The sequence below is a fragment of the Mesoplodon mirus genome (assembly GCF_964341445.2).
Source record: "Mesoplodon mirus genome assembly, chromosome: 17".
Classification (NCBI taxonomy): domain Eukaryota; kingdom Metazoa; phylum Chordata; class Mammalia; order Artiodactyla; family Ziphiidae; genus Mesoplodon; species Mesoplodon mirus.
The window spans coordinates 33,653,387-33,725,475 of record NC_138993.1 but is presented as its reverse complement, the minus strand read 5'-3'; positions in this window follow the sequence as shown (position 1 = coordinate 33,725,475).

The window sequence follows — 72,089 nt, the reverse complement described above, 5'->3', positions numbered from 1 at the left end:
TAATATTCCATGGTGTTTATAAACTACATCTTCATTATTCATTCTTCTATTGATGGACACTTAGGTCCATGGACACTTAGCCATATCTTGGCTATTGTAAATAATGCTGCAATGAGCAAAAAAATGCATATATCTTTTCAAATTAGTATTTTCATTTTCTTTGGATTAATACCCAGGAGTGGAATTGCTGAATGACATGGTAATTTTATTTTTAAATTTTTAAGAAAACTCCATACAATTTTCCACAGTGGCTGCACCAGTTTACATTCCCACTAACAGAGCATAAGGGTTCCCTTTCTTCCACATTATCTCCAACACTTGTTATTTCTTGGCTTTTTGATAATAGTCATTCTGGCAAATGTGAGGTGATATCACATTTTTAAAAAATTCAATATGATCCTTTATTCATAATTCTCATATGTAAATTTGGAATGAATGCCTAAGTTGTTACTGTTAGTTTGTTTTTTCAAAACAAATTGTTTATAATTTTTGAACAAACAATACTAGGTATTTTATTCCTTTTGATGCAATTAAAAATGGAATTGTTTTCTTAATTTATCCTTCTGATAGTTCTTCATCAGTGTGTATGAATGCAACAGCCTTCTGTATATTAATCTTGTATCTGGCAGCTTTATTAAATGTGTTTATTAATCTTAGTAAATTATTTTTGGTGAAGTCTTTGGAATTTTCTATATACAGGCTTACTTCATTTTATTGCACTTCACCTTATTATATTTTGCTGGTATGACATTTTTAACCAGTTGAAAGTTTGTGTAAGCATAACTTTTGTATGCCCAGGGAAAACAAAAAATTTGTGTGACTCACATTATTATGTTAGTTGCTTCACTGCAGTGGTCTGGAACCAAACCTGCAATATCTCCAAGGTATATCTGGAATACTTTTTCTATTCCCTCAATCTCTGTGTGTCTTTAGATGTGAAGTGAGTCTTTTATACGTAGCAATTACATGGGTCTTGTTTTTGTATCCATTTAGTCACCTTATGTCTTTTGATTGGAGTATTTAATCCATTTACATTTAAACTAATTATTGATAGGTCTTTTTTTTTTTTTTTTTTTTTTTTTTTTTTGCTGTACGCGGGCCTCTCACTGTTGTGGCCTCTCCCCTTGCGGAGCACAGGCTCCAGATGCACAGGCTCAGCGGCCATGGCTCACGGGCCCAGCCGCTCCGCGGCATATGGGATCCTCCCAGACCGGGGCACGAACCCGTATCCCCTGCATCGGCAGGCGGACTCTCAACCACTGCGCCACCAGGGAGGCCCAATAGGTCTTTTTTTATTGTCATTTTTAAATTGTTTTCTGGTTGTTTATGTAGCCCCTCTATGTGTTTTTCTTATTCTCATTCTCCTCCCTTGTGATTTGATGACTTTCTGTAATATTATGTTTGTATTCCTTTCTCTTTATTTTTTGTGTATACATTGTAGATTTTTGGTTTATAGTTATCATGAGATTCATATATGTCAAGTGCATATGTAGCAGTCTATGTTAAGCTGATTGGCACTTAAATTGGAACACATTCTAAAATCACTACATTTTTACCTCCATATTTTATGTTTTTGATGTCATATTTACATCCTTTTATTTTGTGTTTCACTTAGCTAATTATTTTAAATATAGACAATTTTATTATTTTTATCTTTAGCTTTCATACTAGCTTTATAAGTGCAACCATTTACCTTTACCATATGTTTGTCTTTACTAGTGAAATTTTTCTTTCATAATTTTTTTGTTTGTTTGTTTCTAGTTATAGCCTTTATTTTTCCATTTAAAGTAGTCCCTTTAACATTTCTTGTTAGACCAGTTTGGTGGTGATGAACTCCTTTAGCTTTTCCTTGTCTGGGAAACTCTTTATCTCTCCTACAATTCTGAATGATCACTACCAGGTAGAGAATTCTTGGTTGGAAGGTTTTTTCTTTTAACATCTTCTTCTGGCCTACAATGTTTCTGCTGGAAATCAACTGATAGCCTTATGGGTGTCCCCTTTATGTGATTGTCTTTATTGTTGTTTTTAAGTTTATCTACCTTTAACTTTTGTCATTTTAATTGTGATATGTTTTAGTGTGGATCTCTCTAGTTTCATCTCGTTTGGTACTCTGTGGTTTTTTTTTGACCTGAGTATCTCTTTTCTTCTCCAGGTTAGGAAACTTCAGCCATTATTTCTTCAAATAAGTTTTCTGCCACTTTCTCTCCTCTTTTTCTAGGACATGTATAATGTGAATGTTAGTACACTTGATGTTGTCTCAGTGGCTCCTTAAACTATCCTCAGTTTTTAAATTCAGTTTTCTTTTTGCTGTTCTGATTGGATGATTTTCACTACCCTGTTTTTTAGACTACTGATCTGTATTTCTCTGTATCCTTTAATCTGATGTTAATTCCCTCTAGTGTATTTTGCATTTCAGTTATAATATTCTTTAGTTCTGATTGGTTCTTTTTATATTTTATATTTTTTTTATTGTTGAAGTTCTCAGAGTTCTTCCATTTTTTCTCCCAAGTTCAGTGAGCATCTTTATGACTATTATTTTGAAATTTTTATCTGGTAACTTGCTTATCTCAGCTTTGCTTATTTCTTTTTCTGAAGTTTTGTCTTGCTCTTTTGTTTGAATGGTATCCCTTTGTCTCCACATTTTGCCTAACTCTCTGTGTTCATTTCTATGTAATACGTATATCAGCTCCATATTCCAGTTGTAAAATAGTAGGTTTATGTAGAAGGTGTCCTTTTGGGCCCAGTGGTGCAATCCCCTCTGTTCAACAGAGCCAGATGTTCCAGTGATATCCCCTGTGTGGGCTGCATATTCCCTCTTGTTGTGGTTGGGCTACAATTGCTGTGGGTGCACTGGTGGGTGTGGTAGGGACCCCAGGACAGCTAGCCCATTTGTGAGTTCTATAAGCAGGCTAGTCAGAGAATTGGTTCCTGACCCGGCTGGCTGAGTGGTCTGGCCAAGACTGCTATGGACACCCTGTTGGGTGGTGTTGGCCCCCAGAGTAGGAGATGCTGTGGAGGTGCACAAGCAATGGTGGGGGCTGCCCACCAGGTGGGGTGGGGTGGAAACTTCTTTGGGGAGCCAGGTGCCACATTCGAGTTGGGCAGGGCAGGTCCTCAAAAGAAACAGGAAGAGCACGTGTTGTTAGCTAGGTTGATGGAGAATGACAAAGAGACAACTGCCAGTGACAGGCCAGCTAGGTGGAAGAAGAGTAAAAAGAAATGGTGCCCACTAGCACTTCTGTCTCTGGAGAAAGTTCCACCAGATACCTGCCCTTTCAGAACCTGCCCTAAAATTAATTAATGACTGTATTTTTCTTATGATCCAGGCACTTTTCAAACTGCTGCCTCTGAGCTTGGACTTGGAGCAAGTGAGTTTGTGTGTGAGACCTTCATGAGCAGAGTCTGTTTCCTACATCCTTCCAACTCTCCTGGACATAAACTCTGTTGATTTTCAAAGCCAGATGATATGGCTCTCATTTTCCTGGTGTAGATCTCCCAAACTAGAGACCCCAACATGGGGCTCAGACCCCTTGCTCCTCAGGGGATACCTCCTCAGTTGTGATATCCCTTCCACTTGTGGTTTGCTACTCTGGGGATGTGAGTTCTTACTAGACTGCTTCTCTGCTCCTCCTACCTATATTGATGTGGCCTTCTCTTTATACCCTTAGTTGCAGAAAATCTGTCTGTTAATCTTCAGGTTGTTCTCAGAGATACTTGTTTTATATGTTTTGTTGTGTCCATGGGAGGAGGTGAGCTTAGAATCTTCCTACTCCACCCTCTTTATGCAGACTCCCATGGTAGTTACTTTGGATGTTATTTCAATTTAATTTTGTATTAAAACTCTAGGTTATGCATTACTACTGACGTTTTGCTGATGATGGCACTGAGGTTCAGAGATGCTAAGTAACTTGTCAAGGTCTTTGTAGAGGAGAAATATCTCATATACATTTTATTTGACTCTATAGTCCATATCTTTTATAACAAAACAATAATCACATTTTTAACTCTTTAAAAATTATTTAAATAGATTAGTCAACTTGAACCCCATTTAATTATAGGAATAACTAAGGTATGTTTATTAACTCTAATGCATGGTATTACATATAAGTGGAATCTTTTCTTAAAAGTTGAACTCGTAAAAACAGAGAATAAAAAACTGGTTGCCAAGGTCTCAAGGAGGGAAAATAGGGAGAGGTTAGTAAAATGATATAGACTTTCATTTATAAGATGAATAAGGTATGAGGATCTAATGTATAACATGGTGAGTATAGATGATAACATTGTATTATATAATTGAAATTACTAAGAAAGTAGAACTTAAGTATTCTCATTATATAAAAAGAGAAAGATGTAAATATATGAGGTGATAGATGTATCAACTCAATGGGAGGAATCATTTCACAATGTATATGTATATCAAATCATCATGTTGCATATTTTACATCTTATGACATTATTTGTCAATTATACCTCAATAAAACTTGAGAAAATTGGAAAATAGGAGTTAGAAATAATTTTTCAAAGTCACTGGCAAAAGTGAAATTAGAATTTATATATTCTAACCTTTGTCCAATATTTCTTCCTTTGAACTTACCTGAAGCTTAAAATAGACTAATAGATTGACATAAATTGGCATTACTGATATATATACTAAAATATTGCTGACAACATATTTTTCACTAAACCTTGAATGTATAATATATTCTATGTGGGTGAATTATATTATTTAGCCTTGATACTAATATATTTGAACCTACATTATTAATGGTTTTCCTTAATGGACATTATATGAATTATATGTGTGTGTGTGTGTGTATATATATATATATAAACATTTACTTTAATTTCAAAGAGGTATAGAAATTTTGGCAAATACTAATTTTTAAATTAAAAGTACTCTTTTAACAAGAGAGCTTTACATTAAAAGGGAAAGATTTACAAATCCGGAGATTAATGGTAAAAAATAAAAAGAATCAAATAAAGTAAATGAAAATTATATATGCCAGAAAAAAGAGTGTAAATTACTCAACTAAATCATTCTCATAGTTCAGATAAAATTCTGAGGTTCAAATAAGTTATGTGCTTCCTTTTTATATAATGAGTTGATGGAGGATTAAGAACTTAGTCTTCTGCATTTTAAGTAAAAGGATCTTTTAACACATATTGGTTTTGCTTTGTTTCCCATTCAGTTTTCCAATACTGAGACTTATATGTCTCTTAAATACTGTAGTATTATAACTAATACAACTAGTTAGTACATTTCCCCCTGGTTAAGTAAGTTGGTTAAAATAATTTTCAGTGGCATGTTACCCACTCACCAGATCAGCCACTTCATTTTCCAAGATGTCCTAGGAACATTGGAAATTCAGGACATGTTAAGCCTTTAAGTAACCCTCATACAAATAATAGAGTCATGGGAAATGCTGAAATGCTGCATATGGAAATGAGAGCAACACATTTTCATTCTTGATAAAGAAAAATATACAAATTATTGGGTGTGAGGTAGGGTTTGCCAACTGAGTCAAATCCAACAGACTTGGATTTGAATCCTGACTCATCTTAATTGTTCTACATCAGGCCATTGCTTGATTTTTATGTTGTTCCCTATATTTATCTGTAAAACTGGGTTATTAATGCCTCCTTGAAAGGTGGCTGTAAAGAGATTAAAGGATATAACATATCCCATTAGTATAGAAATATAGTAGGTGCAGAACAAAGAGTGGCTTGTTTTTGTGAGAGTCTTGGAGCAGTTCAGATATTTCTTTCAACCTGAGATAGCATATCTCATTAGTATAGAAATATAGTAGGTGCAGAACAAGGTAAGAGTGGGTTGTTTTCATGAGAGTCTTGGAGCAGTTCAGATATTTCTTTCAATCTCTCTCACAGTTGAAACATCATCTCTCTCTCTCTCTCTCTCCATTCTCTCTTGGCTCCAATTCCTTGATCAAGCAAAGTTGTGATTACATTGTTTCTTATATTTGAGAAAGTCTCCCTGGCTATGATAGCTATTTAGCCTGTTTCACATGCAGAGCAAAAGAGACCTACCATGGTATTGATTTATATGCTGCCAGGGGAAGAGGAGTTGGGTATAGTTGCTTCTCATAACCTCTGGGTTATTCAAACACATCTGGTCCCTCAATATTCTAATAGTCTTTGATTTGCTAAAATCAGCATATTTCAGTGCAATACTTTCAAATACTCAAAGCTATTTTTCCGTTTTTTTCATGATACATTTTTTTTAAATACCTTTCAAAAGGTGAGGACATATTCAAAGAGCATTCACAGATGACTGTTAGTTACATTTTCAATTTTCTTGTTTCAGTTTACTAATACAAAACAAAAACAAAACAAAACAAAACAAACCTCTGGAATCTACTTTAAAGTTGAGAAATGTATTGTTTGGGAGAGGAGTTTCATGTGCATTTTCTAATTTTTCACTTCATGTGTTTCTGCCATTCAGCATGTCTTGAGATTACATTTATTTTATTTTGATGTTCTTGAAATATGCATTGTAATTTAATAAATATAACAGGTGTCTCTAATTGTAAATCTTTCAGTTACTTTTTTTTAGTTACATTTTAAAAATAATGCTTAGTTTAAAATGTATTTAATTTCACTAATGTCTTTTACTATTTAAGAGATGCATATGTAGGAGGTGACACAAAATATAAGTTATAACTTTGGTGAAAATATATCCTTGTCCTTCAATTATTTTCCACATGATATTATGTTTATAAACTAGGACATTGCTGATCAAGAATTTTAACTAGCAAGGCAATTCTCTATCTGATAATATTATTTTTTCCCCAACCTTTGGTTTGAAAATCACTAGACATTTTTAGTTCTCATTCACCACATCCTGAAACTCCATGATTATTTTGAAGGTGTGGGAGAAGCAATTTTTGAAGCGTTATTCTAACCAAACTTCATCCTCATTTAATTTTGATACATTTGAAGGCCTGCTTCATCTCTACTCATTTAAACCTATTGGATTTGATTTGTATTTTCAAGCACGGCTCTGGAGAGTTTTGTTTTCAAACTCTGAAGAAAAATCGAACCCACCAGGCTTTGAAAATCAACAGTAGACATAATAAAATCCTTCAGTGTCTCTCCACAGTCTTCAAGATAAAATCCCAGCTTCTTAGTATGGCAAGAAAGCTCTCCCTTTATGACTCAGAAACTTTCTCCCACCCCTAAACAAGCCATTGTCTCAGCAACACACAATGACTTATGGTTCCCAAACACACAAATCTGTCTTCGCTCCTATTCACAGTGCATTATTTTTCCAACCAGTTTTATCCTATCAACTCCTCCTCATCAGTGGGGAAATTAATTAAAATTAATAAAGTCCTTTATGCTTGAATGTTGTAGCAAAACGGAATTCAAAGATGGTCACATAAAAATCAAGCTATGGAAACAAAGAGATCCCCTTCTCAATATTAAAATGGAACTTCATTCCAGAAATCTATGGGATTTCTGGGCACTTTCTCATCTAGAGTTCACACTAACCAGAGCTGTTTTTACTTTGAATCTTAAATGGATATCATGTGGCATAGTTGGTACTCAATACGTTTGAGACTGATTACTTCAGAAAGTTCTATATTAAGAGTACTGGTGAAAATGCTCTAAATAAAAAGTTTAAAAAAAAGTCTCAAATGGGAATGTACAAAACTGTGTTAACCAGTTGAGAACTATTATGTTATTTGGATTAACCCACCTGCTCCAATGCAGATATGTAGAGAAAAGATTATTTTGTGAGGTTTTTGTTGTTGTTGTTGTTCTTTTGTTTTGTTTTGTTTAAAGGGTGCATGGAGGAAGAAGAAAAAACAACTAGACTGTAACAGTTAACATTTCCAGCTCAGAGAGGGCAAAATTTAGGAAAGGATGGTAGTATTGAAAATGGACAAAAATTTGACATATTTACAATATAAAATGTGAACTCTTTATTGATGGATTGATTTGAAGGAGATGAAGTAGGTAGAGGAAATAAAGATAACTTCCACATTTCTTGCTTGAGCAATGGGGTGAAGGCAGTGCTATTTTCTGAGATGTAAAAGACTGAGGTGGAAATTAGGATTTGGAGAAGAAAAGAGATTACAAAAATTGGAAGTGAGTTTAACCACTGTGAACAATGAGTATATCAATAAGCATAAGGAAAAAATAGTTCATAAAATGAATCAATTTTCTATAGTGCTTTATGAGAGCAATGCAAATATCAAAAATATTACTATTGTGGAAATGTATCTCAATGGAAATCAAGGATTCATTTTCTTCAAAATAGTTGCAACACCTCACCCCTTATTATGCCAGAAAATCATTTCAATAATTTTGGTAACTGAATTTTAACATAATCCCAGAACTTCCTATATGAATATCCATGTGACGTGGAGAAAAATAGAATCAATTTGGATCTAGTAATTATAAAATATAGCTCCAGAAAATACCTATTAGTAAAACCCATTATGCCCCTAAGGGTTTTGGAAAATTTCTCCCGTAGTGCTTTTAATAATGCTTATATGTCTTTACAAAGCATCATGTTAGATACAGGTTGTAGTCACTAGTAAAAGTCATTGAGAAATTGTCAAAAATACAGAGCAGCTCATAAAAGGGAATCTTCAAATCAAAGTGACATGTGACATTTGGAATTAAAATTAACTGAAGTGGAAATTATGTACAAAGATTTTGCATATGACTTTTTTTTTTTTTTTTTTTTTTTCTTTTTGCGGTATGCGGGCCTCTCACTGTTGTGGCCTCTCCCGTTGCGGAGCACAGGCTCTGGACGCGCAGGCCCAGCGGCCATGGCTCACGGGCCCAGCCGCTCCGCGGCATATGGGATCCTCCCAGACCGGGGCACGAACCCGTATCCCCTGCATCGGCAGGCGGACTCTCAACCACTGCGCCACCAGGGAGGCCCCGCATATGACTTTTATCAACAAAATCTTATTTTAATAATGCAAACAAGGACATTGTAAAGACAGAATAATCGAAACAGCATAATCTTAATGTCTTTAAACAGTAGTCCCCAACATTTTTGGCACCAGAGACGGGTTTCATGGAAGACAATTTTTCAATGGAAGGGGTTGGTGGGGGGATGGCTCAGACGGTAATGAGAGCGATGGAAAGCGATGTGGAGTGGCAGATAAAGCTTCACTTGCTAGCCCACAGCTCACCTCCTTTTGTGTGGCCAGGGTCCTAATAGGCTGTGGACCACTATGGGTCTGTGGCCTGGGGTTGGGGACACTTGCTTTAATTGATAGATGAAACACTGTACTGAACAGAAATGAGCCTATAAAATGGAGAATAGCTATATTCTCTTCTACCTCATAAAGTAAATAAATAACAAATTTTTCATTAATGATAAACTTTGAAAGTCATCTGAATATCCTTGAAGTAATTTCTGATAACCTTCCTAGTGAACCCATTTGTTGTTCCCTGAAGAGACTCATTGCCTTTTCTTCTGCATTGGGTTTTGTAGCACTATAAGCTATATTTCCAAAATACTAAGAAATCTTATATAAATAACATGTCAGTGTTATTGTAAGTATATTTATAAAAATGCAATATGTGATGAGGAATTCTAGTGTTTCTTCTTGTCAAAAAGAATCTCTTCTAATAAAACCACCAATGAAGCACAAGTTGTTTGGGCTTTTTTGTTAGTTTTGTTTTCTTCAGATCAGTCAATCTGACTTAACAGAACCGAATGTGTTAACTTAACATGGACAAGGGAGAAGAACCAAGATGGTGGAATAGAAGAATGTGCTCTCACTCCCTCTTGCAAGAACAACAGAATCACAACTAGCTGCTGGACAATCATCGACAGGAAGACACTGGAACTCACTAAAAAATTACCCCACATCCAGAGACAAAGGAGAATCCATAATGAGACAGTAGGAGGGGCACAATCACAGGAATATCAAATCCCATAACTGCTGGGTGGGTGACTCTCAGACTGGAGAACACTTATACCACAAAAGTCCACCCACTGGAGTGAAGGTTCTGAGCCCCACGTCAGGCTTCCAACCTGGGAGTCTGTTAACGGGAGGAGGAATTCCTAGAGAATCACATTTTGAAGCCTACTGGGAATTGATTGCAAGACTTCAACAGAACTGGGGGAAGCAGAGACTCCACTCTTGGAAGGCACACACAAAGTAGTGTGTGCATCGGGACCCAGGGGAAGGAGCAGTGACCTCATGGGAGATTGAACCAGACCTACCTGCTAGTGTTGGAGGGTCTCCTGCAGAGGTGAGGGTGGCTGTGGCTCACCGTGGGGAAAAGGACACTGGCAGCAGAAGTTCTGTGAAGTACCCCTTGACCTGAGCCCACCCAGAGTCTGTCATTAGACCCAACAAAGAGCCCAGGTGGGCTACAGTGTTGGGTTGCCTCAGGCCAAACAACCAACAGGGAGGGAACCCAGCCCCACCAATCAACAGTCAAGTGGATTAAAGTTTTACTGAGCTCTGCCCACCAGAGCAACAGTCAGCTCTACCCACTACCAGTCACTCCCATCAAGCCTCTTATATAGCCGCATCCACCAGAGGGCAGAGAGTAGAAGAAAGAAGAACTACCATCCTGCAGCCTGTGGAACAAAAACCACATTCAAAGAAAGATAGACAAGATGAAAAGGCAGAGGGCTCTGTAATAGCTGAATGAACAAGATAAACACCCAGAAAAACAAATAAATGAAGTGGAGATAGGCAACCTTCCAGAAAAAGAATTCAGAATAATGATAGTGAAGATGATGCACGACCTCAGAAAAACAATGGAGACAAAGATCGAGAAGATGCAAGACATGTTAAACAAAGACCTAGAAGAATTAAAGAACAAACAAACAGAGATGAACAATACAATAAATGAAATGAAAATTACACTAGAAGGAATCAATAGCAGAATAACTGAGGCAGAAGAACGGATAAGTGATATGGGAGACAGAATGGTGGAATTCACTACTGCAGAACAGAATAAACAAAAAAGAATGAAAAGAAATGAAAATAGCCTAAGAGACCTCTGGGACAACATTAAACACAACAATATTCGCATTATAGAGGTCCCAGAAGGAGAAGAGAGAGAGAAAGGATCAGAGAAAATATTTGAAGAGATTATAGTCGAAAACTTCCCTAACATTGGAAAGGAAATAGGCACCCAAGTCCAGGAAGCGCAGGAAGTTGGATACAAGATAAACCCAAGGAGAAACAGGCCGAGACACATAGTAATCAAATTGGAAAAAACTAAAGACAAAGAAAAATTATTGAAAGCAGCAAGGGAACAATGACAAATAACATACAAGGGAACTCCCATAAGGTTAACAGCTGATCTCTCAGCAGAACCTCTACCAGCCAGAAGAGAGTGGCATGATATACTTAAAGTGATGAAAGGGAAGAACCTACAACCAAGATTACTTTACGTGGCAAAGATCTCATTCAGATTCGATGGAGAAATCAAAAGCTTTATAGACAAACAAAAGCTAAGAGAATTCAGCACCACCAAACCATCTCTACAACATAATGTTAAAGGAACTTCTCTAAGTGGTAAACAAAAGAGGAGAAAAGGATCTACAAAAACAAACCCCAAACAATTAAGAAAACAGTCATAGGAACATACATATCAATAAATACATTAAACGTGAATGGATTAAATGCTCCAACCAAAAGACACAGGCTAGCTGAATGGATACAAAAACAATACCCATATATATGCTGTCAACAAGAGACCCACTTCAGACCTAGGGACACATACAGACTGAAAGAGAGGGGATGGAAAAAGATATTCCATGAAAATGGAAATCAAAAGAAAGCTGGAGTAGCTATACTCATATCAGATAAAATAGACTTTAAAATAAAGAATGTTACAGGAGACAAGGAAGGACACTACATAATAATCAAGGGATCAATCTAAGAAGAAGATATATCAATTATAAATATATATGCATCCAATATAGGAGCACCTCAATACATAAGGCAACTGCTAACAGCTTAAAAGAGGAAATCGACAGTAACACAATAATAGTGGGGTACTTAACACCTCACTTACACCAATGGACAGATCATCCAAAATGAAAATAAATACGGAAACAGAAGCTTTAAATGACACAATAGACCAGATGGATTTAATTGATATTTATAGGACATTCCATCCAAAAAGAGCAGATTACACTTTCTTCCCAAGTGCACATGGAACATTCTTCAGGATAAATCATATCTTGGGTCACAAATCAAGACTCAGTAAATTTAAGAAAATTGAAATCATATAAAGCATCTTTTCTGACCAAAGTGCTATGTGATTAGAAATGAATTACTGGGAAAAAATATGTAAAAACCCAAAACACATGGAGGCTAATCAATACATCACTAAATAACTAAGAGATCACTGAAGAAATCAAAGAGGAAATCAAAAAATACCTAGAGAGAAATGACAATGAAAACACGATGATCCAAAACCTATGTGTTGCAGCAAAAGCAGTTCTAAGAGGAAGTTTATAGCTATACAAGCCTACTTAAAAAAACAAGAAAAATCTCAAGTAAACAATTTAAACTTGCACTTAAAGGAACTAGAGAAAGAAGAACAAACAAAACCCAAAGTTAACAGATGAAAGAAATCATAAAGATCATAGCAGAAATAAATGAAATAGGAACAAAGAAAATACAGCAAAGATCAATAAAACTAAAGTCTGGTTCTTTGAGAAGACAAACAAAATTTATAAACCATTAGCCAGACCCATCAAGAAAAAGAGGGAGTGGACTCAATGCAATAAAATTAGAAATGAAAAAGGAGAAGTTACAACAGACACCGCAGTACTACAAAGCATCCTAGGAAACTACTACAGGCAACTCTATGCCAATACAATGGACAATCTGGAAGAAATGGAAAAATTCTTAGAAAGGTATAACCTTCTAAGACTGACCCAGGAAACAACAGAAAATATGAACAGGCAAATCACAAGGAATGAAATTGAAACTGTGATTTAAAATCTTCCAACAAAGAAAATTCCAGGACCAGATGGCTTCACAGGTGAATCCTATCAAATATTTAGAGAAGAGCTAACACCCATCCTTCTCAAACTGTTCCAAAAAATTACAGAGGAAGGAACACTCCCATACTCATTCTATGAGGCCACCATCACCCTGATACCAAAACCAGATAAAGATATTACAAAAAAAAGAAAATTACAGGCCAATATCACTGATAAATATAGATGCAAAAATCCTCAACAAAATATTAGCAAACAGAATCCAACAACACATTAAAAGGATCATACACCATGATCAAGTGGCATTTATCCAAAGGATGCAAGGAGTTTTCAATATATGCAAATTAATCAATGTGATACACCATGTTAACAAATTGAAGAATAAAAACCATATGATCATCTCAATAGATGCAGAAAAAGCTTTTGACAGAATTCAGCACTCATTTATGGTAAAAATTCTCCAGAAAGTGGGCATAGAGGGAACCTACCTCAACATAATATAGGACATATATGACAAACCCAAAGCAAACATCACTGTCAATGGTGAAAAACTGAAAGCATTTCCTGTAAGATCAGGAATGAGACAAGGATGTCCACTCTCACCACTATTATTCAACACAGTTTTGGAAGTCCTAGTCATGGCAATCAGAGAAGAAAAAGAAATAAAAGGAATACAAATTGGAAAAGAAGTAAAACTATCACTGTTTGCAGATGACATGATACTATACATAGAGTATCCTAAAAATGCCACCAGAAAACTACTAGAGCTACTCAATGAACTGGGTAGATTTGCAGGATACAAAATTAATGCACAGAAATCTATTTCATTCCTATATACTAGTGATGAAAATTCTAAAAGAGAAATTAAGGAAACACTCCCATTTACCACTGCAACAAAAAGAATAAAATACCTTGGAATAAACCTACCTAGGGAGAAAAAAGACCTTTATGCAGAAAAAGATAAGACACTGATGAAAGAAATAAACAATGATACAAACAGATGGAGAGATATACAATGTTCTTGGATTGGAAGAATCAATATTGTGAAAATGACTATACTGCCCAAAGTAATCTACAAATTCAATGCAATCCCTATCAAGTAACCAGTGGCATTTTTTATGGAACTAGAACAAATCATTTTAAAATTTGTATGGAGACACAAAGGAACCCGAATAGCCAAAGCAGTCTTGAAGGAAAAAAACGGAGATGGAGGAATCAGAATCCCTGACTTCAGACTATACTACAAAGCTACAGTAATCAAGACAATATGGTACTGGCACAAAAATATAAATATAGATCAATGGAACAAGATAGAAAGCCCAGAGATGAACCTCCACACCTATGGTCAACTAATCTATGAAAAGGAGGCAAAATTATACAATGCAGAAAAGATGGTCTCTTCAATAAATGGTGCTGGGAAAACTGGACAGCTACATGTAACAGAAGGAATTTAGAACACTCCGTAACACCATACACAAAAGTAAACTCAAAATGGATTTGAGACCTAAATGTAAGACCAGACACTATAAAACTCTTAGAGGAAAACATAGGAAGAACACTCTTTGATATAAATCACAGCAAGTTTTTTTTGTTTGTTTGTTGGTTTGTTTTTTGTGGTATGTGGGCCTTGCGCTGTTGTGGCCTCTCCCATTGCGGAGCACAGGCTCCGGACATGCAGGCTCAATGGCCATGGCTCATGGGCCCTGCCGCTCCACGGCATGTGGGATCCTCCCGGACCGGGGCACGAACCCGTGTCCCCTGCATTGGCAGGCAGGCTCTCAACCACTGTGCCACCAGGGAAGCCCAGCAAGATATTTTTTGATCCACCTCCTAGAGCAATGGAAATAAAAACAAACATAACAAATGGGACTTAATGAAACTTAAAAGCTTTTGCACTACAAAGGAAACCATAAACAAGATGAAAAGGCAACCCTCAGAATGGGAGAAAATATTTGCAAACAAATCAACAGACAAAGGATTAATCTCCAAAATATATAAACATCTCATGCAGCTCAGTATTAAAGAAACAACCCAATCCAAAAATAGGCAGAAGATGTAAATAGACATTTCTCCAAAGAAGACATACAGATGGCCAAGCAGCACATGAAAATCTGCTCAACATCACTAATTATTTGAGAAATGCAAATCAAAACTACAATGAGGTATCACTTCATACCAGTTAGAATGGGCATCAACAGAAAATCTACAAACAACAAATGCTGGAGAGGGTGTGAAGAAAAGGGAACCCTCTTGCACTGTTGGTGGGAATGTAAATTGATACAGCCACTATGGAGAACAGTATGGAGGTTCCTGAAAAAACTAAAGATAGAATTACCATATGACCCAGCAATCCCATTCCTTGGCATATACCCAGAGAAAACCATAATTCAAAAAGACACATGCACCCCCAATGTTCATTACAGCACTGTTTACAATAGCCAGTTCATGGAAGCAACCTAAGTGCCCATCGACAGACGAATGGATAAAGAAGATATGGTACATATATACAATGGAATATTACTCAGCCATAAAAAGGAATGACATTGAGTCATTTGTTGAGACATGGATGGATCTGGAGACTGTCATACAGAGTGATGTAAGTCAGAAAGAGAAAAACAAATATCATATATTAACGCATGTATGTGGAACCTAGAAAAATGGTACTGATGAACTGGTTTGCAGGGCAGAATTTGAGATACAGATGCAGAGAACAAACCTATTGACACCACGAGGGAAAACCGCAGTGGGGTGGGGATGGTGGTGTACTGAATTGGGCGATTGGGATTGACATGTATATACTGATGTGTATAAAATTGATGACTAATAAGAACCTGCAGTATAAACAAACAAACAAACAAACAAAAGAAAACAACTAATACTAAACTTTATTTTGGTTATTTTTATGGAAATACGTTAATATAAATAATTCAGACATTACATGAAATTTCTATAAATCTTATATGTTCTGGTATAATGTTATAAGTCATAATTCTAGTTATTATTTTAAAATTTCTATCTCAGAACTAACTAAATTTCCTTGTCAATTGCATTATTATGAACTTTCATCAAATCTTTAACCATGGTCATTTTTAAGTCTTTTGTCATTTACAGAAAGTTCTGGGTGTACTCTGATGCTGTTGCAAAAATGTTCCTTTAAAAGGCCTTCATCTTTAAGGAATTCATTGAAAAGACTCTGACAAGTACAGGTTTCTGGTAACTGACTATACTGCTGAACTGAATGAATAAGCACTTTCAGAACTCTACTGGAAAACTGATGAATTCATAAAAGTGCTAACAAAAGACCAGGATGAAAAAAATTAATTACATAGGACTGAGTGAACTGATTATGATGATTATAATGTTTGTGACTTTCTGTTTGAATAATAAAAAAATAATCCCTCAAAGACTGAGAGGAAAAAATATACAAATAAATTTTCACTTCAAAGCAAAGGAGCTCTTACAGTGGAGGACTACTGGACTGAATGTCAATATTATGACATAGTATGAGTGTTTTCGTGTTTGGTAATTGCAATCATTGTTGCAGTCATCCATTTACAATGCTTGGTGTCAGTTTATTTATCTCTTTTAAAAATAAAATAGAGAGTGTGTTTGTGAGTTGTGGGGAAAAAAAAGGAAACTTAAATTCCTGAAAAAAAATAATAAAGTTAATTCGTAAGTAAAAAAAGAAAAGAAGAGAAAAGGACAGGGAATTATCCATTTATTAGAAAGAAAGACATCTTTTCTGGGGCTCAGTTCACTCATAGAATTCAAATTATTTTTGTAAAGCTATAAAAAATTCCTCTTTTTTCTTGATCGAACCATTGTAGATATCGAATATATTTTTGCTGTATGAATAAGCAAGTACAAAAATGGATGGAAGGCAGGCCTTCCTGTTTCTGCTCCTCCCCCAACTACATCTATGTCCAACAGATCAACTGCTATCCTGTTAACATTAGTCATGTTATGTCACGCATCTTGCTCATACCCCCCAATGTAGCCTCCAATCTTACCCTGAGCAAATTCCAGTCATTATGTTTATCTACAAGGTTTAATAAGATTGAATCTTCATTTCTCCTTCAATTTCACCTCCTTCTATATTATCTTTGCTCACTTTGCTCTACCCCTCCATCCTTCTTACTCATATCCAGCCTACCATACATATCCCAGATGAGAGCCTTTGCACTCTCATTGATGCACTCTTTACCCAAATGTCACTTAGTTGCCAACTGCAAGGTATTTACTTAAATGTAAACTTCTCAATGAAACATCCCCTGACCACTTTATTAAAACAGCATATCCTCCGTCAATCTCTGTCTCCATTCTCTGCTTGATTTTTCTCCATAGTACTTAACCCTATCTAGTACTTCACAAATTTACTTATTTCTTTTCACTGATTTTCTGTATTTACAGATTACACTGTACACATACTCCCAGAGGGTAGGTGTTTTTGGTCTTCTATAGCCCTCAGAATAGGAACACATAATAGGTATGTAATAAATATTTTTATATGAGTGAATGAATCAAGCCAACTGTCCTGATAGTTTAGAATGCTCATGCAATTATTTTTTGTAAATGAACACAGGATATATACAGTTACTTTAATTAAAGCAATGAGTATTTTACAAAAATGTCATTACCCAGAGAGATTCTTTCAGGGCACACCTCATTTTCAGCCAAATAAATAAGCAAAGTGAATCATGACTAGAAGTCAGTGGTCAAATATATCTCACATCTGCTAATGAAGTTTGTTAAAGTTTTGTGCATAAACTCTAAAATTATTGAGTCTTTGTTTAAGCAAAACTTTCATTATCTTCAAACTAGTAAATATCCATCATAAAGCTGTCCACAACTTCTGCACTTGGCTTTTCCCTGTATAATAAACTCTGTCTCATTTCTAGTCTCATCACAGTATTTATCTACATTCCATTCCTTTGAAATGATAAAAAGGGAAATACACATGAAACTGAGGGTGTTGTTTACTTCAATTGCTATTGATTAAAATCAATGCTTTGATTGCCATTGACTTCTACATGGAATGGCAAAATGTTGGTACTGAAGGACACATAGTAATCTGTCAGCAAGGCATGACTAAGAAGAGATAAATAAGAATATCTTGAAATGAGAGGCTCTTCTCTATGTTTGAATATCGCATTTGTGGTGAGCCATCTTTACAATTAGTGCTAAATATGACCCACAGGTGACCCGATGATGAAATGTCACTACATTCTTTTCAAAGTCTATCAGTGGAATGGATTAACAAAATGATGAGTGACACACAAATTAGTTTGGTTAACTTCCAAGCATACCAAATTAAATAAGCTTTTGCTTAGCTTAATTTATAGAGAATTTCTTGGTCTTCAATAATAAACAAAAGGAGAATCTTTTACTGCAAAATATATTTTACAAACTTTCTATAGAAAATGAGGTTTCTCTTATTTCCCAAGCCTTCTAGTTTTCTTGAAATTGTTAGCTAATCCAACCTTAAATGCTCATTATATGTCTATTGGACTCAGATTCAGCAAAAATCAATCAATGTGCCAAAGGGATTTGGGGCTTCAGTTGAGAGAAAATTAGTGGGTCTTTAATTCTTTGCCATTATCCTATCCTAATAAAAAGTGTTGCTTATTTAATAGCTTGATTGATTTAAAGAATAATTATTAAGTACCATTAGCTAGATATTGTTCCATGTTTCCTGCCATTCAGGAGCTTGTTCTCTGGATGCCAAAACGGCCAAAACAATACAGACAATTGAAAAGTCCATATGGCATTAAACGATTGCAGTGAAAGCTCAGAAGATGCTGTGATTCTCATGGGCCAGGAAGAGCTTTTCTGAGAAGATGATTGTGACAATCAGTTCTGCTAAGGAATAACCAGTCTGACTCAAACTCATGAAGAAAAAACAGTCCTGATAGCCACCTCACCCCTAAAAGCAGAATATATATATATATATATATATATATATATATATATATATATATATCCATTTGAATGATATGGAATGGAAAATAAAACAATATTTCAAGAACATCCAGGGTAAGGAGATACCAGGGAAAAAAACAAACAGCAATGTGGGAGGACATAAGTAGTTATATATGTGTGTGTGTGTGTGAATCTGCGAGCTGTTTTTGTGTCAGTATGTCCCTGTATGTGAATGTACAGGTGCAAGGGACCACTGGACTGTGAGAGGGTGACTATTCCACTACTGATAGCATACTCTGGTGGTCATAGTCAGGTCTTAGAGGCATGGTGCCCACTTGGTCTTGTAGACAACCAAGAATGCATGTCTACAGATTGGTCATTGCTGTAGAGTTATAATGTGACAGAGTATCATACTAATATTAATTGGATATTAATATCCAATATCCATGTTTTAGAAAATCCATTTTCAGTAAACTAAGGCTGCACGTTTAGGAAGTCTCTACTAAATATTTAAACTGCACCATGAGTAGATTTTAAATAGGAGCTTAGTGCATGTCCTCTGGCATTTGGCTTAAGGTTAGTTATGTAAACTCTATGATACTGCAAGATTTGGGAAAATTAAATTCTAATAAATAAATCCAAGTTTTTCTCAAGTGTTTTGGTGGAAAAATTATGTATGATGTAATAGTCACATGATATTTCTGATTTCTGGACAATAACAAAAGTATTAGTTCAGAAAGAGTGCAAAGTTAAGGACACTCTTGTAGCAGCAGGAGAAAAAGAAATAAAACCTTTGGACACAATGACTAGCCACGATGATTGAAAAAGTTATCTCCAAGGTCATCAAGAATGTATGTACCTTTAAATTAAATATCATTAAAAGCACAAAGAAATGTTTTCATTTTTACCAGCTTGTAGGCATACTAATGATGCTCAGATATAAAAATTCATAATCAACTACACAATTATTAATAATACTTTTGAACAAATTAGCTACATTTAGAAAATTATTAGAGTTAAATTTTTACTATTTAACGTCTTTTCTAAAGCGATTTGAAGTATATGTAATTCCATGTTTTCAGTTAAACAAATTAATATAATATTGAATTTTAACTGTTATTGATTTACATTTAGAGATGTGCAACATCAGTAGTTTTAAAGAGATATTCAGTTATCAATATACAGTCTGCCATTCAACCAACATTTCCTGAGGGTCTTTTTATGCCAGCAACTGCTCCTTTGCAGGAGTGCACACAGAGACCTGGTTCCTCAGTCATGGATCTTGTGTTCTAGGGGAGGGAGAAAGCAAATAAACAAATTAACAAACAATGAGTAATAAAACATGAGGCAGTGATAGCAATAAAGATGGAAAAATAGAAAGGACCTGAGTGTTAATTAGACCATGAGGTTGGGGAGGGCTCCCACAAGAAGTGATTCTAAACCAAGCCATGAATGACAAAAATTTGTTTGAGATTCCAGGGAAAAGAAATAACTACTATGCTTTGTAAAATCAAGCACTTCTTAGGTGTATGGTGGAGTGTTAAGACTCAGTGTTGGAGTTCAAAGCATAATGTTTCTCCTTAGAATAATGGAAGAGAGAAAAGTAAAACTGAACCAGAATAGGCCACAGGATCTTCTTATTCGTGTGTCAGCAACTGGCATTATTTTTGCATATATCCTAGAAAAATGATACTTTCATGATCTTCTTGCTGATTCTTCAGGAAGAAATGAATCCTGTGATTTACAAATAAAAAGTTCAGAGTTCCCAACCAAATACAGGAAGCACTTTAGAAAAGTTCCAGTTTCTGTGGAAGGAAAATCAAAATTTCAAAGTGCAAAAACCAGTAATCAAATACCCAATAAAAGTTCATAAGGGCTCTAAGATCAAAGAGAATGATGTGGTTGAAACCAAAGAAATAATTGTAACATTTGTAGGTCCTGGAATCATGGAGAGAGGGGTAAAAGAGAGTTCCAAATCCAGGGGGTTGTAATTGTCCTGTAATTTTGAAGAACATACCCATTTCACATATGCTGTCCTATTTTCTCCAGAGACAAACTGGTGTCTCTCAAAACATTTGTCATCAGTTTGAGCTGGTAAAACTTTTTCTATATAAAAAGAGTCTAATATTCATGAGTGGGAACTCACTTTAAATGTGGAGGAGGGAAGTTATAATCAGCTCCTTCTCCTGAAGACCACATGACTCTCTAAATATGCCCAATCTTTCTATACTGATTTGGGAATATGAGCCACAAAGTGAAGTGCCAGGGAAAGTTGAGGCTGGAAATTAGATAGAAATAAAAGTCAGGAATCAAGTAAGGAAAATGAATTTCTGTTGACATCTTCAAAGGCAAGTAAAGCATCTCTGAATTAAAACCTCTTCTCTCTGCTCTATTATAATTCATTTGCAGTATATACCACTCACCTCCTCCAAACCTCATTCCTAGACACTTATAACCTCTGGTAATTTCTTTATGAAATTAACTATAGACATTAACTTTTTACAGTGGTCAATCATTAAATTTGAATATTTAAAAATCATTGATATGATCAGATTATTTTCCAAGGTTCTTATCTAAATGAATAACTTTCCATTTGAATTCTTGAGAATTTCTCTGCACTCTAAAGGACCTGAATAAGTAAGATTAAAAGAAAAATTAGGAAGATAAGAAAACACACTTTGGGTTTTAAAATAAAGCTTCAAAAGTAGAATGAACAGAAAAGTATGGATCTCGGAGGAGTCAAGATGGCAGAATATGAGGATGTGGAATTCATCTCTCTTTACAAGTATATCAAGAATACATCAACAAATGGAACAATTCTGACAGAGCCCATGCTGAACATTAGCAAAAGACTTTGGACACCTAAAAGGACAAGAAAATCCTCTTGCAACAGGGTAGGATGAAAGAAAAAAAGAAAAGAGGAATCAAAAAAGGGACCAGGAACACTAGTGGGAAGCTGAAGGGGAGGGGAGGTCCCCACACTCAGAAAAACTCCCTAACATGGGGAAATCAGCTGGGACAGAAAGGGACCTTCAGGGGATCAAAGGAGAATACAACAGATGGTCTGTGGAAGGCAGGACAAAGTAAGAACTCCACGCACATTCTGTGCTGCTGCTCTGTGCACCCTGGGCTGAGTCATGAGTCTCCTGTTGAAGAGGGTGCTGGGTTCTGGCAAGTGGAGTTTGGAGTGTGGACCCAGGGAGGGAACAGCTACTGGCTGTGTAAAAACAGCCTGAAGGGACAGGAGTAAGGAGCTCCACAACCAGGAAAAAGAAGTGAGGCATCATTGTTGAGTGGCTTGCAAGGGGCAGGACTGCCATTGCAACCCCTTTCCCCACCCACCAGCTTCTTCAGCCTCTACGAGCACTGGGTGGGGCACCCATCTTAGCAGTCTCACATGCCCTTCAAACCAAGGCCTCCTCTGCCCACATAGGCTCCAGTGTGGGATGCCGCCCATCCCAAAGCCTCCTCGGGAATCAGCCCTGGATGCCCCTGCCTGAGATGGAATCTGCCAGTGCTGGTGGGTGCTGAGTGCTAAAACGTGTGGTTAAGAGGACAGGTTCAGGTAAAGGACCTCTGCTGGCTGCACGGATGTAGCAGAGGGGATGGGAGTGAGGGGATGTGAGACCAGGAATGTCCGTAGAGGAAGTGTGTTCTGCCTAGAAAATGAGGCACTTTGGTGAGTGGTGCACAAGGGTCTGGGCCACTGTCACCCCCACATACCAGGCCCTGCCTCCACAGGCACTGGGAGGGACTCCCACCAGAGTGAACAAGCCCCAGTCTGTTGTAACTGCCTGCCAGTCCCCGCTACCACAGGCAATTCAAGCACACTCCAATTGTGGCCAAATTACCACTCCCCAGCCTGAGGAATTAAGTGTGCCCCAATCAGCCACTGTTTTCAATCCCCGTCACCTGGGTGGGGAACAGACTCCTAAGGGAAAAGGAACGGAAATGTCTCCATACAGCTGCACAAACCACAAATTAAATCCTCTCAATAGGCTTGGTAAATCCTGCATCTGTGGAATATCGGAATAAACAACAAGTGTTCCCACAATAAGACTGGTGTAGCTGTAGCAGCAGTAGACATTTGTGGTAAGTACACGTGGGAGTTACAGCTCAGAGACAGAGCTGGCCTCAGAGTGCCCACAACTGGTCCAGAGACCTACATAGAGGTATCCAGCTTGACACCAAGACCCATCTCCACCCAGCTGTCTGCAGGCTCCGGTGCTGGACACTTCACACCAAGCAAGCAGCAAGATAGAAACACAGCCCCACCCACCAGCAGACAGGCTGCCTAAACTCCTACTAAGCTCACAGAGACCCCAAAACTCTCTACATGATGCAGCACTGCCCATCAGAGGGAAAAGACTCAGCTCCACCCATCAAAGCACAGACACCAATCCCTCCCACCAGGAATCTTACACAAGCCCTTGGACCATCCTCACCCACTAGGGGGCAAACAATAGAAGCAAGAGGAGCTACGACCCTGCAGCCTGTGGAAAACAGGCCATAAACATGGTAAATCAGACAAAATGAGATGACAGGGAAATATGTTGCAGAGGAAGGAGCAAGGTAAAAACCTAAAAGACCAAATAAATAAAGAGGAAATAGGCAATCTATCTGAAAAAAAATTCAGAGTAATCATAGTAAAGATGATCCAAGATCTCAGAAATGGAATGCAGACATGTATCAAAAAGGTACAAGAAATGTTTAACAAGGACCTAGAAGAGCTAAAGAATAAACAATCAGTGATGAACAACACAATAACTGAAATTAAAAGTACAGCAGAACGAATCAATAGAAGAATAACTGAGACAGAGAAATTGATAAGTGAGGTGGAATATAGAACAGTGGAAATAACTGCCATGAAGCACAATAAGGAAAAAAGAATGAAAAGAAATGAGGACAGTCTCAGAGACATCTGTGACAACATTAAATGCACCAATATTCAAATTATAGGGGTCCCAGAAGAACAGGAGAAAAAGAAATGGTCTGAGAAAAATGTTCCAAAAGATTATAGTTGAAAACTTCCCTAACATGGGAAAGAAAATAGTCACCCAAGACCAGGAAGCACAGCAGGTCCCAGACAGGATACACTGAAGGCTAAACATGTCAAGACAATAATTAATCAAATAAAATAAATTAAATACAAAGAAAAAGTAGTAAAAGAAGCAAGGGAAAAACAACAAATAATATACAAGGGAATCTCCATAAGGTTATCAGCTGATCTTTCAGCAGAAATTCTGCAGGCCAAAGGGAGTGGCAGGATATATTTAAAGTAATGAAAGGGAAATACCTATGACCAAGATTACTCTACCCAGCAAGGATATCATTCAGATTAGAAGGAGAAGTCCAAAGCTTTACAGACAAGCAAAAGCTAAGAAAATTCAGCACCACCAAAACAGATTTACAACAAATGCTAAAGGCCTTCTCTAGGCAGAAAACAGAAAAGAAGAAAAACAGCTACAAAAGCAAATCCAAGACAATTAAGAAAATGGAAATAGGAACATACCCGTTGATAATCACATTAAATGTAAATGGATTAAATGCTCCAACCAAAAGATGCTGAGTGGATACAAAAATAAGTCATGTATATATGCTGTCTACAAGAGACCCACTTCAGACCTAGGGACACATACAGACTGAAAGTGAGGGGATGGAAATAGATATTCCATGCAAATGGAAATCAGAAGAAAGCTGGAGTAGCAATACTCATATTAGACAAAATACACTTTAAAATAAAGACTATTACAAGAGACATGGAGGGACACTACATATTGATCAAGGGATCAATCCAAGAAGAAGATATAACAATTGTAAATATTTATTAACCCAACAGAGGAGCACCTCAATACATAAGGCAAATGTTAACAGCCATAAAAGGGGAAATTAACAGTAACACATAATAGTGGGGAATTTTAACACTCCACTTACACCAAAGGATAGAACATCCAGACAGAAAAAGCAGTAAGGAAACACAAGTCTTAAATGACACACGAGACCAGAGGGAATTAATTGTTATTTGTAGGACATTCCATCCAAAAGAACAGAATACACTTTCTTCTCAAGGGCACATGAACCATAATGCAGGATAGATTACATCTTGGGTCAGAAATAAAGCCTCAGTAAATTTAAGAAAATTGAAGTCATATCAATCATCTTTTCTGACAGCAACATTATGAGATTAGGAATCAGTTATAGGAAAAAAAACTGTAAAAACACAAACACATGGAGATGAAACAATACACTACTAAATAACCAAGAAATCACTGAAGAAATCAAACAGGAAATTAAAGAATACATAGAAACAAATGAAAATGAAAACACGACAACCCAAAACCTATGGGATGCAAAAAAAAGCATTTCTAAGATGGAAGTTTATAGCAGTATGATCCTACCTCAAGAAAAAAGAAAAATTTCAAATAAACAACCTAACCTTACACCTGAAGCAACTAGAGAAAGAACAACAAACAAACCCAAAGTTAGTAGAAGGAGAGAAATCATAAAGATCAGAGAAGAAATGAGTGAAATAGAAATGAACAATAGCAAAGATCAAGGAAACTCAAACCTGGTTCTTTGAGAAGATAAATAAAATTGACAAACCTTTAGCCAGATTCAACAAAAGAAAAAGGGAGAAGACTCAAATCAATAAAATTAGAAATGAAAAAGGAGAAGTTTCAACTGACACTGCAGATATACAAAGGATCATAAGAGACTACTACAAGCAACAAAGTCCAGGACCAGCTGGCTTCACAGGTGAATTCTATCAAACGCTTAGAGAAGTGCTAACACCCATCCTTTTCAAACTCTTCCAAAAAATTGCAGAGGGAAAACCACTCCTGACCCCATTGTACAAGGCCACCATCACACCAAAACCAAAGATATCACATACAGAAAAATTATAGGCCAATATCACTGATGAACATAGATACAAAAATACTCAACAAAATACTAACAAACTGAATACAACAACACACCAAAAGGATCATACATGCTTAAGTGGGATTTATCCCAGGGATACAAGGATTCTTCAATATATGCAAATCAATCAATGTGATACACCATATTAACAAATGAAGGAGAAAAACCATATGATCATCTCAATAGATGCAGAAAAAGCTTTTGACAAAATTCAACACCCATTTATCATAAAAACTCTTCAGAAAGTGGGCACAGAGGGAACCTACATCAAAATAATAAAGGCTAATATGAAAAATCCACAGCAAACATCATTCTCAATGGTGAAGAACTGAAAGCATTTCCTCTAAGATCAGGAACAAGACAAGGATGTCCCCTCTCATCACTATTATTCAACATAGTATTGGAAGTCCTAACCATGGCAGTCAGAGAAGAAAAAGAAATAAAAGGAATACAAATTGGAAAAGAAGAAGTAAAACAGTCACTGTTTGCAGCTGACATGATACTGTACCTAGAAAATATTAAAGGTGCCACCAGAAAACTAATAGAGCTAATCAATGGATTTAATAAAGTTGCAGGATATAAAATTAATTCACAGAAATATCTTGTATTCCTCTACACTCACAAGAAAATATCAGAAAGATAATTTAAGGAAACAATTCCATTCACCATTGCAACAAAAAGAGTAAAATACCTAGGAATAAACCTACCTAGGGAGGCAAAAGACCTGTATGCAGAAAACTATAAGATACTGATGAAAGAAATCAAAGATGACACAAAGAGATGGAGAAACATACCATGTTCTTGGATTGGAAGAATCAATATTGTCAAAATGACTCTACTACCCAAGGCAGTCTAAAGATTCTCTATCAAATCTGCAATCTCTATCAAATTACATTTTTGTAATGTAAATGTAATTTGGCAAATGACATTTTTCATAGAATTAGAACAAAAAAGTTCCAGTTAGTATGGAGACACAGAAGACCCTGAATAGCCAAAACAATCTTGAGAAAGAAAAATGGAGCTGGAGGGAACAGGCTCCCTGACCTCAGACTATCCTACAAAGCTACAGTAATTAAGACAGTGTGGTACTGACACAAAAACAGAAATATAGATCATTGGAACAGTATAGAAAGCCCAGAGATAAACCCTAACCCCTATGGTCACCTAATCTATGACAAAGGATGCAAGAATATACAATGGAGAAAAGACAGCCTCTCCAATAACTGGTGCTGGGAAAACTAGACAGCTACAGGTAAAAGAATAAAATTAGAACACTTCTAAACACCATACACAAAAATAAGATCAAAATGGATTAAAGAACTAAAAGTAAGGTCAGACACTACAAAACGTAAAGGAAAACATAGGCAGAACACTCTTTGACATAAATCACAGCATGATATCTTTTGTCCTACCTCCTATAGTAATGAAAATAAAAACAAAAATAAAAAAAAATGGGACCTAATGAAACTTAAGAGCTTTTGCACAGCAAAGAAAACTATAAACAAGATGAAAAGACAACCTTCAGAATGGGAGAAAATATTTGCAAATGAAGCAGCTGACAAAGGATTAATCTCCAAACTATACAAACAGCTTATCCAGCTAAATATCAAAAAAACAAACAATCCAATCAAAAACATGGATGGAAGACCTAAATACACATTTCTCTGAAGAAGATATACAGATGGCCAAGAGACACATGAAAAGATGCTCAACATCACTAATTATTACAGAAATGCAAATTAAAAGTACAATGAGGTATCACTTCACACCAGTGAGAATGGCCATCATCAAAACATCTACAAACAATAAATGTTGGAGAGGGTGTAGAGAAAAGGGAACCCTCTTGAACTGTTGATGGGAATGTAAATTGAAAGGGCCACTATGGAGAACAGCATGGAAGTTCCTTAAAAACCTAAAAATAGAGCCATCATATGACCCAGCAACCCCACTACTGGGCATATACCCAGAGAAATCATAATTTGAAAAGACACATGCATCCCAATGTTCAATGTAACACTATTTACAATAGCCAGGACATGGAATCATCCTAAATCTCCATCAACAGGGGAATGGATAGAGAAGATGTGGTACATATATACAATGGACTATTACTCAGCCATTAAAAGAAATGAAATTGGATCATTTGCAGCAATGTTGATGGACCTAGAGGCTGTCATACAGAGTGAAGTAAGTCAGAAAACAATTATTGTATATTAACACATATATGTGGAATCTAGAAAAATGGTATAGATGATCTCATTTGCAAAGCAGAAATAGAGACACAGACGTAGAGAAAAAGCATATGGGTACCAAGGGGGGAAAAGGGTGGGATTGACATATATATATACATTTGATACTATGTATAAAATAGATAACTAATGATAACCTACTGTATAGTACAGGGAACTCTACTCAGTGCTCTGTGGTTACCTAAATGGGAAGAAAATCCAAAAAAGAGGGGATATATGTATACATTTAGCTGATTCACTTTGCTGTATAGCAGAAACTAACACAACATTGTAAAGCAACTATACTCCAATAAAAATTAAGTAAATAAATAAATAAAGAGTTGACTGAACAAAATGATGGCATTTATTTTCCCCAGGTACGTTACCAAATTATTTTTAAATTCCTGTGGATGCCTGTGAGTAATAGAAATTACTCTTTAAAGTTATTTATTCAGAAGTTCTTTCTACCTGTTTTCAATGATAGAGCCATGTGCTTAATTCATTTGTTTAAAAGTGAACAAGACTAGGTCATAGGGCTTTGCAATTATTTTTATAAGTATGTGTATTTTAAAATGGTGATTCTGACCTCTATGATGATATATGAATAACTTCCACTTGGTTGATTGGCTAACCAATGTTGGAAGCTCATTTAAAAATAGGAAATAGTAATTTATTATGTGGGTAAATTGTTAACTGACATAGTGATTCTTAAAATGGAACATTTTTTCTTCTCACTATTGAGATGCGAATCCTAGCATCACTAAATATTTGCAGTCAAAGGCCAAACTTGTATTTTGAAAAAAGTTAGTGTTAAACATTGACATTTTTAAGTATAAAATGACATGGTAATTTGTTTTGTTACCAGGGATTTGATTAATTGCATTTTAACAAGGAATAATTCTTATAAGCATATATAAGTGAGGTGTGGACAAAAATATTGTTTAGGGAATTTTGTATTTGTGTATATTAATTGCCTGGGTTTTCAAGGATGACTGATGCATTTTAATTCAAACCTCAAATGAACAACCTGTACCTGAATTTAAATCCTTACAAAGAAATAGCATTAGAAGCTCTACTTTCATTTTGAAGGTAACTAAGAATATAAAACTGTCTCTTTTTTATTCTCATTTTTTTCAGATTAACCTTAGCCTAGTGACTATCAAATTTTTAAATACATCAAGAACATTTTTTGTCTGAAAAACATAGCTTGTGTTAACAGGCAAAATTTTAGGGTTAAGGAAGAAAACATAAGTAAAAAGTGCTATCCCAAAGCTTCAAAAATTCACTTCCTCAAAATCAAGCATTGGTAATAAAATAAATGAAATAAATTTCCCCTGGTCTCCTCTTTGCACCAATACACTTAATTTAGGATACGTGACAAGATTTTTTTCAGGGAGTCAGCCCAATCTTAGTTATTTAAATGAAGCTGAATAATCAATCCAAATAACCCACCTAAGTTTTATCTTAAAACAATCATTTTCCCAAGTTTTTCCTATTATTTCCTGGCTAACTGAATCAGAAATATTGGTTCTTAAAATATTTTTGATAGTTTTTCTTTACCTGTTTTTGTAACTTCATTTCCAATTCTGACAAAATCGGGGAGTGCTAAAAATAACAAACGTTACTAATTCTCAGTTACCTGCAATAAAGAGAAGCAAAAGGGGAGCTGGCATGATGGAATAAATTACATCCACTGCTAGTTTAAAAATCCAATTTTAATCATTACTTTCAACCTACTTCTTATTAACAAATAAAATTGGACTTCTCTAGGTTCCATTACCTCTTCCTTTATCTGAAAAATCCCCTGATGGAGTTGCTGGCATAAAGATAAATATTCCAACGACAGGAAAGAGGGGATAGAAATGGAGCAAGAAATATGGATCCTTTGTATATTTGATGTTCCACTCCAAATCTATAAATAAAAAATAAATAAATAAATAAATAGTCAAATGAACAAAATGATGACATTTAGTTCCCCCAAGTACATTACCAAATTATTTTAAAATTCCTGTGGATGTCTGTGAGTAATAGAAATTACTCTTTAAAGTTAATCTAACAAAAAATATCAGATGTAAGCAAAAAATCTTAGAATAAAATGTAATTTTTATGAGGTGACAATCTTGCCTAAGATCTGTGTTATTCACCAACATACATATATATATTCCTTTGTCCTTTAAATTTAGGTGGTGTTGGGATAGAAAGAAGGATAGGTGTATAGATTTATGTGATAAAACAAATATAGCAAAATTAAATTAAAATAAATCTAGGTGGAGTGTATAATTTTTTCAAATTTTCTGCTTGAAATTTTTCATAATAAAATTTGGGAAATAAAAATCAGAATTCTAAAAGAAATCCCCTCCAAATAAATTTAATATAACATTATAAGATAATTAAATATTGCATGAGTTGGTTTTCTCTGACCATATCAAGTGCTTTCAGATATATGGAACTACCAGAACCTTTATACTTTGCTGGAGGGAATGTAAAATGATACAACCACTTTAGGAAACAATTTGGCACTTTCTTAAAAATTTAAACATATACCATGTAAACCAATCATTCCTCTTCTAGGTATTTACTCAAGAAAATTAAAAAAAATAAAAAGAGCTTTGCACATAAGAGCCAAACACCAGAAATAACTCAAAATTCTACCAACATGTGAAAAACAGTTTATCCAAAGGAATAGTTATCAGCAATAAAATGGAATGGGATGTTGATACATGCAGCAATATGAATGAACTTCAAAATCATTAGGCTGAGTGAAAAAGGCTAAGAAAACGTACATAATCTGTGCTTGCAGATAATTCAAACTACTCTATCTATAGGCTGAGTGAAAAAAGGCTAGACAAATATACATAATCTATCCTTACAGATAATTCAAACTACTCTATGGTGACAAAAAGTCCATCAGTGATTCCCAGGGTACAGGGTGGACAGAAGGAATGATGAATTACAAAAGGGCACAAAGAAACTTTTGAGGATGATAGAAATATTTATTGTGGCCATGTTTTTTGGGTAGATGCATATGTTGAAAATGGCCAAGTTTTACACTTTAAATATGTGCAATTTAGTTTACTTCAACTACGCCTCAGTAAAATTATCAAAATAAAAACATGGCATGAATTGGGCTTTTCAAGCGTACTTCAACACACAAACAGAAATATTTCAGAAGCACTATAAAGTAATATGAAGAATATTATAATTTTTTAAATGATATATATATAGGGATTTCCTTGTGCAAAATGGCTTTTAATGGGTATCATTTCCAACCATGGGCATGCATTATGTTAGATACACCAGCTTTGTGGACATGCTTTGTAATCGTGCAACCTGTACAGTCACAGAGGATTCTTAGCTTGGTTTAATGCTCTGCTGTTGCCATCTTAAAATTCTTAATAATTTTTTTCACAAATGGGTCTTTTTAATATATGAATTTATTTATTTTTGGCTGTGTTGGGTCTTCATTGCTGCGTGTGAGCTTTCTCTAATTGCAGCAAATGAGGGTTACTCTTCGTTGCAGTGCATGGACTTCTCATTGTGGTGGCTTCTCTTGTTGCAGAGCATAGACTCTAGGCTCGTGGGCTTCAGTAGTTGTGGCACGCAGACCCAGTAGTTGTGGCTTGCGGGCTCTAGAGCACAGGCTGAGTAGTTGTTGCACATGAGCTTCGTTGCTCTGTGGCATGTGGTATCTTCCTGGACCAGGACTCAAACTGGTTTCCCCTGAATTGGCAGGCGGATTCTTAACCACTGTGCTACCAGGGAAGTCCCATAAAATTCTTAATAATTTGTGAACAAGGGGCCTCTCATTGTCATTTGCTACTGAATCTGAGAACTTATGTAACTAGTCCTGTGCCAGAGGCAATTTAATAGAACTAAGCCTCTTGGTAATAAAGAGTAGATCTGCACTCAAAACACGTCTATTCATGGTTTGGAAATTCTACAAGGGAAAAGGTATGGAAAATTAGATTGCACAGAGTGGATTTTTGGTATTATTAGCAGGATAGAATGTTTATCGACTCAAAGCACATGCTAAATGAACACTTTCCTGACCCAACCAGGCAATAACAACATTTGGAGCTCTAGATAGTTAATGAGTAACTCTCAGCAGGTCAAATTACCTTAATTTTTTTTTCTTTCTATGTCAAGGTATAAATTATACATCATTCCCCAGATGTGTTATGGTAGTTGGAGGCCACCTCTAACAGTTATTAGAGAGCTGATGATATACATGTTGTTTGCTCTTGGGTTTTGCAGAGACAAACACGTTAAACCATCCTCCACAGATGTTTCTTCTACCACAATTACTGAAACAGCCATGTACTGTAGTAAAACTTCCAAGCATGAAACAGAAACAAAATGATTATGAGTGCTGAAGTTATTCAACCTCCCCCCGTTTTTGTTTTGTTTTGTTTTGTTTTGGGGTTTTGGGCCAATAGACATGATGAATATCAACAAACTGATCCTGTACTATCAACAAGAGAAGCTGATTAATAATGTATCATCAGGAAACTTGCTGGTATTTCTTTGTGAAACAAAATTTTACCTTCTCTGTTTCCTCTCCCACTTTAAAAGCTTTAGGTTTTTGTATATCCAGAGTAGAGGCCAAGAAAGAGCACTTGCCTAGGCTATACAGAAACTGACCACAACAATAAGTCCTGGGTCACTTGCTTGATGTCTTGCTTGTAGCTAGATAGAGCTGCCTTTTAGAGACTGGTTATAAAAACTTTCTAAGGGTTTGCTGAGCTGTGAAACTTGTTCCTCACTACAAGAAAATACAGACAATAAAAATCCAGGAGCTGAAACAGAAAGAAAAATGTAAGCTGTTCACCTTAATAATCAGGAATTGGGCTGGCAATAAGGGTCAATTTATTATCATAATGGGTATTATACTTCACACTTCATCATATAGGCATATTGTTCATATTGTTGAGGAAACTAATGTAAACACATTATTACAGATTAGAGTCAGAACACAGAGAACATTGTGTGTACAAGCACAGTAGATTATTATCTAAGAGCAATATCACATGATCTAGAGTATTTCACAAAAATGGATTTTATGTATTAAATATTGACAACTTCTTCTACCCAGTGTACAGGACTGACCTTGAGCTGATTATTGGTTGGTTGACTGGTTGAGGAAGAGGCTTAATATTTGCACCTGCAAACACTTCAAGAAGTTTGACTGTCCAAGGTCACACTATAAGGGAAACCAAAGCATTTTTTAAAAATATTTATTTATTTATTTGGTTGCACCAGGTCTTAGTTGCAGCTCGTGGACAACTTAGCTGTGGCAGCCGGGGTCCTTAGTTGTGGCAGGCGGGCTCCTTACTTGCAGCATGCATGTGGGATCTAGTTCAATGACCAGGAATCGAACCTAGGCCCCCTGAATTGGGAGTGTGGAGCCTTAGCCACTGCACCACCAGGGAAGTCTCCCAAAACATTATTAAACTAATTTAGTGTCCTCAGGCTCCAGACAGGCTTCCTCAACCAAACTGTGTCATGACCTCCAGGGTCACATGATTGCCAAATTTCTGTCATAAGTAATTTCAATTGCCCTAATCATTTTTTAATCTAATTTAATTGATGAATCTATAAATTCAAAATAATATATCAGAAAGAATAACTGAAATCCGTAACTCAATTGAACTTGGCCACATTGCTAAAGTGAATATTATTCTTGATTTCTACCTTTGTAATTTTGGTTTGGTTGCCACTTTCTCTTTAAATTTCACTTCTGGTATGTCAACTTTTATCCTGCAATCCTGGAGTAGATACACCCATTTAACAACAACAAAAATAAATCAATAAAAAGTAAAGCAGAGAAGAAAAATTGTTGTAGAAGTTAATTTAAATTTGCCTTCCCCATTAAAGAAGATGCGGTACAGGCCTTCCCTGGTGGCGCAGTGGTTGAGAGTCCGCCTGCTGATGCAGGGGATGCGGGTTCATGCCCCAGTACGGGAGGATCCCACATGCCACGGAGCGGCTGGGCCCGTGGGCCATGGCCACTGAGCCTGCACTTCCGGAGCCTGTGCTCTGCAACGGGAGAGGCCACAACACTGAGAGGCCCGCATACTGAAAAAAAAAAAAAGAAGATATGGTACACATATACAATGGAATAACAGTCAGCCATTAAAAAGAATGAAATAATGCCATTTGCAGAAATATGGATGGAGCTAGAGATTATCATACTAAGTGAAGTAAGTCAGACAGAGAAAGGCAAATATCATATGATGTAGCTTATATGTGGAATCTAAAACAAATGGTACAAATGACCTTATTTACAAAACAGCAACAGACTCACAGACTTAGAGAATGAATTTATGGTTACCAGAGGGGAAGCATCGGAGGAGGGATAGATTGGGAGTTTTGGATTGACATGTACACACTGCTCTATTTAAAATAGATAACCAACAAGGACCTACTGTATAGCACAGGGAACTCTGCTCAGTACTCTATAGTAAACTAAAAGAATTTGTAAAAGAATAGATACACATATATGTATAACTGAATCACTCTGCTGCACACCTGAAACTAACACAACATTGTTAATCAACCATACTCCAGTATAAAATAAAAATTAAGCAAAAAATAAAAAACATATACTTACAGTTACCATGCAATTCTCAGTTTGTAAGTTTGCAAAGTATTTTTCTTATTAATACAGGGTCAGGATATATTCCCAGTATATTACTAAAGGTAAGATAATTATTAGGTTCATTCAAAATATAATAAATACAGTAAATAAACAAATAAAATTTCCTTTCCGAGAAGGCAGAAACTGTTAATCCTTCTTAGGTGTGAAGCTATATAAGGAGTCTGTACAGCAGTCTCTCTGGTAAGATCATAGAGAAAGGGAATAATTCATGTTTCCAGAATAAGAAAGTCCTTGAAAGAAGGATACTCCAGGTCCTGCTTCTACTCTAAAAGCAAAAATTTTCATTTCTATTACAATACTATTGTATGAAATAGGAGAATAAGTAAAAAATAAATAAATAAATACTTAAAAAAGTAGGTACATAATAAAAATTATTTTACATTTATCTGGAGGAGGGAAGAGTCCTAATGAAATCCCTTTCTGGTGTATCATACTGACCCCAGCTTGATTTTGTCTATACCAACTTTCTCAACCTTGTCACTATCAATACGTTGGGCCAGATAATTATGTCTTGTGTAGTCAAGACTTTTTACCAGCATCCCTGGTCTCTACCCCTATATGCCAATAGCAGTGCCCTCCAACAAGTCATGACAATGTAGCAGAGCAGAATCTGCTCTCTCAAAATATTTCTTTGGCATGAAGATTATTTTAGACTGATTTTTTTATTTAATTATAGTTGATGTACAATATTTCAAGTGTACATCAAAGTGATTCAGTTATACATATATATTATTTTTCAGATTCTTTTCCATTATAAGTTATTATAAGATATTGAATATAGTTCCCTATGTTATACAGTAGATCCTTACTGTTTATCTGTTTTATATATACTAGTGTGTACCTGTTAATCCCCATTTCCTAATTTATCCCTCTCTCCTTTCCCCTTTGGTAATCATAAGTTTGTTTTCTATCTCTGTGGGTCTATTTCTGTTTTGTTAATAAGTTCACTGGTATCATTGTTTTACATTCTACATATAACTGATATCACATATTTATCTTTCTCTGTCTGACTTCACTTAGTATGATAATGCCTGGGTCCATCCATGTTGCTGCAAGTAGTATTTCATTCTTTTTATGTCTGGGTTATATATATATATATATATATATATATATATATATATATATATATATATATATATATATATATATATATATATATATATATATACATATATGCCACACTTTCTTTATCCATTCATCTGCTGATGGACATTTAGGTTGCTTACATGTCTATTTACATGGCTATTTAAAATAGTGCTGCTATGAATATTAGGGTGCATGTATCTTTTTAAATTAGAAGTTTTGTCTTTTCTTGATATATGCCCAGGAGTGGGATTGCTGGATCATATGGTAGTTCTATTTTTAGTTTTTTAAGGAACCTCCATACTGTTCTCCATAGTGGTTGCACCAATTTACATTCCTACGAACAATATAGGGAGGTTCTCTTTTCTCCATACCCTCTCCAGCATTTATTATTTGTAGACATTTTGATTATGGCAGTTCTGACTGGTGTGAGGTGATACCTCATTGTAGTTTTGATTTTCATTTCTCTAATAACAACGGATTGTTAATTGTTAATTTGCATTTCTCTAATTAACAATCTTGAGCATCTTTTCATGTGCCTGTTGAACATCTCTATGTCTTCTTTGAAGAATTGTTTATTTATATCTTCTGTCCATTTTTTATTGGGTTGTTTGTTTTATTGATATTGAGCTGAATAAGCTGCCTATATATTTTGGAAATTAATCCCTTGTCAGTTGCATCATTTGCAAATATTTTCTCTTATTCCATAGGTTGTCTGTTTTTTGGTTTTTATGTTTTTTTTTTTACTATGCAAAAGCTTTTAAGTTTAATTAGGTCCCATATGTTTATTTTTGCTTTTGTTTCCATTACTCTAGGAGAGGAATCCAAAACAATATTGCTGCAATCTATGTCAAAGAGTGTCCTGCCTATGTTTTTCTTTAGTTTTATAGTATCTGGTCTTACATTTAGGTCTTTAATCTATTTTGAGTTTATTTTTGTACATGGTGTTATAGAATGTTCAAATTTCATTATTTTACATGTAGCTGTCCAGTTTTCCCAGCACCACTTATTGAAAAGGCTGTCTTTTCTACATTGTATACTCTTGCCTCCTTTGTCATAGCTTAGTTGGCCATAATTGTGTGGGTTTATTTCTGGATTTTCTATCCTGTTCCATTGATTTATGTGTCTGTTTTTGTACTGGTACCATACTGTTCTGATTAGCATAGCTTTGTCATATAATCTGAAGTCAGGGCAACTGATTTCTCCAGCTCCAGTCTTCTTTCTCAAGATCACTTTGGGTATTCAGGGTCTTTTGTGTTTCCAGTGAAATTTAAATTTTTTTTGTACCAGGTCTGTGAAAAAAGTCTTTGGTAATTTGATAGGGGTTGCATTGAATCTGTAGAGGCTGATTATTTTTAAGAAAGTACAAACACTGGAGAACCTCTAAAAACCAGATAGAAAATACTATTTTGTAAGAGACATTTACATGTACAGATGGTCCCCAACTTATGATGATTCAACTTACATTTTTTTTTAACTTTATGATGGTGTGAAAGTGATTAATAGGCATTCAGTAGAAACTGCACTTTGAACTTAAAATTTTGATATTGTCCTGAGCCACAGCTCCCAGTCAGCCACAAGATCACAATGTAAACAACTGATAAATTTACAACAATTCTGTGTCTATACAACCATTCTGTTTTTTATTATCAGTACAGTGTTCAATAAATTACATGAGATATTCAATAATTTGTTATAAAAATAAGTTTTATGTTGGATGATTTTGCCCAACTGCAGGCTAATGGAAGTATTCTGAACATGCTTTAGGTAGGCTAGGCTAAGATATGATGTTTAGGAAGTTAGGTATAAAATGCATTTTTGACATGATATTTTAAATTTATGATGGGTTTATCAGGATGTAATGCCTGATATTCGTACATAAATGAATATATGTATAAGGCAAATCTCCATTTGTGAGGGTGTCTCCCACCCTGTATCAGGAAGAGGGGGATAACCTTATCACTGAAAACTCTTATTAATGAAGCAGGCAAAAACTTAACTCCATATAATAACCTTACTCTTGTTTATTGTGCTTTTTCTGGTAATCTCCCAGGTTAACTGACTCCCTACATCCAACATCTTCTTTTGTCTTTAGTTAGTTGAAGGTGGTATCTAAGGTGAGGGTTTCTGCTATTTCAGGAAGTTACTCAGTTTTTCTGGGTATCTCCCATGTATACAGGAGGTATACATGTTATTAAACTTGTATTTGTTTTTCTCCTGTTAATCTGTTTTACACCAATTTAATTAGTAAACCAGCCAAAGAATCTAGGAAGGAAATTTTTTCTGCTCTTACAACAATAAAAATATCCTCAGACATTGCCAAGTGGCCCCTTGAGGAGCAAAATCACCCCCAGCTGAGAACCACCACCCTACACAGTACTGCCTAGAATAGCACATGGCACATTTCCCTTACATAGCATTTGCATATACTGTCCCCTCTTCCTGGCTTGGTCTTCTTCAGATACACAGATGTATGCACACACACACACACACCACACACATAGGTGTTTCTTTCAGATTTTAAGAACAATTTTTTAAATGGGAAATGTTAAAACTTGAAGGTTATATTTTCTTATTTTAATACAAAAAACATTTACTAAGTACTTATTACATGCAGAGCAATGTGTAATACATTAAATAAGTTTTAAAGATAAAAAAGGAACACCATACCAAAAAAAGTTTGTAATCTATAAAGAGAGATCCAAATTAGTAGAACACATTGCAGAGTAAATTAACACCAATAGAGAGGACAAGTGGTGAGGAAATTAAAAGAAGATATGACACCTAGGCATATTGGTCAAATAACTTTCTTAAGGCTCTTTGCAAGAAACAACCTTGCCCTCTTTCTTGAAGACATGTTTAAAAGTCCCTGAATTTTAATTTGTCCCCTAAAACCTCCTTCTCCTTTCTAGGAATGTTAGGAGACTTTAGTTAGAAGAACCATGAATTTCTCTCAAGCAAAGTTAAATTTCAAGGCAATTAATCAGAGGTGTCTGTTTATTCATCACTATTCAGTGCTAATACTCACCTACATTACATCCTGTGAAAATGACACTTTTTTGGTCTTCATAGAACTCTGGTAATTAACTGAGAGAATTACTAGCTTCATTTTGTAGGGAGGAATTAAAGGCCCAGAAAATCTCACTGAGTTTTCAAAACTACTGTGAGAAATAACTTTATATCCTTATTTTAAAATGTGCTATTGTTAGCTTTAATGTGGTTTAAAAGTTATATCCTACCGAGCTTGAATTACAGCTGACAGTAGCTTGAAGCAGAATCTGGTTTGTCTATGAGCTAAAAAGCCATGTAACGTTATTATTAAGATAACTGGGACAGAAAAGTTTCATGCATAAACCTTGTCTATAAATATCTTCAGTAACCGAAGCTTTAATTTCAAAAGCAAAGCTCTGTATCAGAAAATTGACAATTAGAAAAAGAGCTTAATTATTTCTTCCATTTTTTCTAATAGGAAGAGCAAAGAAGTTAGGTAGAACATATAAGAAACCTGCTAGCTGATCTTTGAAACTAGGAATGTCAATGAAGTAAACCACATCATTTCTTTAGCTAATAGACTAAGCAAGAAGAACAGAAAAGCAAACAACTTGTCATATTTTGCAAGTATGCCACAAAAAACTTCTGAAACAGGATAAAGATCCACAATTGGTTTATATACTGTACCTCACAGTTGCTGACATGGTAAATTCTAGACTGGTAATATTCGTTATAGCCACTTAAGCCTAGATATAGACAATGGTAAGACTAATCAAATGTGAATAATAAAGAATGGTTAATGTTTAAATAAACCTCTTAATCTGGTAGTCTGTTTAAACTAATGATGGCATTAATGTTTATTATTAGAGGTTTTAATTAAAAATTATTATTTTTTTACTAATGTTTTTTTTTTACTAATGTAAAGCCCCACCTGTTGGTTCAGATCACAAGGCAGTAATCATCTTGTCACTGTACACGTTAATTTAAAGGTGGGGTAAATATGCAGGAGAAATGAAATAGTTCCCAACATGTTGACATTATACCAGGTCATAAAGTGTCAGTAAGTAAAGAATTCTAATAGAAAAATCGTCAAAAAGACAAGGCTCACATCTACATAATTACCATGGAAAATGAGATCTGGGGCAGTGGATAACCCTAGGTTGTTTTAGTACCATGATAGCAACAATGAAGGTATTTTAAAAATTTATTTTTTAATTTTTGAAATAATTTTAGACTTACAGAAAGTTGTAAAAACACTACAGAGAATTCTCACTTCACCCAGTATGCCCTAATGTTAACATTTCTTATAATTATGAATAATTTTATAAATAATTAATATTGATATAATACTATTAAGCTGCAGACATTGTAGCTCGTTAACTTTCTCTCTATTGTTCTTTTTCTGGATCAGGATCCTACATTGCATTTGGCTGTTATGTCTTCTCAATATCCTCCAACCTGTGACAGTCCCTTCGTCTTTCTTTGTCTTTCATGACCTTCACACATTTGAGGAGCATTTGTTAGCTATTTTGTCCCTTAAAAATCCTTTAATTTTGAGTTGTCTCATGTCTGCTTATGATTATATTGAGGTCGCTTTTTTGGCAAGAATACTATAAAAGTGATGTTATCTTTCTCTGAGCATTGTATTAGGAAATAAATGAATAAGTGATAATGTATCTCATTACTAGTGATGTTAAATTTGGTCACTTGGTCAGCATTATGTTTGCCAGATTTGTCCACTATGAAGGTACAAGAACCTTCAGAAGGAACACTGCTCTACTGACATGTTAGTTTTAGTCCAGTGAATGCCTTTTGAACTTCTGACATCCATAACCAGAAGGAAATAAACTTGGTGTTTTTAAGCCACTGAGTTTATGGTAACTTGCTACAGTAGCAATAGGAAACTAACATAGCACCCATTTTATTATTTAAAATAAAAACATTCAATTTATCAGATATCTCTGAAAGAAAAGTGTTTGCATTAATCAGGATTTATATCTCGCCAAAAATAATTTGACTTGGGAGGAATCCTTAATTTCATAGACCACAATTGGTTGGAAACAGGAGATTTTAATTCAAAAATACCAGCTTTATATTTGCTTTCAATTCCAGGTCTAGTGTCTAGGTTACTATAGGATCAGCAGAGCCATTGTACTTCTTCAAAGAGATAAAACTCAGGAAAATTCTTTCAGCTAAGTTGGGTATATGAGTGAAATGGAGAGTACATCAAGTAACACCCAGAGTTCAAAGCAACTATTTAATTTTAGTTAGATAAAAGATTACCTAACTAAATACTTTGACTTGGTATTTTACTAATTATAATCTTCTGTGTACGTTTGGTTTTTCTGTAATCAAATATGTGTGGTTGCATGCGTGTATGTGCCTATGTATGCATATATCCCTCTTCATAGTGGATTAAACATAGAATTAATCATTTTATTTCATTGAAATTACAGGTATTCCACAAGTATTTTCTATCACTCATGGGGAACACGATGTTGATAATGATGAGAAAAATATTTACATAATTTTTTTCTTAGACCACTGCAAGCAATTTTTAAAGTCAGTTTGATTTTCCCTGGGGTAATTCTTCAGAAAGATTGGCTTATTTTCCCCAGCTTTACTGATGTATAATAGACTTGTAACATTGTATATGTTTAAGTTATACAAAGTGATAATTTAATATAAATATATAAAGCAAATGATTATCACAAGGGTAGTTAACATATGTACACCTCACATAGTTATTATTTTAATTTGTGGTGAGAACATTTAAGATTTATTTTCTTAGAAATTTTCAAGTATACAACATAGTATTATTAACTATAATCACCATTCAGTATATAACACCCCCACAACTTATTCAATTTATAACTCAAAATTTGTACACTTTGATCAACATCTTCCTATTTCCTCCACGCCCCAGCCCCTAGCAACCAAAAATCTACTTCCTGTTTGGCTTTTTTAGATTCCACGTACAGGTGAGATAATACAGAATTTGTCTTTATCTGACACTTCACTTAGCATAATATTTTCATTGTTCATCCATGCTGTTGCAAATGGCAGGAGTTCTTTATGTTTTTTAAATTTTATTGGAGTATAGTTGATTTACAACATTGTGATAGTTTCAGGTGTGCAACAAAATGATTCAGTTATACATATATATATTTATTCTTTTTTAATTTTTTTTTAATTTTATATTGGAGTATAGTTGATTAACAGTGTTGTGCTAGTTTCAGGTGTACAGCAAAGTGATTCAGTTATACATATACATGTATCTATTCTTTTTCAAATTATTTTCCCACTTAAATCTTCCTTTTCCTGTATGAATAATGTTCCATTATACATATGTATTGCACATTTTTTTATCCATTAATTCATTGATAGACACTTAGGTTGTTTCTATGCCTTGGCTATTATGAGTAATGCTGCAATAAGCATAGAGGTGCAGATATCTCTTCAAGATGGTGATTTCATTTCTTCTGGATATACACCTAGAAGTGGATTTGCTGGATGATGTGATAATTCTATTTTTAATTTCTTGGGAAACTTCCATACTGATTTCTATAGTGGTTGAACCAATTTAAATTCCCACCAACAGTTCATAAGTGTTCCCTTTTCTCCATCCCATTATTCTTAAACATGCATACACTTTTGTACCTTTTCTTGTACATTACCTGAAAAAACCACATACTGCTCTTGTGATCACAGGAGCAGTATTTTCACCTTGACTAGACACATTTCTTCTTATTTCAATTTTGCTCTCCTACTTGATTGGGGATTGAAATCAAAGTTTGATTTTTTTTTATTGACCACTTCTGATAAAGAACCATTACTCTTCCAAGTTTTTTTTTTAATTGTTGTTATTGTCTAAGTTGTCTAAATTCTGAAAGTACTCCCAAGTAGTTAACTCATTTAGGTAAAATTAATTTGATTTCTATAATACTGTTTAAATTTAGAAAATTCTGGATGGTGTCTATGGCCTTTGAACTACATATAGTTTCTTCATATGACTTGATTTGTTTCAATTTATTTCTTTAAAAAAATCTACAGTGCAAAACAGAAGTTAAAATGAGATCAGATGACAAAATTGATGATTCAGGTAAATCTTATAAGTCCTACTTCATATGGGAATATTATCAAATCAAGAAACACTCTTATTTTTCATCAGTTCTTAAGACTCAATTGAAAAACAGGAATTTTTAAAATAATTTTCTGGAATTTAAACAAATCTTCTTTATTTGAAAAACTTACTTTGTTTCTTGGAACACAAAGCAAGAAAGATTTGTTTTTAAGGTATGTATTATTTTATACAAAAAAGACCATGATAAATCTATACTAATTTTTCTATACTAATAATTCACTGAAAAGGACATTTCTGAGGACCTACTGTCTGCATGACATTGTGCTGTAGTGATAAACATAACTAATATTTTAAAATAAACAATAGAATACTGAGAAGCTAACTGGAAGTATTATTAAGCTTTGGCTAGATTTTGCTTGGGGTAACTCGGGCCAAGAACGGGAATAATAAACTGTATTGAGGCAGCCCAGGATGTCAGGCTGAAGCCTGATGAATGAGATGGAAACATGTGGCATTAATGATTGGGTTTTTCTTTCACTGATTTCAGTGTAAGAGATGAAACTTGGAAAAGTAAAAGTTTTCCTTAGGCAGGGAAAGACATGCATGAGTGCTTCTCCAGGGGATGGGCAGCTGCCAGTCTAGAGAACAAGTTAACCAGTGTACAAGTCACAGCCAAGAGAGCCAGGAAGATCTGCCAGGCAGGCGAGAATGATTAATATTCAACCGTTTATCCACCCCCCGGGACACGTTCACACTTCAGACAGCAAAGGTCGAACACAAAAAGCAATTTCTCCCCTTGCAGGATTTTGTGATGGCTTGATTGCTAACTGCTGGCTTAGTGGTCACTGTGATTAAATTACCCATATGGTCGACATTTTCTTTATCCTAACATTCTGGAAATATGCAGTTATTGCTGGTGATTTGTCTCCTGCTAAATATTCTGTATTGCATACTGAAGATTTTAGAACCCTGTAGTGCCTTCACATGCTTCTTGTTATAAATTAACTTAGAAAACTATGGGAAGCACAGCTCTCCTAGAAGCTCAGAGACAACACCTTTGTTTTTCCCAACACTAATGATAAAACTGGGATCCAAAATGACAGCAACACATTCAGAGCTCAATCACAGGTGATTGGGGACCTTCACCTATTTATTATGCTACCTTTCCTGTGTCCTATTTGTTTAATATTGCTCTATTTTTACTAGGGCCCCTGCAGTTGGGTATAAAGAAATCATAACTAGTATTAATTAGTTCCCTTTTGGGTAAGAGTACTCCTAGGTGAGTCTCTCACAGATTAAGCCTTCCAAGAGAGTCTAATTTGAGTGTTATTTATTCTGTCACTACTACTTATCAATTATTTAATGTAATCTTTGATCACTAGCTTAGTTCAACATCTAAAAATATTAAGGTACAGTTGGGAGAGGTCTTTTTGAAATTAGCTCCTATACTTTCTGGAAACAAGTATGCTTCTAAGGAACTAAAGGAAGAAAAAGCCAAGGTTCTCTTGCTCATATAATTTGGAACTTAAAATGCCTATCTCTATTCCTGTAGCATAATTCATTCACTGAATTTCATGACATAATAAGGTTCACAAGACTACAGCAGAGACAAGAGGTGTAACCAGGGCTTTCTACTCTCCAGACACCATGTTACCAGGGAAGAAGATGTTGGAGATTACAAAGGGGCCAGTGAATAACACCCTTCTTTTCCTTAATCAGTCTCTGATTCTGTCAAAAAATAAGACAGAAGAATCAGCACATGGAAGCAAAAAATTGTCCTTACAACTGGTAAACTGCATAGGAGGATGTAACAAGATAGTGGGTTTACTAATACTACATCATAGAATTAGACCAACTTGCCCATGCATTAACAACCAGGGCTGGAAATTTGCAGACCTCCCCATGGAGAGGCACACCTTGTAAAAGTTAATAAAATTCAAGAGCAGACCAGAGCCCATGCTTCTTACAGGTACCTTGGTTCCCAAGAGGAAAGAGTGGCTTAGCCATGCATGCCTTCTTCATGCAAACATCAAGCAAAACTCGTCCCAGCTATCCTCATTTCCAAAGGTGGTGGGAAAAAAGTGGTAGTCAGGTCTACTTAGGGAAAATGTCTTATGGGTAAAAGTTAAAGAATTGAAGACAAAGCACCCTTTTCAAGTGACTTTCTACTCCTGTCTGAATGGAGTGGGCTCTGCCAATAGAAAAGTAATCAGGTCTTAGAAGAAAGACCATAGTCCTCAGATGAACTTAGCTTCTTACCAGCTCTCCCTCTATACCTTAGAAACTCCTGCCCTCAGGAAAATGAATAGAAGGTGGTGGTGATTTGGAAAGGGAAAGGCAAATTAGTCCCAGATAAGATGGGTATCAATAGGACATTGCTCACATTTCATCAGAGCGAATACAAAGTTTGGACAAAGATGCCTGTATCTGAGAGATAAATGAACAGTAATGCCATGGCAATTTTGCAAACATATGATAAACACATTTGAAAGAATGAACAAAGGAACAAAAACAACAAATGAGATGTACAGAAGGGAGACAAAGAACTCAGTATGGGAGAAAATATCACCTAAGAAATAAAAGCAACACTATACAAGTGCTACAGAAGAATGTAAAAAAATTGACACAACATAAAAAGAGCTCAAAATTACATAATTTAAAAATTAGAATGAGATGAAAACATACTGTAACATTAAGAGAACAGATGTAGGAATAAATAACTCCAATACAGACATATTGCTTAAGTGAAAAAATAGTGAGGGACAGAATAGAGATGGATTAATAAGAAAAAATTTGACACATTCATAATGAGTAAAAAAAAAGGCAAGAATAGGAATAACTAGTGAGGAGATGAAATTATATAGAACAGGAAAAAGTGATCCAAAATAAAGATAGTATCTTTGACATAATGAATATAAGATACAAAGTATAAAACTATTCAGAATATAGGAAAATGGGTTTGAAATGTAGAAAGACATGACTAGTCAAATTAAGTATGTATAATATCTCATGGAAAAGTGATCAAAACAAGTATATCAAGATAAATATTGACCTATTGAACTATAAAGAAAAAGGAAGGCTTTTGACATCCAGTTACAAAAAGTAAATCACTTACAATATGAAAGATTAAATCTAGACTGATCTCATACTGCACAGCAATAATCAATGCCAGAAGATATGGAATACTTTCTAAAAAAAATTCTAGGAAAGATATTTTCACTCAGCAACATACCTACACAAATTCTCCTTCAAGTTAGATGAAACTAGGAAAAAAACACTGAAAACCTGAACTAATTCAGGTAATAAAGTAAATATTACAACAATTCTAAATGATAGAAATCTATCTAGATTTATCAAGAAATAAATCATAATTGAATGATAACATGGAAAAAATGGGTGTATGGTTTGGAATGATATGTTGAAATATTATTTTCTTCTGTTTTTTATGGTTTCAGTTTAATCAAACATAGATCATTTTAATAAAAATCATTGTACTTTTCAAGAACGAATAGTATAATTCCATTAAGGTAAAATTTTTTAAACAGTCAAAATTAATTTATAGTACAGAAATAAATCAACATTTGACTGGATCCAAGAGTACGAGATTTACCTACGAAGGCACATGGGGGAATATTTCTGTAATGTAAATGTCTACATCTTGACTGTGGTGCCTAATTTATCAAAATTCATATAGCGTTTTACTGAAAATAGGAATGTCTTATCATATTTAAATTATACTTCAATAAACTTGATTTAAATGCAATATGAGTAACTGATGACAAATAATCTGGGGGCATGATGATTATTAGTCACATACAAAATACACACACACACACACACACACACACACAGATACCTTATACTGAGTGGCTATGATTACTTTCCTATTAAATGTGATCAAACAATCGAATTTTTATCCTAGAATTTAGGTAAAGAGGTTAAACAAAGCTCCAAGACTCTTAAATGAGTCTTTGTGAGGTCCACAAAGATCCCCATAAGAGGCTGCTCTCTCTAATGTTGTTTCCCCTGTCCAGTCATCTGATGCATGTCCTCATCCATCCGCAGTGATTTTATACTTTTCAGAAAAAATATCCAAAATTATTTACCAATTTTCCCATTAGACTCTGGATTCAATATATTGTGATACAGAACACACTATCTCCAATTCAATCTACAATCCAATTTGATTTCTTTCATTCTGAAGTACAATTTCAGTGAAATATAAATTGGTCATTATTTTTAACAGTTAATTAGATATTTAACACCTATTCAGAACATTTTAATCTTAAATGCAAACTATTTTAATGCTCCATGAATTATGATACATATGACTTTTACATTAATAAATATTTATGTTTTACTCCATACATCTATGTATATAAGTACTGTTTAGATAGATGAGATGTTAGAAATAGAAAATGGATTGATGGATGATAGATGGGTAGATAGATATATAGATAGATAGGGAACTAAGTAGATAGATATTAGATTGACGTTTTTTTTTTTTTCTATACATCTCCCAAATCCACATACCCTTTCCAATTTGGGGAAACCATTCTCAGAGTAAGATTGAGTGTAAAACCAGTGAAGTTCCAGCTCTGTGCACCATGACTCACAGGAACCTCTATGAATGCTAGAAGTTGTCACGGGGTTACCTTAGTTTACTGCTTTGAGATTTTTCAGGTAGCAGCACAGAGATGTGGAGCCCTGGTGGAGCTCAGTGTACTTCCTGAGTTGAGGAGACAGAGCTGAGAGTGTGAGGACACCAAGGCAGAAGAGATCACAGGGCAGAGTACCAAAGAAGGAAAAGCTACACAGAGAGAAAACTCAGGAGATCTGTACTGGATCCACCTCAAATATTCAGCAGAGTACGGATCAACATATGTCTGTGAAGAAACTACACAAAGCTGGGGAAAGGGCCATCCTAAATGAATAGAGGGGCAGTCACCAATGCTCAAGGAAGGCCAGGAATAATTCCTCTTCTCAACAGCCAGATCTGAAAACCTTATGATCATAGGACACTATGAATGGAGTACTCAGAAGTGTCCTGCACTATTAGTGGGGAATAATTAACCCTAGTCTAAATATTGCCCTTATCCGGTGCAACAAATCATAAAAGGATCAAACTGTTTCTAAGAAACTTGACTGTATCCTAGAACAAAGCTCAAAAATTTTCATAGAAATAAAATACAACTAGAACTCAACAAGTAAAAATTAATAATGCTTGGCATCCAATCAAATGTTATGAGGTATGCAAAGAAGCAGGAAAACATGATTCTACTGAGGGAAAAAGAAATCTAGCACTATGTTAAACATATACTGAAGGCTCAATAAATGTTTGCTGAATGAGAGACTGACGGACTGAATCGTAGAAAACAAATTTGTCCCAATGTTCTTGCCCAGTAAGAATATTTCTTTTCCCCAGTATTATCGTCAGCTAAAATTGTTGTCATATTATTTCTTATGTATCTTTCAAAAGGTAAAACTCCCCACGAGATGCTGGACAAATGTTTCAGCATTGATCACACATCTGGACCAAATTGAATAGAAAATATTTATTAAATGAGCAAATGAAGGAAGGAGAAAAATAAGGAACAAAAGATGATAAAATATTTTAAATGCTGGGGTTGAAAACAAATAATCTATTCACCATTACTACATACAAACATTTTCATCACTTCAACAGCATTTTCTTCTCTAACTGAAGATGAGATTTGGGATTTAAATGATACCTGAGTTTGTGCATTTTGGACCAAAAATAATAGAGCTTTAGACTAATGATCTTCACAATCTAGAAAAGAATATAATTTTCTTTCTCACTGTTTCCAAACTTTTACTGCATATCATTTATTTTAACTAAATGTCAAATTATAACTCCATCTTACAAGTAACTTTTTAGTTAATTGCTAATAAAAAACAACAGATTTTCTGGAGTCATTAGGATTTAAATAATTTACCAACATATTAATTTAAGTTTGCTTTTTAAAAAAAAGTTTAGCTGTTGTTACTTTAGTTCCAGGATTAAAACACAGTTCTTTTTTTTAAGTTATTTTCTTAATTTTATTTTATTGATTTTTTTACACAGCAGGTTCTTATTAGTCATCAATTTTATACACATCAGTGTATACATGTCAATCACAATCCCCCAATTCATCGCACTCCCCCCCACCCCACCCCATGGTTTTCCCCCTTTGTGTCCGTACGTTTGTTTTCTACATCTGTGTCTAAATTTCTGCCCTGCAAACCGGTTCATCTGTACCATTATTATAGGTTCCACATACATGTGTTAATATATATTTGTTTTTCTTTTCCTGATTTACTTCACTCTGTATGACAGTCTCTAGATCAAGCCACGTCTCTACAAATGACCCAATTTTGTTCCTTTTTATGGCTAATATTCCATTGTATATATGTACCACAACATCTTTATCCATTCGTCTGATGATGGGCATTTAGGTTGCTTCCATGGTCTGGCTATTGTAAATAGTGCTGCAATGAACATTGGGGTGCATATGTCTTTCTGAATTATGGTTTTCTCTGGGTATATGCCCTGTAGTGGGATTGCTGGATCATATGGTAATTTTATTTTTAGTTTTTTAAGGAACCTCCATACTGTTCTCCATAGTGGCTGTATCAATTTACATTCTCACAAACAATGCAAAAGGGTTACATTTTCTCCACACCCTCTCCGGCATTTGTTGTTGGTAGATTTTCTGTTGATGCCCATTCTAACTGGTGTGAGGTGAGGTGGTACCTCATTGTAGTTTTGATTTGCATTTCTCTAATAATTAGTGATGTTGAGCAGCTTTTCATGTGCTTCTTGGCCATCTGTATGTCTTCTTGGGAGAAATGTCTATTTAGGTCTTCTGCCCAATTTTGGATTGGGTTGTTTGTTTTTTTTATTATTGAGCTGTGTGAGCTGTTTATATATTTTGGATATTAATCCTTTCTCCATCAATTCACTTGAAAATATTTTCTCCCATTCTGAGAGTTGTATTTTTGTCTTGTTTATGGTTTCCTTTGCTGTACAAAAGCTTTGAAGTTTCATTAGGTCCCATTTGTTTATTTTTGTTTTTATTTCCATTACTCTAGGAGGTGGATCAAAAAAGATTTTGCTGCGATTTATATCAAAGAGTGTTCTTCCTATATTTTCCTCTAAGAGTTTTATAGTGTCCAGTATTACATTTAGGTCTGTAATCCATTTTGAGTTTATTTTTGTGTATGGTGTTAGGGAGTGTTCTAATTTCATTCTTTTACATGTAGCTGTCCAATTTTCCCAGCACCACTTATTGAAGAAACTGTCTTTTCTCCATTGTGTATCCTTGCCTCCTTTGTCATAGATTAGTTGACCATAGGTGCGTGGGTTTACCTCTGGGCTTTCTATCTTGTTGCATTGATCTATGTTTCTGGTTTTGTGCCAGTACCATATGGTCTTGATTACTGCAGCTTTGTAGTATAGTCTGAAGTCAGGGAGCCTGATTCCTCCAGCTCCATTTTTTTCCCTCAAGACTGCTTTGGCTATTCAGCGACTTTTGTGTCTCCATATAAATTTTAAGATATTTTTTTCTAGTTCCATAGAAAATGCCATTGGTAATTTTTTTTTTATTATTGTTTTTTTTTTGCAGTACGTGGGCCTCTCACTGTTGTGGCCTCTCCCATTGTGGAGCACAGGCTCTGGACGTGCAGGCTCAGCCACCATGTCTCACGGGCCCAGCCGCTCTGTGGCATGTGGGATCTTCCTGGACCGGAGCACGAACCTGTGTCCCCTGCATCAGCAGGCGACTCTCAACCACTGTGCCACCAGGGAAGCCCTACCATTAGTAATTTGATAGGGATTGCATTGAATCTATAGATTGCTTTGGGTAGTATAGTCATTTTCACAATATTTATTCTTCCAATCCAAGAACAGGGTATATCTCTCCATCTGTTGGTATCATCTTTAATTACTTTCATCAGTGTCTTATAGTTTTCTGTGTACAGATCTTTTGTCTCCCTAGGTAGATTTATTCCTAGGTATTTTTGTTGCAATGGTAAATGGGAGTGTTTCTTTCATTTCTCTTTCAGATTTTTCATCATTAGTGTATAGGAATGCAAGAGATTTCTGTGCATTAATTTTGTATCCTTCAACTTTACCAAATTCATTGATTAGCTCTATAGCTTTCTGGTGGCATATCTATGATTCTCTATGTATAATATCATGTCATCTGCAATCAGTGATAGTTTTACTTCTTCTTTTCCAATTTTTCTTGTTTTATTTCTTTTTCTTTTCTAATTGCCATGTCTAGGACTTCCAAAACTATGTTGAATAATAGTGGTGAGTGTGGAGGAAATGCTTTCAGTTTTTCACCATTGAGATTGATGTTTGCTGTTGGTTTGCCATATATTGCCTTTATTATGTTGAGGTAGCTTCCCTCTATGCCCACCTTCTGGAGAGTTTTTGTCATAAATGGGTGCTGAATTTTGTCAAAAGCTTTCTCTCCATCTATTGAGATGATCATATGGTTTTTATTCTTCAATTTGTTAATATGGTGTATTGTGTTGATTGATTTGTCTATACTGAAGAATCCTTCCATCCCTGGGATAAATCCCACTTGATCATAGTGTATGATCCTTCTAATGTGTTGTTTGATTCTGTTTGCTAGTATTTCATTGTGGATTTTTGCATCTATATTCATCAGATATATGGCCTGTAATTTTCTATTTTTGTAGTAGCTTTGTCTGTTTTTGGTATCAGGGAGATGGTGGCCTCCTAGAATGAGTTTTGGAGCATTCCTTCCTCTGCAATTTTTTGGAAGAGTTTGAGAAGAATGGGTGTTAGCTCTTCTCTAAATGTTTGATAGAATTCACCTGTGAAGCCATCTGGTCTTGGACTTTTGTTTGTTGGAATATTTTTAATCACAGTGTCAATTTCATTACTTGTGATTGGTCTGTTCATATTTTCTATTTCTTCCTGCTTCAGTCTTTGAAAGTTATACCTTTCTAAGAATTTTGTCCAATTCTTCCAGGTTGTCCATTTTATTGGCATAGAGTTACTTGTAATAGTCTCTTAGGATGCTTTTGTATTTCTGTAGTGTCTGTTGTAACCTCTCCTTTTTCATTTCTAATTTTATTGATTTGAGTCCTCTCCCTCTTTTTCTTGATGAATCTGGCTAATGGTTTATCAATTTTGTTTATCTTCTGAAAGTACCAGCTTTTAATTTTAATGATCTTTGCTATTGTTTTCTTTGTTTCTATTTCATTTATTTCTGCTCTGATCCTTATGATTTCTTTCCTTCTACTAACTTTAGGTTTTGTTTGTTCTTCTTTATCTGCTTCCTTCAGGTTAAAGGTTAGATTGTTTATTTGATATTTTTCTTGTTTCTTGAGGTAGGTTTGTATAGCTATATACTTCCCTCTTACAACTGCTTTTGCTGCATCCCATAGGTTTTTGGATCATTGTGTTTTCATTGTCATTTGTCTCCAGGTATTTTTGAATTCCTCTTTGATTTCTTCAGTGATCTCTTGGTTATTTAGTAAAGTATTGTTTAGCCTCCATGTGTTTCTGTTTTTTATGTGTTTTCCCCTGTCATTTATAGCTAATCTCATAGCCTTGTGGTCAGAAAAGATGCTTGATATGATTTCAATTTTCTTAAATTTACTGAGGCTTGATTTGTGACCCAAGATGTGATCTATCCTGGAGAATGTTCCATGTGCATTTTAGAAGAAAGTGCAATCTACTGTTTTTGGATAGCATGTCTTATAAATATCAATTAAATCTATCTGGTGTATTGTATCATTTAAAGCTTCTGTTTCCTTATTACATTTAGGTCTGGATGATCTGTCCATTGGTGCAAGTGAGGCGTTAAAGTCCCTCACTATTATTGTGTTACTGTCAATTTCCTCTTTTATAGCTGTTACCAGTTGCCTTATGTATTGAGGTGCTTCCATATTGGGTGCATATATAATTATAATTGTTATATCTTCTTCTTGGATTGATCCCTTGATCATTATGTAGTGTCCTTCCTTGTCTCTTATAACAATCTTTATTTTAAAGTCTATTTTAGGGCCTCCCTGGTGGCGCAGTGGTTGAGAGTCCGCCTGCCGATGCAGGGGATACGGGTTCGTGCCCCGGTCTGGGAGGATCCCATATGCCGCGGAGCGGCTGGGCCCGTGAGCCATGGCCACTGAGCCTGCACGTCCGGAGCCTGTGCTCCGCAACGGGAGAGGCCACAACAGTGAGAGGCCCGCATACCGCAAAAAGAAAAAAAAAATAAAGTCTATTTTATCTGGTATGAATATTGTTACTCCAGCTTTCTTTTAATTTCCATTTGAATGTGATATCTCTTTCCATCCCCTCACTTTCAGTCTCTATGTGTCCCTAGATCTGAAGTGAGTCTCTTGTAGACAACATACATATGGGCTTGGTTTTGTATCCATTCAGCAAGCCTGTGGCTTTTCATTGGAGCTTTTAATCCATTCACGTTTAAGGTAATTATCGATATGTATGTTCCTATTTCCATGTTCTTAATTGTTTTGGGTTTGTTTTTGTAGGTCATTTTCTTCTCTTGTGTTTCCCACTTAGAGAAGTTCCTTTAGCATTTGTTGTAGAGCTAGTTTGGTGGTGCTGACTTCTCTTAGCTTTTGCTTGTCTGTAAAGCTTTTGATTTCTCTGTCAGATCTGAATGAGATTCTTGCTGGGTAGAGTAATCTTGGTTGTAGGTGTTTCCCTTTCTTCACTTTAAGTATATAGTGCCACTCCCTTCTGGCTTGTAGAGTGTCTCCTGAGAAATCAGCTGTTCACCTTATGGGAGTTCCCATTTATGTTATTTGTCATTTATCCCTTGCTGCTTTCAAAAATTTTTCTTTGTCTTTAATTTTTACCAGTTTGATTCTTATGTGTCTCGGCATGTTTCTCCTTGTATTTATCCTGTATGGGACTCTCTGTGCTTCCTGGCCTTGGGTGGTTACTTCCTTTCCCATGTCAGGGAAGTTTTTAACTATAATCTCTTCAAATATTTTCTCAGGTCCTTTCTCTCTCTCTTCTCCTTCTAGGACCCCTATAATGTGAATGTTGCTGCTTTTAATGTTGGCCCAGTGGTCTCTTAGGCTGTCTTCATTTCTTTTCATTCTTTTTTCTTTATTCTCTTCTGCAGCATTTAATTCCACCATTCTGTCTTCCAGGTCACTTATCTGTTTTTCTGCCTTATGTATTCTGCTATTGATTCCTTCTAGTGTAGTTTTCATTTCAGTTATTGTGTTGTTCATCTTTGTTTGTTTGTACTTTCATTCTTCTAGGTCTTTGTTAAACACTTCTTGCATCTTCTTGATCTTTGCCTCCATTCTGTTTCCGAGGTCCTGGATCATCTTCACTATCATTATTCTGAATTCATTTTCTGGAAGGTGGCCTATCTCCACTTCATTTATTTGTTTTTCTGGGGTTTTATGTTGTTCCTTCATCTGGTACATAGCCCTCTGCTTTTTCATATCGTCTATCTTTCTGTGAATGTGGTTTTTATTCCACAGGCTGCAGGATAGTAGTTCTTCTTGCTTCTGCTCTCTGCCTTCTGGTCTAAAATACAGTTCTTATTCCAAAAGTCTTGTTCTTTCCTGCCACAATCTTACAGGGTCTTCCATCACTGAGAGCCACTAAGCATCTGAAACAGCAATAAAATACCTGTCTCAAGAAGTTTTAAAATTCATACAATTTTAAATTGAACTTTACAATAAAAAAGTTATTCAAAAATAGTTTTATATGTTCCCATTTGACATGCCTTACAAGTCTTACTTAGGGTTCTGCTGAGTCCTGGTGACAGTATATAGTGATAGAAGAAAGAAACAATGGAGATAAACACAAAGGATATTTTTAAAATAATATACTTACTTGTATATTAGAATTAAATATATCTCTATCTTAAATTGGACTGTTTATTGTCTTTTAAAATCAAATTTTATTTTCTTAAATCTCAATATGATGTTCACTTGGTTTCTGATTTTTTTCTTTAAACTATGGAACATTCTTTGATGTAAAATATATGATTTAAATATTTTGATTTGTACTTTCTCCAAACAGCATTTACTCCATACTTAGAGAGATTTTTTTTTAAGTAGTCCAGTTCTTTTTATGTTTAATAACACTTAAGTGGCCACAGAATTTTATCAAAACCATAGTTTTGATAAACACAATTTCACTTTATTGGCTTTAAAAACAACCAGAAATACATACTGGTGCCATGAGAGGGAACAATGAACAATACTATTTTATTTTAATTATAACTACTGTTTTTAAGGAAAATAATGAATTTTAATATTTTACATAAATTTTCACTGATATTATTTTTCTGTTTCTTTACTCACTGAAATCTGTTTCAAATTATTAATATATTGTGTCATTTAAAAGATTCAGCAAGATTCTTAATTATCATTTAATTTTATTTGTCAATTACTGAATGCATTGTTCTTCTTAAAGAGTAATTCAACATATGATTTTCTTTCCAATTCAAAAAGCACAGAAATTTCTGAAGTTTTATGGGTAGTAGACCTTTCAAACAGTGTGAAAGAATATATCTTGCTCCTCAATCTTGATGACATTTTATACTTTTATGTGTCTTTTAGAGTGAAGGCATAACAGAGGAACACAGGAACTATCTGTCAAAATGAACGACAAATTGCTAAAAGTTATTTTGTTAAAGGTCAATATAAATTCCTAGGACTTGGTCAATAAAATAGGTAGGGCTGTTGTATGAAATCACATATTGCTTTAAGCATTACAAGAAAGATAAATCAATATTATCAGAAATTCTTTAGTTACATTACTAACATTTCAAATGAATACTTATTTAGAAGATATATATATATATAAAGCTTTATTTTTTCTGTACATTAAATATGGTCTTGTATCCAATCTTGGGGTATATTTATGTTGAAAATTTGAATATCCAGAGGCAGATGGTGGGGGTTGGGAAAAACAGGTGAAGGGGGTTAAAAGGTAAAAAGAAATACTGCAGTTGATGTAAAAAAAGACATGTAAAAAAAAGCACAAGACTGTGCTTGGGTTTGCTTGGGCTCCACCACATGCTAAATGTGGGACCTAGAGCAGCTTGTTGTAATTCCTCTGTGCCTCCATAGCTTCATTTGTAAACTGTGACTAATAACAGTACTTAAAATATGGGTTGTTGTGAGGTTAAATGAGATAATACCATGTTTTGCAATAGTAAATATTCATATATCATTGTTATTGATACTATTACAAATAGTTTCATTAGTCTTTGCTTCTTCTCTTGCCCACCTCCAATCTACGCATCCCACAGCAGCAGGAGGAATCCATTTAAAACTTAAAGCAAACAATGCCACCACTGTGCTTGACCTTTCCACGAGCTTCCTGTACATTTAGAAAAAAGTTCCATACCCCTTACCAAGGCCTAAAAGGTCATGGTGATCTGTCCCCAGACTGTTTCTGTTCCCACCTCCTAATGCTTAGTTCTCTAGCCTCAATGGCCTTCAACTTGCCCTTTTAACACACCAAGGCTTTCTTATGACAGCATTTTGCACTAGGTCTTCTCTTAGAGTACAAGATCCATGAGTGACTCACCCTTTATTTTTCCTTCGGCCTCAGCTCTGGTTTTAGAGAAATATTCCTTAATTATTATATTGCTCTGGGTTCTTTTCTTCATAGAATTTGACACTAGCTAAAATTACCTTATTTATCTATTTATTATTTGTTTTCTTTCTCTCTCAGTAGACTGAAAGGTCCACAGGTATAAGGACATTTTCTATCTTATTTTCTATCTCCAATGCCACAACTGCACTTGATAAATATTTGCTTAATGACTGAATATATAATTATAGCTCAATTCAAAGATGATGCCATTCATGATAATTTTGTCAAAACTCACACCAGAGTAAAAATCTCTGTGGGAGAAGGAGATGGTTTCCAGGCTAGAATAGGAATGATTTATTTCATTTAAATTTTATCATTCCTTTCTATCAGGGCTGTACAAACCAGGTTTGTTATTGTTTTTTTTAACCACATGTGATTACATAAAACTCAAAACCAAGTTTCAAGTCAAGAAGAATGTGAATATATGTAAACGCTATAAGATGGCAGAACTTTTGTGAAGAAAAACCTAGATACAGCTAAAAAGAAGTTTCTCTAAAAAAAACTTCCCACTCTTTCATAATTACTCTTTCCATCCAGAATCCATACTCTGTCTCACTCTACTCAATAGCTTTGAAGCTTTGTTGTTTCTTCCTTTAATTTCTTCTAGATTTGAACTTTTATTTGTCAATTATGATATTGATATTGGCATGAAACATGACACATTCAAAATTGGAAAATTGAGGAAAGGTTAATAGGGGAACTATTTTCTAAATAGCAGGAGGGCTGGTGCATATGTGGTAGCTTTTAACTGTGCTGACACTTCACACTTCCTATATTTTAGAGTATAAGGGGAGGAAGCAGTTACCAGAACCCAGAGAGTTAAATGCCTGGGAAGGACAGTCAGACCACAGCTAGTCTTAGAGGCATTCAGCCAACTGGCCGCACCCCAATAAGCAGGGAACCAGGGAGAATATCGCTTCTCACTTATGCAACCTCTCGATATCTTCTGCTGGTGTGTCCCATTGGTCTACAGAAGCAACCCATAAAAGTAATCCCTCCCCCCCTCCCCTCCTCCAACAGGAAAGATGTAAATGAGAGAATACAGTAGAGTTGAAGATACCAAAAGAGAAGACATACATCTCCTCTTCTCATTCTGTCTCTTCTATAGTTTGGACCAAATTCTGACCAATTAGAAATGATACATAATCTTGCACAGGATTTGCTGTTCTTCAGTAGTCTTTTTAAGGCTCCTTTGTGTTCTGACTACTACACATTCTCTGCATTTCCCACTCTCCACTCTGCAGATCCTCAGTGCTTCTTCCTCATAGGTGGTGTCCTTTCTACAGGAACATATGCTAAACTCAACCCAGAGAGAATGAAGAAGCAAAAAGTGCAGTACATCTTAAAGTGCTTCTACTTTTTCTCTTTTTATCCATACTCTTCAGGGAAGTAATCTAGTACTTTTACTCCTATCTTCTTATCATATCCTCTCTTCTTCACTCTGCCAATCTAACATTTTTCCACTAAATTTTCTCTCACTAAAATTGCTTTAAGTTCAACCTACCTCTAAATAAATCACATGATCTATTCTCAATTTCCCATCCTTCTTTCTCTGTCTCCAAAAGCATTTTAATCTTCAAGATTCCTCCCTCTCCAATATTTCTATGTACCATGTTTTACTTTTTCTTTTTTTTAACCTCTGGATAGTTTCAGGTCTTATTTTTTCTCTTTATTCAATTCTTAATTTATTTATTATCATGACTTCAAATATTTTTACTTATTATCTTGCCTTTTTTACCCAACTAAATAATTATTTCCCTCCATTTACTCTGTTCTCAAACCCATTTACTTATCTTAGTTTATACTTTGGCTATCCTTCTAGTGTCATGGGAGAAAAAAAATTACCTCACTATTTATTTGGCCAACCAATTGGTAACCAAGTCCTATTACATTTTCTTTTGCACTTTCTCTACTATTGATTTTTATTATCACCAACCTACTAGATGTAAGATTTAATATTTCTTGCTTAGACTTTTGAGGCCACCCAATATGTTTCCTTACATTCAAATTCTTGAATTTGAATTTGACTTCTTGAATGCAATTTTTTGAACCACTGTTCAGAAACCGTCTTATAGAATCACAGAAACTCGAAAGTAATTCCTTTGAAGACAAATTTTCAATGGAGCTTCCATGGCATTCTGAATAACTTCAGTACTAATACATATAAATAATTTCCTAGAAAACCTGTAACCATCTAGTTGATATGTAATGCTTATTTGACATAAAAATTCTGAAGAATAAAACTTAACATCATATCAGTTAAAATGCAGCTATTATTAATTTTACGAAGTCACTGAGAAGAAAATAATTTTCTGTAATGTTTTAGCCTGATACTTTAGTTCTCCTCATGACACACATTTTATTTATTTATTTGTTTGTTTGTTTGTTTGTTTTTTGCAGTACATGGTCCTCTCACTGTTGTGGCCTCTCCCTTTGTGGAGCACAGGCTCTGGACACGCATGCTCAGCAGCCATGGCTTACAGGCCCAGCCACTCCATGACATGTGGGATCATCCTGGACTGGGGCATGAACCCGTGTCCCCTGCATCGGCAGGCAGACTCTCAACCACTGCACCACCAGGGAAGCCCCATGACACACTTTTTAAATTTTGCTGTATGTGGGGGAGAGAGGGAAGTACTGAAATTCCCAAGGACTTATGAAAATTTCATATTAAAATATTTTCCCTCTTGTCAGTAATTAATTTTATGTTAACTGTTTAATTCCACATTTTTTTAAGTTTATGGAAAGATGTAGCTTTCCAACTAAGTTGAGGATTTTAACTGGAAAATTACACCTTACTTTTCTTGTATTGTGGATAATGTTGATTAAAAGTGCAATAGAGAATGAGTATAATTTTGATATTTATTGAAATAATAGAATGACCCTTATAACAGCTCTACAGAGAACCTAGCTACTTTCATGCAGAATTAATTGTACTTTGGAAAAAGTTAAAAATTATTTCAAAATGAAACATCAGAGTACAACAACTTAACAGTAAAATGTAGTGGAGATTATATGAAAAGACATTTGAAACTATGTATCTTAAGAGGGACTCCACATGGATAAATGAGTTAAATAATTTTTATTATTAGAATGAAATCTTTAATGTATAAAACTAATTACATGCTTATCACTAGAAACAGTATTAGAAGTTTCTAACTATGGCTTAATACTGCTATACTGGTCTTGAAGCAAGAATTTGTCTAACAGCTATATTTATTATAAATAATAAGATCCTTGAAGAATTAAACTTTTCCAGCCTCATGTAATTGTTCTCCAAATTATTTTATACATACTAATTCAATACTTGATCATGATGTTAAATTATATTTTGTATAAATTGTAAGATCAGAGTAACACTAACACACCTTGAACTAGTCTCTTTGGCATTCAGACATAATGTAAATCATCTTCAAAAATAGAGGGTCAAATTAATGTGAAAATATATAAAAATGAAGTTATTATTAACCTAAAGGAGTCATTCAGACATGAATGTCTGGAAATATATGGTGAAGACTAAAATATCTAGTGGAATATTTGCTAGGAAATATATTTTTACCTTCCTGTTATTTTGTTATCTGATCATTCAGCCTATCGTTAGAGCATGCTCCATTACCTAATTAGACTAGTTGAAATATGTATAGCTGATTCATTTTGCTATAAAGTAGAAAGTAACACACCATTGTAAAGCAATTATACTCCAATAAGGAAGTTTTTTTTTAAAGCCTATGATCTTGATTAAAAATGCTCAAAAAGCTTTTTAATCATCCAGAAAAAATACCAACTTAAAATTTTAGGCATGCTCAACCAGTTGAAAATAACTGAATGTTAACTGGCCAAAACCTATTGCCAAGTACACATTTTTGCAATTTCTGAAGTGTTAATAGTAGATTTTAGTGTGCTGTTAACTGCCAAGCTCAACAATAAGCACTAATCGGTATTCTGCTAAACTTTTCAGACTGAATTACATAGGACTTACCGTGAACTTCAATGTTAATTTGACCATGTAGTAAGAGTGGTCAAATTTTAACAAGTGGGTCTCTCCATATAACAATATAATAAATCAATGACAAGAGTGTTTTAATTCTTTTAAAACATTTTTAGATCCTTTATTTCCTTTTCTCCCATTGATGAATTTATAAAATAAAAAGATGAGATATTTTCTACTAACTAAATAAAGGAAGAAAATAATTTATAAGATAGTTAACTGATTCACCAAAGTGCATATAGATATATAGAAAAAAAAACCCAGAAACTAGGCTTCTTGACATCTGTTTTTTCCAATGAGCAACAAAGCCTGAAGGGACAGAATTATGGGGCATTTTCTCAAAGGACATTTTATCATCATCATCTCCAGAAACTCTCCCACTGATAGGCTCAATGTGCAACCCATATTTCTACTTATGTTAGCGTAGGGATTTCCTAATTAATATTATCTAGTTCATCTTCCATTCTTTCTTTTTAGGATATCTGAACAGCATGACTCTGACCTCCATCCTTAACATTTCAGTAGCATCATCTGTCCTTCAAGGAACTCTACCCAGATGCTTCTGACACTGTGGAATGGTGGTCACAGCGACTCCTCTATATCAATCTAGAACTTAGTAAATCCCATATTGCCCAGCAAATTATTGTTCTGGCTGACATAAGTAAGATGACTGTTGATAATACTGATTTAGAGATTTAAGACAAATAAGTTCTTATTGCCTCCCTACTTTATCTGTTAATAAATATAGTTTAAAGAATCCCATTATGACCAAGGTTAAAAACAGGCTGTTTATGATGTTAATATTATAAATATAAATGATATTTACAATAATTAAATAATAGAAAGTACCTAAAATGCAAGAACAGAAAAATTATTAAAATATTCTGATATATGGAATACTATGCCAATTAAAATAATAATTTAAATGAATCTTTAATGATAGATAAAATCCTATAAATACACTTAGGATAAAATAGAGGACAACTTTGTACATATATTGAAGTGAAATGAAAAAATAAATATAGTGCTCAGAAGAATGTCAACACATAGTAAACAATGAGTATTAATTTTTTTCAAAATTGGGTTTTTGAATATATATAAATGCATAGATGTGCCTAGATATATATGCAGAATTAAGAAAAATTTTAAACCTCTGGAATCTCCAAACTCTTCAATTAGCAAATAGAATGACATATATCTTTAACTCTGATGCAGCTCTGCTTTGTTTGATATAGTAATCCTCTAAACCCTTCTTGCCCAAACTGTAACTTAGTAACTTGGCAATACAAGGAAGACTAACTGTGATACAATAAATTCTGACATACATAATTCCAAAAATTGTAATGAAGGCACAGGAAGAAAAATAAAGAAATCTGGTAACTGGAATATAGATTTTCTCAAATATTTTTTTTAACATAGTATCATTAATAATAGTGGAAAGTGGAAACAAATCCCTAGTAAAGTTAAAGAATATAGTCTAAATTTCCTGTCACACATACAAATTTTCAAATTACTTTTCTTGTTTTATTTTAAAATTTCATGAAGTTATCACAGGAAAAGATAGTCAATATCACTAATTATTAGAGAAATGCAAATCAAAACTACAATGAGGTATCACACTGGTTGGAATAGCCATCATCAAAAATATCTACAAACAATAGATGCTGGAGAGGCTGTCGAGAAAAGAGAACCATCCTACACTGTTGGTGGGAATGTAACTTGATACAGCCACTATGGAGAGCAGTATGGAGGTTCCTGAAAAAACTAAAAAAAGAGCTAACATATGATCCAGAAATCCCACTTCTGGGTTTATATCCAAAAAAAAAAACATAATCCAAAAAGATACATGCACCCCAATGTTCATTGCAGCACTATTTACAATAACCAGGACATGGAAGCAACCTAAACATCCATCAACAGATGAATGGATAAAGAAGATGTGGCACATATATACTATGGAATATTAACTCAGCCATGAAAAAGAACAAAATAATGCCACTTGCAGCAACATAGATGGACATAGAGATTGTCATATTGAGTGAAGTAAGACAGAGAAATACAAATATCATATTATATTACTTATAGGTGGAATCTAAAAAAAGGTACAAATGAATTTATCTACAAAATGAAATAGACTCACAGATGTAGAAAACAAACATATTGTTACTGGGGGTAAGGGGGAGAAGGGATAAAATGAGAGATTGGGATTGACATATACACACTACCATATATAAAAAAGATGACTAATAAGGACCTACTGTATAGCACAGGGACCTCTAACCAATACACTTGTAATAACCCATATGGAAAATTATTTGAAAAAGAATAGATATATGTATATGTATAACTAAATCACATTGTTGTACACCTGAAACTAATACAAACTTGTAAATCAACTATACTCCAATAAAAATTATATTTAAAAAGTACTAAAAGGGGAAGGGTGGGGCTTGGAAATCTTTGACACCAACTGGTGATTCTGATGTCCATTTTCTATATTCCCAAATTATTATGATTTTTATTAGTGTTAACAAAATGGAAAGTTGACATTTACAAAATTTTACTCCTTTTTTTTTTTATAAAACTGCTCTACTGTTTATGTAAAAATGGAATTGACACTAAAGGGAATGTTTGTAAAAATTTCCCATTGTGTCTTCATTTTAGCACAGCTATTTTATCATTTTTGTTTATTTTCTTACAATATTTTCCATATAGTACTTATAATTATAGTTATAATACACACACAATTTATATCTTACTTTTTATGCACTAGTATATCATAACTATTTTGATGATTTTATATAATTTGAAATAAATATAACTTTTAATGATTTTTAAAAATTTCATGAAGCTTTCCTATTCTGAATCATAATATATGTATGAATGTTTTAGTATTCAAAACAATATGTGTCTTAAAAAAAACACTTTTATGTAAAACTGACTCCTAAGAAAGATGAGTAGTGATATATTTATATATCCCCATGCCTGGAATGTCATCATGTGGCCTCAATGGTAATAGTGCATTCCTTTGAGAAGCACAGAGTTACATTTTTTCAGAATCTATCAAAGGCATTACAACTATGTTACCCACAGATTTTCCCAGTAAAGCAAGGATAGTATCTATTGACAGTTATGGAGTAAAGCCAAATTTTTTGCATGAAAGAAATAAATAGAAATCCATTCTAGCTCATTCAAGGAAAGGGAAAATAAGAATAAGCTAAATGTCAGTAATGGAATTTTGCCTTGAAGATTGTACTACATGTAAGTAAGAGATGAAGCAAATTTATGAGCTCAAGAATGGGGATGTGCAATATGAAAAAACTGTCAGCAAACAGTAAAACAGCTAGAATAAAAATAAGTATAGATTTTAGGTCACATTTTTAAAACTTTACTCAAGTTCTAAGATTTATTCTTTGTGTGTGTGTGTTTATGTGTGTGTGCTTATGCAGTCTTCACTTTTTTTTTTTTTTGAAACCTTCCATGTATGCCATGGCTATGGATTTACTAAGTGAAAGTGAAACTTTTAAGTAAATATCTGGAACAGCAAATGTATTTCCCAATCTCATCGGGCCACAAAGGCAGAAGTCTTTTTTTTTTTTTTTTTTTTTTTGCTTTTAATATATTTTTTTATTTTTATATATTTTTTTATTTTTTGCTTTATAACAAATTTAATCAGTTATACATATACATATGTTCCCATATCCCCTCCCTTTTGCGTCTCCCTCCCACCCTCCCTATCCCACCCCTCCAGGCGGTCACAAAGCACCGAGCTGATCTCCCTGTGCTATGCGGCTGCTTCCCACTAGCTATCTACCTTACGTTTGGTAGTGTATATATGTCCATGCCGCTCTTTCACTTTGTCACAGCTTACCCTTCCCCCTCCCCATATCCTCAAGTCCATTCTCTAGTAGGTCTGTGTCTGTATTCCTGTCTTACCCCTATGTTCTTCATGACATTTTTTTTCTCTTAAATTCCATATATATGTGTCAGCATACAGTATTTGTCTTTCTCTTTCTGACTTACTTCACTCTGTATGACAGACTCTAGGTCCATCCACCTCATTACAAATAGCTCAATTTCATTTCTTTTTATGGCTGAGTAATATTCCATTGCATATATGTGCCACATCTTCTTTACCCATTCATCCGATGATGGACACTTAGGTTGTTTCCATCTCCGGGCTATTGTAAATAGGGCTGCTATGAACATTTTGGTACATGTCTCTTTTTGAATTATAGTTTTCTCAGGGTATATGCCCAGTAGTGGGATTGCTGGGTCATATGGTAGTTCTATTTGTAGTTTTTTAAGGAACCTCCATACCGTTCTCCATAGTGGCTGTACCAATTCACATTCCCACCAGCAGTGCAAGAGTGTTCCTTTTTTTCCACACCCTCTCCAGCATTTATTGTTTGTAGATTTTTGATGATGGCCATTCTGACTGGTGTGAGATGATATCTCATTGTAGTTTTGATTTGCATTTCTCTAATGAGTAAAGATGTTGAGCATCCTTTCATGTGTTTGTTGGCAGTCTGTATATCTTCTGTGGAGAAATGTCTATTTAGGTCTTCTGCCCATTTTTGGATTGGGTTGTTTGTTTTTTTGTTATTGAGCTGTATGAGCTGCTTATAAATTTTGGAGATTAATCCTTTGTCAGTTGCTTCATTTACAAATATTTTCTCCCATTCTGAGGGTTGTCTTTTGGTCTTGTTTATTGTTTCCTTTGCTGTGCAAAAGCTTTTAAGTTTCACTAGGTCCCATGTGTTTATTTTTGTCTTTATTTCCATTTCTCTAGGAGGTGGGTCCAAAAGGATCTTGCTGTGATTTATGTCATAGAGTGTTCTGCCTATGTTTTCCTCTAAGAGTTTGATAGTGTCTGGCCTTACATTTAGGTCTTTAATCCATTTTGAGCTTATTTTTGTGTATGGTGTTAGGGAGTGATCTAATCTCATACTTTTACATGTCCCTATCCAGTTTTCCCAGCACCACTTATTGAAGAAACTGTCCTTTCTCCACTGTACATTCCTGCCTCCTTTATCAAAGATAAGTTGACCATATGTGAGTGGGTTTATCTCTGGGCTTTCTATCCTGATCCACTGATCTATCTTTCTGTTTTTGTGCCAGTACCATACTGTCTTGTTTGCTGTAGCTTTGTAGTATAGTCTGAAGTCAGGGAGCCTGATTCCGCCAGCTCCATTTTTCGTTCTCAAGATTGCTTTGGCTATTCGGGGTCTTTTGTGTTTCCATACAAATTTTGAAATTTTTTCCTCTAGTTCTGTGAAAAATGCCAGGGGTAGTTTGATAGGGATTGCATTGAATCTGTAGATTGCTTTGGGTAGTAGAGTCATTTTCACAATGTTGATTCTTCCAATCCAAGAACATGGTACATCTCTCCATCTATTTGTATCATCTTTAATTTCTTTCATCAGTGTCTTATAATTTTCTGCATACAGGTCTTTTGTCTCCTTATGTAGGTTTATTCCTAGATATCTTATTCTTTTTGTTGCAATGGTAAATGGGAGTGTTTCCTTGATTTCACTTTCAGATTTTTCATCATTAGTATATAGGAATGCCAGAGATTTCTGTGCATTAATTTTGTATCCTGCAACTTTACCAAATTCATTGATTAGCTCTAGTAGTTTTCTGGTAGCATCTTTAGGATTCTCTATGTATAGTATCATGTCATCTGCAAACAGTGACAGCTTTACTTCTTCTTTTCCAATTTGGATTCCTTTTATTTCCTTTTCTTCTCTGATTGCTGTGGCTAAAACTCCCAAAGCTATGTTGAATACGAGTGGTGAGAGTGGGCAACCTTTTCTTGTTCCTGACCTTAGTGGAAATGGTTTCAGTTTTTCACCATTGAGGACGATGCTGGCTGTGGGTTTGTCATATATGGCCTTTATTATGTTGAGGAAAGTTCCCTCTATGCCTACTTTCTGCAGGGTTTTTATCATAAATGGGTGTTGAATTGTGTCGAAAGCTTTCTCTGCATCTATTGAGATGATCATATGGTTTTTCTCCTTCGATTTGTTAATATGGTGTATCACGTTGATTGATTTGCGTATATTGAAGAATCCTTGCATTCCTGGAATAAACCCCACTTGATCATGGTGTATGATCCTTTTAATGTGCTGTTGGATTCTGTTTGCTAGTATTTTGTTGAGGATTTTTGCATCTATGTTCATCAGTGATATTGGCCTGTAGTTTTCTTTCTTTGTGACATCCTTGTCTGGTTTTGGTATCAAGGTGATGGTGGCCTCGTAGAATGAGTTTGGAAGTGTTCCTCCCTCTGCTATATTTTGGAAGAGTTTGAGAAGGATAGGTGTTAGCTCTTCTCTAAATGCTTGATAGAATTCACCTGTGAAGCCATCTGGTCCTGGGCTTTTGTTTGTTGGAAGATTTTTAATCACAGTTTCAATTTCATTGCTTGTGATTGGTCTGTTCATATTTTCTATTTCTTCCTGATTCAGTCTTGGCAGGTTGTGCATTTCTAAGCATTTGTCCATTTCTTCCAGGTTGTCCATTTTATTGGCATAGAGTTGCTTGTAGTAATCTCTCATGATCTTTTGTATTTCTGCAGTGTCAGTTGTTACTTCTTTTTCATTTCTAATTCTATTGATTTGAGTCTTCTCCCTTCTTTTCTTGATGAGTCTGGCTAATGGTTTATCAATTTTGTTTATCTTCTCAAAGAACCAGCTTTTAGTTTTATTGATCTTAGCTATCATTTCCTTCATTTCTTTGTCATTTATTTCTGATCTGATCTTTATGATTTCTTTCCTTCTGCTAACTTTGGGGGTTTTTTGTTCTTCTTTCTCTAATTGCTTTAGGTACTGGGTCAGGTTGTTTACTCGAGACGTTTCCTGTTTCTTAAGGTGGGATTGTATTGCTATAAACTTCCCCCTTAGATCTGCTTTTGCTGCGTCCCATAGGTTTTGGGTCGTCGTGTCTCCATTGTCATTTCTTTCTAGGTATTTTTTAATTTCCTCTTTGATTTCTTCAGTGATCACTTCGTTATTGAGTAGTGTATTGTTTAGCCTCCATGTGTTTGTATTTTTTACAGATCTTTTCCTGTAATTGATGTCTAGTCTCATAGCATTGTGGTCGGAAAAGATGCTTGATACAATTTCAATTTTCTTAAATTTACCAAGGCTTGATTTGTGACCCAAGATATGATCTATCCTGGAGAATGTTCCATGAGCACTTGAGAAAAATGTGTATTCTGTTGTTTTTGGATGGAATGTCCTATAAATATCAATTAAGTCCATCTTGTTTAATGTATCATTTAAAGCTTGTGTTTCCTTATTTATTTTCATTTTGGATGATCTGTCCATTGGTGAAAGTGGGGTGTTAAAGTCCCCTACTATGATTGTGTTAGTGTCGATTTTCCCTTTTATGGCTGTTAGTATTTGCCTTATGTATTGAGGTGCTCCTATGTTGGGTGCATAAATATTTACAATTGTTATATCTTCTTCTTGGATCGATCCCTTGATCATTATGTAGTGTCCTTCTTTGTCTCTTCTAATAGTCTTTATTTTAATGTCTATTTTGTCTGATATGAGAATTGCTACTCCAGCTTTCTTTTGGTTTCCATTTGCATGGAATATCTTTTTCCATCCCCTTACTTTCAGTCTGTATGTGTCTCTAGGTCTGAAGTGGGTCTCTTGTAGACAGCATATATATGGGTCTTGTTTTTGTATCCATTCAGCCAATCTGTGTCTTTTGGTGGGAGCATTTAGTCCATTTACATTTACGGTAATTATCGATATGTATGTTCCTATTCCCATTTTCTTAATGGTTTGGGGTTCGTTATTGTAGTTATATTCCTTCTGTTGTGTTTCTTGCCTAGAGAAGTTCCTTTAGCATTTGTTGTAAAGCTGGTTTGGTGGTGCTGAACTCTCTCAGCTTTTGCTTGTCTGTAAACATTTTAATTTCTCCATCAAATCTGAATGAGATCCTTGCTGGGTAGAGTAATCTTGGTTGCAGGTTTCTCTCCTTCATCACTTTAATTATGTCCTGCCACTCCCTTCTGGCTTGTAGAGTTTCTGCTGAGAGATCAGCTGTTAACCTGATGGGGATTCCCTTGTGTGTTATTTGTTGTTTTTGCCTTGCTGCTTTTAATATGATTTCTTTGTGTTTAATTTTTGACAGTTTGATTAATATGTGTCTTGGCATATTTCTCCTTGGATTTATTCTGTATGGGACTCTCTGTGCCTCCTGGACTTGATTAACTATTTCCTTTCCCATATTAGGGAAGTTTTCAACTATAATCTCTTCAAATATTTTCTCAGTCCCTTTCTTTTTCTCTTCTTCTTCTGGAACCCCTATAATTCGAATGTTGGTGCATTTAATGTTGTCCCAGAGGTCTCTGAGACTGTCCTCTGTTCTTTTCATTCTTTTTTCTTTATTTTGCTCTGCATCAGTTATTTCCACTATTTTATCTTCCACCTCACTTATCCATTCTTCTGCCTCAGTTATTCTGCTATTGATCCCATCTAGAGTATTTTTCATTTCATTTATTGTGTTTTTAATCGATGCTTGATTCATCTTTAGTTCTTCTAGGTCCTTGTTAACTCTTTCTTGCATTTTGTCTATTCTATTTCCAAGATTTTGGATCTGGGAAATAGAATCTTGGATCATCTTTACCATCATTATTCTGAATTCTTTTTCAGGTAGACTGCCTATTACCTCTTCATTTGTTAGGTCTGGTGGGTTTTTACCTTGCTCCTTCTCCTTCTGTGTGTTTTTCTGTCTTCTCATTTTGCTTATGTTACTGTGTTTGGGGTCTCCTTTTTGCAGGCTGCAGGTTCATAGTTCCCGTTGTTTTTGGTGTCTGTCCCCAGTGGCTAAGATTGGTTTAGTGGGTTGTGTAGGCTTCCTGGTGGAGGGGACTAGTGCCTGTGTTCTGGTGGATGAGGCTGGATCTTGTCTTTCTGGTGGGCAGTTCCACGTCTGGTGGTGTGTTTTGGGGTGTCTGCGGACTTTTTATGATTTTAGGCCACCTCTCTGCTAATGGGTGGCTTTGTGTTCCTATCTTGCTAGTTGTTTGGCATAGCATGTCCAGCACTGTAGCTTGCTGGTCGTTGAGTGAAGCTGGGTGCTGGTGTTGAGATGGAGATCTCTGGAAGATTTTCGCCGTTTGATATTATGTGGAGCTGGGAGGTCTCTTGTGGACCAGTGTCCTGAAGTTGGCTCTCCCACCTCAGAGGCACAGCACTGACTCCTGGCTCCTCAGTTTGGGATGATTTGTTGTCTATTCATGTATTCCACAGATGCAGAGTACATCAAGTTGATTGTGGAGCTTTAATCCACTGCTTCTGAGGCTGCTGGGAGAGGTTTCCCTTTCTCTTCTTTGTTCTCACAGCTCCTGGGTCTCAGCTTTGGATTTGGCCCCGCCTCTGCGTGTAGGTCACAGGAGGGCGTCTGTTCTTCGCTTAGACAGGACAGGGTTAAAGGAGCAGCCTCTTTGGGGACTCTGGCTCACTCAGGCCTGGCGGGAAGGAGGGGCACGGAGTGCGGGGCAAGCCTGCAGCGGCAGAGGCCGGCGTGACATTGCACCAGTCCGAGGCGCGCCGTGCATTCTCCCAGGGAAGCCGCCCCTGGATCCCGGGACCCCGGCAGTGGCGGGCTGCACAGGCTCCCGGGAGGGCGGTGTGGACAGTGACCTGCACTCGCACACAGGCTTCTTAGCGGCGGCAGCAGCAGCCCCAGCGTCCCACGCCCGTCACTGGACTCCGCGCTTTCAGTAGTGACTCGCGCCCATCTGTGGAGCCCCTTTAAGCAGCGCTCTTAATCCCCTCTCCTCGTGCACCAGGAAACCAAGAGGGAAGAAAAAGTCTCTTGACTCTTCGGCAGCTCCAGAGTTTTCCCGGACTCCCTGCCGGCTAGCTGTGGCACATTAGTCCCCTTCAGGCTGAGTTCTCGCCGCCCTCCCCAGTCCTCTCCCTGCGCTCTGACCGAAGCCCGAGCCTCAGCTTCCAGCGCCGCCCGCCCCGGCAGGCGAGCAGACAAGCCTCTCGGGCTGGTGAGTGCCACTCGGCACCGATCCTCTGTGCAGGAATCTCTCCGCTTTGCCCTACCCAGGTATGTGGGGTGTTTCTTGCCTTTTGGGAGGTCTGGGGTCTTCTGCCAGCGTTCAGTAGGTGTTCTGTTACAGTCTTCACTTTATACAGCAGTGTAGGACTATAAAAATAATCATTCATGTTGAGGCCATGTAAAGCAATCTTTATAATCAATGGAAAATTTGCAACTGTTCTGCAAAATTTTGCTTGCATCACACAATCTTTTCAAAGATGTTTTTATAGCAAGCATCTTTGGAAGATAGAAATAGAGTCTACTACTGAAGAAAATTTATTTACTGTTCAATATAATAAAAATAAGTTCTCCTTCTGGAGCAGCTGTGCATGCATGGTGTGCTAGCAGGCCTCTCAGTAAGACTGGGTTTCCTAAATTCAAGTGTCTTCTGTAACACACCACACTGTGTGTACAGGCATCACCCAGCCCTCTTCTTGCTATCCTGTGGGAACTGGTGCTCAAGGAAGCAACACAACAGTGGTACTTTAGCTACTGCCATTGTTGTAAGTAATACTTATTTTTTGTCACTGGGCCAGGAGACACCTGTCTTTTGCTAGAATCTATTAAACTGTAGCAAGCTAACTTCTTGGCTTGCAAGTAAGGTAAAAATATCAGAGCCTTTGCAGTTCTTAACAAACCATCATAACTCTTTGAATAAACCAAATATGTAAACAGAAGTTGAAACTACATAGAGAAATTTCTACAAATAAATTCATGTATAAAGGAAAAAACTCTAAATAAATATCACCAAACAGATTTCAGATTATTTCCATTCTTATTATAAAATAATGTATTGAATTTAAGTCATGTGTATTCTGGAAATGTAACTGGAGTAAAATTATATTTGGTATAATTATATAAATAATCCCTGCCAAATGTTTATAAAATTTGGCATCAGTTATTACCTATTCAAAATATTAAGACAAAATATATAATACCTTTCTGAACATATATTAAGATAAATACCTATACTGTACAGATAGAATATTTAAGTGAATTAGTAAGTAATTAAACAACTAAAGAAGAAATTGTTAGAAAATTTCCATTGAGGTCATAAATAGGACCAGGATTCTAACTATTGTTTATATTACTCAAAATATTAAGATTTAGAAAACAATTACAAGATAATATGAGAGAGAGTGGTCAAGATGGTGGAGATGGAAGACCCTGAGCTTGCCTCCTTCCATGAGCACACAAAATTTTGCATGTTATGAGACCCAGCGCAGAGGCAGTAATTTGAAAATAGCCTGGGTCAGACACACTTGCTGATCTTGGAGAGCCTCCTGAAGAGGCAGGGGGCAATGGGAGTCACCCTGGGGATGCAGATACTAGTGGCAGATATACTGGGGAGCTCATCTTACCATAAGGACTCTGGTGCTGGAAAACAATATTTTGGAGGCTTTCCTCTAGATTATTAGAGCCAGGACCTGGCCCTACACGCTGGCTGGTCATTACCAGTCCTGGGAACCCCCAGGCCAAGCAGCCACATGCATGATGATATAGCCCCACCAGCAGGCCAGCATCATCCATAGACATAAGACCTCCAGCA